This window comes from Amblyomma americanum, chromosome 8, assembly GCF_052857255.1.
Source record: "Amblyomma americanum isolate KBUSLIRL-KWMA chromosome 8, ASM5285725v1, whole genome shotgun sequence".
NCBI classification, from domain to species: domain Eukaryota; kingdom Metazoa; phylum Arthropoda; class Arachnida; order Ixodida; family Ixodidae; genus Amblyomma; species Amblyomma americanum.
In genome coordinates, this window is record NC_135504.1 from 85338480 (window position 1) to 85410568 (window position 72089).

The 72089-nt window shown below is 43.7% G+C and overlaps 1 long non-coding RNA gene and 2 pseudogenes across 5 annotated transcripts; all 3 read left to right on the forward strand.

The window, feature by feature from the left end:
• The first annotated feature begins 10358 nt into the window (after positions 1-10358).
• On the forward strand, positions 10359-44106 carry LOC144101971 (uncharacterized). Of its 4 annotated transcripts, XR_013308123.1 has the most exons (7): positions 10359-10653; positions 11451-11622; positions 16821-16989; positions 21186-21333; positions 33392-33440; positions 38475-38533; positions 39618-44106. It is a non-coding gene; the product is annotated as an uncharacterized LOC144101971 (long non-coding RNA). The 4 variants fall into 4 exon arrangements; XR_013308121.1 differs by lacking the exon at positions 39618-44106 and having other exon boundaries at positions 38475-39606; XR_013308124.1 differs by lacking the exons at positions 33392-33440; positions 39618-44106 and having other exon boundaries at positions 38475-39606.
• LOC144101557 (uncharacterized) lies at positions 13078-15545 on the forward strand (annotated as a pseudogene). Its single transcript, XR_013308013.1, has 2 exons — positions 13078-13188; positions 14360-15545. The product of XR_013308013.1 is annotated as an uncharacterized LOC144101557 (transcript).
• Positions 17334-20000, forward strand: LOC144101559 (uncharacterized; annotated as a pseudogene).
• Positions 44107-72089: the final 27983 nt, after the last annotated feature.

Consider the following 72089-nt stretch of genomic DNA (forward strand, 5'->3'; position numbering starts at 1 on the left):
TTTTCGTAGCTGGTAGAACCGCGATCGGCTGTGACAGCCATGAATCTCGGCGCGGCCGATTCTGACGTCCACGAATGAAGTCGCAACAAACTTTGCAACACCGCAGGCGAGGTTCTCAAACAGCATCGCGGGAAAAGATTAACGTTTGCGCTATTTATACTTCAGAAATTGATAAAAGGCATCACAGCGCGATCGTGACACAACTTGCTCGACCGCTAGTCGGCTAGACTCCGCTGAAGACCACCCATATATGCAACCGTTCTAACTACGATCTAAGGCTCTCGGCTCCTATTTGAAGAGTGCTCCCATTGAAAGTTACGCTATACCCTAACATGCAATAACTATTTCAGAACGACGACGCGATTCGTATCACAAATGGTCGGAGCCAAGGACACGGGATTAGAACAAGCTATAGGTTAGCAGTACACATTCGATCGCTTGAAATTATAACAGGGAAATTCACACAGCTGAGACAAGGCACAGGTGAAATCATCAGTTATTCAAACTAGCACACCGCAGTCTTTTTACATGTATTTTAATTGCCTTTATTTTGTAGCTTTTCCATTAATCCATGCACACTTTAGTTGACAGTAACAATGTCAAGTAAACAGGCCTCCTTGCTGTCTCCCCACTTAACTGTTATTGCAAAAGACACTTCTCTATTCGTCGATATATGTAGTGTGTATCTGAATTGTGCATGTATTAATAATTTCATATTTTAGTACTCTGCGGTCCAATACGAACCCAAGCACACAAGAATATAACAACATTCCCAGTAATTTGGAATATGTAAAATCAGTTGTAACTACAGCAGTTGTGCATTTCACAGAAGAGTGACCGTGCAACAGCGCTGCTTTCTCTCTGTAATGTTATTCAGTCCGTTAGAAAAGGAAAAATTGAAATAGCACAGTGTGGTGACAATTTAAGGGGCTAAGCCATCTATCACTGCGCTGAAATGCATAGCTTTGTTTTTTCAGTGACAGCGGGCGACCAGTTTTATTTTAGCAGTCATTCCTTATCTCATATTGCAATGACAATTGCACAAGCTAGAATGCAGCAGTGCAAACAAGCCTGGAGAGTTGTGCTGAGAGCCAGTCAATGGTGACACATGCAGGAACAAGCTGGCATGTTATTTATACAACTCCAAAAAATTCTGAAGGTCCCCATGTGAGTGAAAACAATGTGGTTGCTTAGTACTTAGTAAAAGGCATGCAATTAAGCCTTTTACCTTCAGTGTAAACATAACATGATGTGGGAGTTGGTAAACTGGCTTACATCTGGACAGCTCCTGGTTGAGGTTGGGGAAGAATACTTCATATATTCAGGGAAACAGGATGCACTGACCATGCATAGTGGTTATCTCAAGCAGAATCTGTAGTAATATATTTACAATGTGAAAGCTGTGTTGCAGCAAAACACAATGAAATAAAAAATAAGCATATATGTGTGTGTAGGGCATACATGCGTATATCCTCTCATATAGCTTTACAGTAATGTTTAATATTCTTTTTTGAGTAGTAAACAAATGAGGGATCGTAACAGTGATTCTAATTCCCAGAACACCAGATAAAGGTGAGCATTTCCTGCACAACTTGTCATGTATAAAATTTTTGACCATGCTAGCTGTTGTTATTAGTAACATCTTCTGCAAATTAAAGCTTATTTCATTGCTTGAACTCATATTTTCTAGCGCTTAGTGAACACAAGGGACAAGAACACAAATACACAGGACGTACGCTAGTCTTCAACTGTCGTTTAATCGAAAAAACATTCAATATAAGACATCTCAAATGCTGAGATTCACGCACGCGCAGTAGCAACACCACTGCGTTCTGTCTTTTTCTGCGTTCTGTCTTTTTAGCATACATTGACCAACGCATTGTCGCGCGGATTAACACTGACAAAGTTAAACGCATTTTTAGATATGTTGATGACTACCTTGTAGTAATGAATCTAACACAGTCTGACAAACCGAACGATGTGGTGAAAAATGTGCTTGATGTTTTTAATTCCTGTAGCCTGGGTCTAGCCTTTACAACCGAAATTCCAAACGACGAGAGGCTGCAGTTCCTTGATATATGCATTAGGTTTGAAAAGGCACGTGTTTGCTGGATGTATCAGCCGAGAACAAAAAAAGAAATTCTCAGTTATCAATCGGCGCACTCTAAACTTGTAAAAAGGGGTATTGCCATGAATGCCTTCCGCGCTGCTCTCAACAAGTCGTGCGAGCATTGCATCACAGAAAGTGTGAGACTGCAAAAGCTTCGCCTAGAGAACGCCGGGTTTCCAGAGGAAACTCTGACACCTGTTGCGGAAAAGCTGCTGAAGGAAGTGAGAACTGGGAAGCAACATAACCGTGACGATCCCCAGCGGCGGACTCAGCTTGTGGCTATGCCGTATGTTCACAGCATGTCGCACCGTCTAAAAAAGGTGGCGAAAAAGTGTGGCGTCGATCTTGTTGTGACTGCCCCAAAGAAACTAGTGCGCTTGTGCCCACTCGTGAACAGCGAGGCAAGGAAGCCAATATGCACTAAGAACCACCAAAGGAAGTTCGTACCATGCAAAATGGATGTTGTCTATAAAATCCCGCTCACTTGTGGCAAAGCTTATATCGGGCAATCAGGAAGATGCGTTAATGAAATGCTGAGAGAGCACAGCTTGGCAACAGAATCCATATCGGCGGGGGGGGGGGGGGGGGGGGGGAATCTCGCGGTGCACTGCAAACGCTGTCTCATCGAACGGTACCCTGGTGACCCTGACCCTGTACCCTGCACACCAATCTTGCATGAAACAAGCATTCTAGGAACACTAAAAACGCAATCGGAACGGGAAATTTTCGAAGCTATGTGCAATGATAAAGAAGGTGCAAAATGTGTCAGCACCCCATCTGTTTATCTATCAAAAAAAGAATTGTTGTTCTTGAAACGTGGCGTTGCTACTGCGCGTGTGTGAATCTCAGCATTTGAGATGTCTTATATTGAATGTTTTTTTCGAATAAACGACAGTTGAAGACTAGCGTACGTCCTGTGTATTTGTGTTCTTGTCCCTTGTGTTCACTAAGCGCTAGAAAATATGAGTTCAAACAATATCCAACTAGCCCAAGTTTCTGCCTTACTAAATATTTCATTGCCATTTTTAGGTATATCTTTTGTTAAAATGGCTTACTCGTAAACCTAACTGCTTGAAGATCTTTGCCAAGGCTATGCCCACTTTTCGGCTTCATACAGGGAGAGTATGTGAATTTAAACAGTTCTAGAAGGGCTGCATGTATTAGGGAAACAAATGTCTTGTTTTGTGGCCTCTTTTTTCAAAATAATACACCAAAATGATAATCCTCCTTAGGGCTTTATATGAAAACGCTTGTTACTAAGGTAAGGAAAACAGCTACTCTATGAATGAATTAACGCTGAGTACTGGTTTGTGCCCTTCCGTGCGTTTCACTGCCGTCAATGTAAGAAATCACATTCACACGCAAAATTCACAGCAGCTGTGATCAGACTCCATTCATGACAACAGAACTATCAGTGAAATTTAGCTGTATTGTAGAGGATAAAGAGGCACTCTTTTATAAACACTGTAAATTCTGGCCTCATAATGTACCTGGATGGCCATTCTAGATGAGGTTAAGGATCAAATGACACATGTGCATAAAAGTCACATGCATAAACACATGCACATAGCATTTTAACCACATCACATAATGGAAGTCTCCACATTGCTTCGCTTTAAACAGGGTAGGATACAAGCTTAAAGGAAATACTGACACATATCAGCTCGCAATGGAAACGGGTATGGCTGACATTAAAAACTATTAATGCAGTCCTTTTAACTTTGCCAAATAGGCCATTCCCGAGTATGCAGACGGTTGTTGTGGAGGGTTGGAATGTTGATATTGATATTGGGATGGCAGGCCATATAGCAATCAATGAAGACTAGTTAAATGAAACAGCGAAAGGAAGCAACGCAGCAATGCGGGCTAGTTGGTTGCACATTTGATAGGAATAACGCACTACACACAGATGAGAACCGACAACTAAAAATGACGGATACAGGACAAGTGTGCACTAACCACTAAAATCTATTCTGGTACGAGGGCACATAAATGCACATGCACATGCTCAAAACAATCAATTCATTGCCACCGGCTGTGTCGCACGCTCCTTCGTTTCTTGATTAGATCTAACTCCTCACTTGATAACAACACCGAGGGTGTGCTTATGCACTCATCTTCACCTGCCTCCCGTATCTCAAATGCTTCTTTTTTTTCTTCCCTTACATGAGCTAAAATTGTAGGCTGTTCAAAGTAAAGTGAACATTTGTGATTTGCACAATGGGGGAGGGGGGGAGGCTTGTCCTGTGTCCATCGTTTCAGTTGTCGGTTTTTCTCCGTGTGTAGCGCATTAATCCCATCAAGTGAAACGAAGGTGATTAATGAATGTAAGAAAAAGGGAAGGGCCAAGTACAATACCTTTGAGGTTGCCCGAGATTCCAAAAAAAGAAAGGCAGGATGACCAAACGTTATCATGGGCCAACTGCTGTTAACTGGTTAGGATCACTTAAATCCCACTCAGAACAGTACGATGCAAGACATTATTTGATAAAGGATTTTATCACATGCTTTCTCAAGGAAACTAAGGAGCAAGTGTATGTCATGAAGAACGAAAAGTTGGCTATCACAGGAATTCGTTTCAAAAAGCGCACCGACCAGGAAGGAACAATTTAATGGGCCACAACAATTTAGCAGTGTGAGAGTATATAGTATTTTTCACGATTGGGAACCCATGCTAGTCATAGAAATGGTGCAATGATTTAGTGCTTGTGACATTATCAGAGCTAAAAAATTTAACACATTCTGCTGTACATAGCCATACTTCGTTAATTCCACCCTGTGATATGATGGCTTGAATTATGGACAGTTTTTCTCGGGATGAAACGTTATCAAAGCATGCATGCCTTAACGTGAAAACTTGCTGTTTGGACAAATGACAGGGCTTAAATGCGCAAAGCCAATTGGGACCCACGTATTTTTGTCGTGTAATATGGACTGCAATGCGAACGTCGACTGTGGTAGCCAGATACTATAACATAGTGCAAGGACTGTTAGAAGTGTTTGGCAACAAATACAGACTGAATCATATGGCTGTTGCACACTGGAATTGCCCTCATACCACTTACAACATAGCGTGCAGTTTTTGTTAAGCATTGAACTGCCAGGCACGCCGGCTCTCTCCGCTTGCATTTGCTGACTGACAAAGCACTTCTCTTTCTGGTGTCAAAATCATTGGCACTGAAAGACTGGGCGACTCATTTCCTGGCGCACTTTGTTCACTGCACAAATATATAATTAAGCAGCTTGCTAACTGCATAACCTTTTTGTTATAATTTCATAGATGTTTACTTGCAACACTAATGTTTTTTTTTAAACAGAGCACACGGCAAGAAAAAGAACTACTCGAGTTAAAGCATTTCGGCCATGAGAGTTCAGCACAGGTGCAATGCAGGGAATCTGCAAATACAATCCAAGCAGTAAGGAAATGGGTTGAAATTAAATGTGATCTCAACCTAAACAGGTCGATGGCTGCACCGGCACAGTACGACTTTCAGAAACGGCTCAATGTCAGCATTGCAGGACCAACCACAGTGCAATAGCGCATAGCACGTTTTGAAAAATCAAAATAAACCTTGTTAACGTGGTTTTGGCAATATGCACAAATGTGGCCCTGTCACGAGCATACGACAAAGGTGAACAGATGTGCGTCTACAGAAACCTATAGCTGAGCATTGTGGAAGGTGCAAACAAGCATCTACATTCAAGCAAACAAATTTACAAATGCAGCAAATGTAAAGAAGGCGAAGGAAATCTAGGAAGCATTCCACATTTCTGAAAAATACATTCTCATTCTCACAAACACAGCAGATGCCTGTGCATTGATGAAATATGGTTTTAAAGGCTTCGAGAATGTCTCACACAAGCTGGTACAGCTTACTTAGGAAGCGCTAGTTAACAGCTGTTCGACACCAATAAAGCCAAGTTGTTGAGCATCTCGGCAACTGCAGTGTAGTGAAAGCAACAATAAATATGGGATCAGGTGCTTATTCAAAGAGTAAAGTTTCTATCCCGATTGTCATGGCTCACGGAGCACTTCGTGATTGCTGCATTCTACCAATAGCCAAGGCAACCATGATAATGGACTTAATATTGCAAGCATTTGTCTAAAATGCATTTTCACTGCACGCTGCTAAGCAAAAAATAAATTGTAATCACAGCAGTTTACTGAAAATGCTTTTCATTTTTAATCACGATTCACTGCTATGGAAAACTCTATTTGTACAGATCTGATACAGAACCAAAGTGTTCATATTAATAAGGCACAATTGTATATGAGTTACTTGCTTTGAAAAGCTTAAGCATCTGATGTGGTCTTTTTTGGCATCAGATGAAATGCTCATGAAAAAGAGGTGCATTAGTGGGCCCACATTAAAGACTTCTGCATTGTGAAACACCGGAGAATGAGTTGTGACAATGGTTTTTGTTCGTACATAAGTGTTCCTGATCTGGTGATACATTACAACCCAAACTTAACACTAATGCTTTGGCTCAGACCATGATCACATGCAGGGGAGGCTGGATTCATTCAATTTGTTACGCAAATATTTACTACAGATATGGGCCCGCGCAGCCAGCAGGAAATAAAAGCAAGACTCTCCATATGTGAGAGCTGCTAAGCACACCGATGTTTTCACGCAGATTTCACAGTGCCGCCAGCTTACCTTTGTAGTCCGGCCACTCATAGTCACAAATTGCACTTTATGGAGCACAATGCCGCAGATTGCTGACGACGCGTCTGTAGTCCCGGTCGAAAACAGCCCAACGGCTGTGCAGCCGAGGTCGTTTCGCATACTCAAAGCACAAATTTCAGAATGGTCTCGTCGCACTCACGGCGGTTGTCTAACACAGTACACACGAACTACGATCAATATCGGTGATGGATATGCCGCAGTACGACGACTTGCGCTGGCGATCACTGCAACCGCTGCAACGAATGCGACTCGCTACAGAGCTCGAAGCTGGTAAGTTCATTTCGTCACGTAGCACTCACGGCAGTTCTCAAACTCGGTACACACGCGTGCACCCGAACCAGGATCTACTGTACAGCTCTAAGTTCATTTCAGCAATCGGAAAACAAGGCGTGCGTAGTAAGCTTTTCAAACGTAACTATACTTGCAGGCGATATCACTGACTTACGAAAAAGCACTCGTTCCGATTGCAATCACTTTCACTACACTGACGCTTGTCACTGCGCTGTGAAGCTTGCTGTATGCACAGGAAATTCATCCTGGGGAGCTGCTTCTCGGTGCTGTTCGTGAAGATCGTCGTGCGAATAAACAACACTTGAAGCTATCACAAATGGCTCCAAATAAACATATCGCGACACGGCACTGTTACGTCTGGCGTACCTGCTCAGTCATCTCAGTGTAGACGGCGCCAAAACAACTAGGGGGAAAGCGCCGCTTGCCGCTGTTGCACACAATAAAGCTCGAAGTCGCTGTGAACACTCGTAATAGTAACAGGCGGCCAAAAATATGTTTCTCGGCAGAGCTACTACCTACATGTCCTGGATTTTCACTCCGCTTCGCGGGGGCCGTCTTGCTGAGGAGGCGCGGCCTGGCGCTGGTGCGCTGCTACGTCACCGTACAGCAGCCAATAGCGTGATCCGACCATCCGCTCGTGCGGAAAATGTTGAAGTTGAACCAACTTTTGCACACAGTCGGATGCGTTCATGCGCTCCATTGTTCGGCCCTTGCGCAGCCCTTGCGCACTGTCTCAACGACCCGTAGGCATGCGGAAAAGTGATCGTACAAGTTCTTTTAAGCGTCCTCCAATTTTTGTTGCAGTTGGTCTGTTCTCTTGACTATGTCTGTTGCCTTGTCGCCAGAAGCACTGCTGATGCGGACGGCGTCGCATGTGTCCTCTCAACAAGTTTTACTGCGTCGAACACCCCTGCGTCCGCCCCTGTTTGTTTATACTGCGTCGCAATACGGGCACCCGTCAAGAACATCACTGATTATCCCGGTCTTTCACGGACACCCTCGGACGCCCCTCCCATTATGAACTGGTCGCAAGTCAGCTCCAGACGCGCCATAGCAGCACGCGTTCACTAATTCCCGCAGAGCTGAAACATACTCGGAAATTGTCCATCCTGGCTCTTGCCACCTGCGTTGAAAACGCTGGCGCTCGATGATGACATGTGACGGTAGGGAACAGAGTTGCTTCAGAATGACGACCGTAGCTCTTCGTCTGGGGCGTCCTGGCACGTTGCGTTCGTCGTCGTTGCAGGTGGCTGAGTAGCTTAATTTTTTCGTGCATAATAATTGACACCATCCTAATCATCGATGGGGATAAATGAGGAGTGCACCTTTATGATCTGCTGGCAGTGGCGAGCCTTCTTACAGCAACCCTTGGTACCAACTAATGAAAAGCCGGGACCCAAGGCCGGCCCGGCTTCAGTATAAACGCCGGTAGAGGCTGCATGTTGAATTTCGGTATAACCGCGTGCTGAGGCATTCTAGAAAACTCTGGAGTCTTCCTCGAAGAAAAAAAGAAAAGTTACTGTTTTTATGAACGCTGACCTTCCAAGTCTACTACGCAGCGTGGAAAGGAAAGGAGAGGGCGACGGACGGTCTCCGCACCACCACTGCGCGGGCATGAAAAAATATAGGAGGCTATGGTGGAACTCTCTTGGTTCCGTTAGGCCTCGCGTCTGACCGTTGCCGCCATGCGCTTCCCACCTGTCGGGGAAGTGGACGCCGCCGTCGTACACTTGCGATTCATGTTATAAAAGACTATTTTTTGGTTCCCCACAAAACTACTATGTGCTTGGCACTGTCCTTCTACTTGTCCCTACATTACGCCTTGAATTAAGGCCGCTTGGCTGTATTTTCTGTCGATGCGAACGGATTGTAGAGCTGGGATCTCGCATGCCCGTTCTGTTGAGACGCCATATTGTGTGCAGGAAGAAAACGCGTCTGCGTCCATAAATGAAGCACTCAACATTAATTTCAGCGTTTCCATTCTAAATACTTGTAGCTATACAGTATAGGCTTTCTATATACTTCACTTCTTCACTTTATTACCTTAAAGGGCCCCGGGATTGGGGGTGTTACATAAGTAGATTATGCAATTTCTGCTGTAATCCGGATCTACTTCCCGATGTTCATGGATTTCGAAGTGATGCCTTCGCACCGCGCTTACCACAGGGTACCAACGATGCCTGCCAAGGCAACATCGAAAACATGAAAAATAAATAAAAACTCCATCAAAAAGCAGAATGCAGATGAGCAAGGTACATGAAACGGAACATCCCTGTAATGAACCATTTTGATCCCTGTTGGAGGGCGACGCTCAGTCCAGTCGAGCAAAGGAAAATGACGTGAAGGACTCACATTTGCTGTCGAAGTTGCGCAGACGAGGCTTGATGTGGCACCAGAAGCATACGGACACAAATCAGTATTATTTGCCATAACTTTGCAGTGGCTTGTGCCGTACGACCTAATTATATCAATAGTAAGAAACTCTATGAATTATATAACTAGGGACCAATGTCGGCGAGATTTTGAACGCAGGCCGAATCAGTCAATGCGGTGGAGGCAGAAGACACCGAAGGGACACACATGAGGCTCAACAGTCAAGTGCTATACGAATGCCCTGAGGAAAGGACGCAGTAGATGAAATGAATATTGGCTTTTGAGGAAAGGAAAAGGCGCAGTACCTGTCACACAACTGGGTGGACACCCGAACCGCGCCTTAAGAGGATCGATAAAGGAGAGAGTGAAAGAAGAACGAGGCGTGCGTCGGTTCAAATCTGGCATGGTGAAACTTTTTTCGCACATTTTTTTTTTCATCGCAGTTTGCATTTAGCGTGACCTTAATGAGAAATCTTGTTTTGTTCAGAATCGCTTGAATATTATGTCGCGTTCTGAAATGAACTGCAAGCATCTGTTCTTTTAATGCATACCACGTTTATGTGAGCTGTCGAAAATCCGTTGTTAGTGAGCTGAGCTCGCACCAAGCTTCGAAAGCTTTCGTTCGCAGCGCCGCCAGACAGGTGGTTGCGAGTAGTTTACCTTTTTTTTTTTTGCCTAAATCTCTAACGATCAGCTGCCTTAGTAATTAGAACAAAATTTTGCCTCGTTTATTGCACCACGCATATGGCAAAAATAACGTTACTAGTTTTCTTTTAAAGCGTTTAACGTTACGCGACTTTAGCGCCGCCTTTTCCTTCACCGGTGGTAGTGTTCCTGCATATTGCACGGCGCAGGAACACTAGCCGGTGGCGGTTTGAGCGCACCAGGCGTACTGTAGGCTGTGTGCTACACTACCACTTTTAGTACGCTTAAACGCAGTCTGCGACGATTGCTGGCGGTTGTAGATGTTGTGGCTTTCTTCAGCTTGTGTTTGTAGAATGTGCGGCCTCCTTGGTGCTCTGGTAGTGTAACTGAACTAGAAAGCTGACGTATGGCCCCTGCGCCGCGAAAGACGTTCTTACGCGCATGGAGTTCTCAAAAACTGCTCTGACGTACCGCACCCAATATCACGCCGGAGCGGCCGGAGGGCCCGGCGCGCGAAGTCCGACTGAGTGATTTCTGACGAATGTAAGTACAGAACTGTAAAATGACTTCTGTGGTGCGTCGTGGGGATGCATCAGGGCTGCGAATGCATTTAGGCTTGGTCTTTACGTCTGGTATGCGAGCACGACACGATCACTTGTAGAGAGTAGATGTTTTGACAGGCTCGCGTGCCAGCTATGTGGCTTTTAGATTCGGCCCCTTGCGCTCTTTGCGTCAGCACCGTTGCGAAAAAGTCATGTGATAGAATTTCGTAGCGCGCTGAGGACTGTGAGGTGCCGCTTGATTTGTTATTCTGACTGAACAGGAGCAGCGGGTAAAAAGTAGACCATTAGAACGAAAAATGCTGTAGCGGCGCGCGTCTTTTGTTCTGCTGCCTGAGTGTGTACTCGATATGGAACATTGCCCGTCCTACGTCGCAGTCGCATGAAGTGCTGCGTTTCTTAATACCTTTGGTCAATGAAACTACGTTTAATAATATCAGAACCATTCCCTGGCAGTGCAACTGAGGTAGTGGCTCACTGGAATGTCTGTTGTCGTTTTATTTGAATTACGTTCAATATACTGAATGGCATTCCCCGTTTTCAGTCTGAAGCGATAAAAGTATAACGTGATTCGCGAATAATAGCTCTAAGGAGAGTATGACTGGCTTTGTAAACCATTTTTATGCAAAATAATGGACGCATAGGTAATTACTCATTAGCATCTACACCTGAATACATTGGACTGAACCGCTAGAGGCTGTAATGGGATGTTGCTTCTTTCATTATGTTTACGAAAGCATCTCTCTATCTAATTCAGCCTTTCTTCAAATGTGTCCGCAGTGAAGGACTGTACAGCTACCCCATTGTTATCATCACGCTGCTATTGCACCTCCTTTCATCCGTCATTGAGCCAACGCTACCTCAACCTGAGGTTAATGGCATCATCGACCTGCTGGTGCAGCCTATGAGCCATTGATACCGGATATCAAGCACGACACCTATAAAAGAAAAGGTATGTGTGGGTATCACAGACAGTTGTTTTTTTCTTGTCGTTGCTTGTAGCCTGACAAAAGTCTTCTGGTCCAGGATATGTCTCTCTCTTTCATTTGTTTTTCATCTTTTGAATGAGCATCAAGAAGGAAGAGAAAAGGTATTGCAGGCGTCATGAGAGCATGGCTCTAATCAAACGCATTGTGTTACAGTGTGTAATGCTTTTTTTAGTTTTTATGCTCACGCTTCTCCTGCTTGGGAATCTTGACCACAGTATAGACCAAATAAAAAAAATATATGTGCTTCATGACCTTTCTGTAGTAGTCCAAAAGCAGCAATTAAATTTCATAGCTTTACTTCACCAGTACCTACCTGTTACAAGGCACAGCAGGTTTGAAGTGAACCAGTGGTGTGATAACTGGTAGACATAGCAGAATGGGCAGTACATTATTGAATATTAGCGTTCGAGTGGAACACTATGCTTTAGAAGCACAGGTGTGGCTAGCATGAATGATTCGTACCATACGAGATCGTCCTTGCATTAACATTAAACCCTGTGAAGCTTATATTGAAGCTGTACTATTTATTGAAAGGCATTTGTTCGATATATCATGAGTGTCGCTAAGGTTATTGTTCTTTCACACTCCCTTTGTCACAACTGATTGCACTATAGTGTTGAAATGCATTTGGAATCTTTAGAATATTTGTTCATTCTTGTTTTTATTCATACAGACATTCAATTTCTGGTTGCACTACACTAGCTGAGCTTACGTCAACAGTTATTACCATGACCTTAACCATACCCCTTGCTTTACTTGAACCGATGCATTTGTCGTTGCCCCCCTCCTGAGCCGTCAAGTTTTGCTATAAGGTGTGCAAATTATTTCATTCACTTTCACGAGGCATTTATTGCTGCAATTAGTGGCATGTAATTGGCTAAAGAACATCCTCGGTACTCATTTTTATCTTCTTTGGAACACATTTTTTGTTTACTTGTTTTTCTTGTATTGAGCATGCCTCAGCACTGTAGTGATTCGTTGTTGGACAAGTAAAGAACTGTCAGTCCAGCTGTTCCCTTAGGGGCACATTGCTGAGACTTTTCTTGCTTGTAGGTCTGTGTGGCTTTACTTACAAGCATTGTATGTGACAGTGTGTGCCTTAATGTTCTGATATATATGCTTTAGAAAGGGCCACCCTGGCACTCCGACAACCTTGCTCACCTGTCTACTGTTTGTTTATACATTTTATGCCCCACACACCTGCTATAGCTCCAAATGGTGATACATTACAGTGGTGGTCCAACTGCGCCATTTGCGTTATTTTGCTGCAATTCTACTTGTCTGCACCTCGCTGCGCCCAACAAAGTGCAACTTGCGCCAAGTGCGCCAAAGCGCCACATTTGCCTTGCTAACACCACCGTAGAATGCTTAAAGCTTCTATTTGATCTTGTTCTGGCAGCCAGCCCCAGACATGACGATCGGCTTGCTTGTCAGGCTATGGCTTGTCCCTTGTCTTTCAGTTTCCCGCGCATTCGTCCAGTGTTGAGCAACAGGAAATCGCCAACACACGGTTCGGAGAACGAGCAAACGTAAGTATGGTCCCTTCATTAGGCGCTTGCGTTGTTATCGCAGAAGCTGTTATCGCGAAGTTGAAACGAGCCGGTAATTACATTGCAGCAGTCGAAACAAGTTGTCGGTGAATCGCATCATGCAAACGCGTACTACCACGTTGGTACTAAAGCGACAGCGAAGCAAACGTCATGAAACGGCATAGTCTGTGGCATATATATATATATATATATAGTGTGAAGGAGTAGTATTATAAAACAATGTCTTCGGCGATAGTTTCACGGGATTAGCACCGGGCACGTCGGCATCTACGAGCGAAAACATTTCTGGTCTTGTTCCCTCGTAGCCGCTGATCGCTCGAAAGCGCCGATATCATCGCTAGGCGCTTGGGAATTAATAACCGACGCTCACTAGCCGCAATATATTTTTATCGTTGTTGCTCATCGCATTAATTGTACACGAAGAAGAAAATGCGCTTATATCGGCGGCGCCGTTGGCTGCGATGCGAGCACAGGCTGGGTTGCCTGCCGTCGGTAGCCGTGTGCTCAGCTGAGCTCGAGAAGTATCAGAGCTTTCGTTGGTGTTTAACGTTTGACAGTGGATATCGTTTTTCATAAAATGTAAAATTTAGGCATCGCTTTATCTAGCGGAAATTGTTTTGCTTGAAAGGAGCTGCAGCCGATGTTTGTGTTGCCGGCGGCAGAGGCGCGCAAATTTGCAGTAGTCTAGAGTTACTCTATATGCTCGCTTATACAGTAACTCTATTGTAGTCGATTAGACCGTCGGTTGTGCAGTGCGCCGGCCGAACTTTGGACACCTCTCGCGCGGCACACGTCTACGGCACTGGAGACTGGTTCTCCGTTACGGCGTTTTCCGCTAGCTTGTAGGGTACGTTAGTTTCAGACTACAGTGCGACGCCAGCTCTTGTAGGTCGCGTACTACTGGAAGGGTTGATAGTCTTGCGACGGTGTGTTGCTTTTGCTGCGCAAGAATTAATATGACGTTCAATAGTAAAGAATGTTCGTGTAAGGAAAAGATATTCATATATTTACTTTTTAGCTTGGTGTACTGGGAAAGAATGTCGCCAGTGCGATTATTCGGAATGATGATTTTTTGTTATTAGAGTTGATGGTGTCCTAATTCTCATTTCTAGAATATAAGTTAACTGGTGTATTTTCTTGTTCTTTCTAGGGCGAAGTACCAAGTTCAAGGAGTCTGCTCAATGAAATTGATAGCAATAATGACCCCATTCATCTTTGGTGCAAAAATGGAGTTGAAGACACACAAGCACTCTGTATTGTCTGCAATTGCAATATTGATTGCTCACAGCACGGTATTGCTGCAGTAAAATGTCATGCGACAATGACGAAGCACATCCATGCGACTGCAAAGAACAGACAAAAAATTGAAGCCTCCAGCCTCCTAAATTGTGGCAAGCGGCTTTGAACTTTTCACCGGGAGCATCTCGCACCTCTCTACAAGATCAAGTTTGGAAGGCCGAAGCTCTTTTTGCCATGTCGATCACAACCAAGTGCATCCAATTTTCATGGGGCGACACCGCAACGGAAATCTACCACAAAATGTTCCCAGACAGCAGTGTTGCCAAGGGCTTCAGATGTGGCAGGTCAAAGCTGTCATGCATTGTGTCTGATGGACTAGGCCCATATTTCAAGTCAAAAGTGGTGGATGAACTATGTCATCCGGGTGTTTTCTATTCTATCATGGTGGATGAAACCCCAAAACCTGACCAGCGAGTGCCGCAACCTGATGTGCTTGCAAGGTTCTTCTCTGAAGCAGAACAGCATGTTGTCGTGGAACGCGTCCAGTCATATAATATTGGACGGGCCACCGCTGAGATCATTCTCCGGTGTGTAGGAGATGCACTTGTTCAGCTTCCACGACAGGGCATCATTTGTTTCTTTAGTGACGGTCCTAACGTCATGAGTGTCAGAAGCTAGAACAGCATCTGACATCAAGCATTGCCGGTCACTGCAGTTTACACAAAGTACACAATGCTTTTGCAAAGGGCTTAGATGCTTTTGTATCTGATGTAGAAGTGGTAAGAAATCTTTACTATTACTTCAAATCTGCTATCCGCTCGGAGCTATTCAGAGAAAGCCAGGAAGTCCTAGGTATTCCTTCACGTGTGCTTTTGCGACATGTGTCGAACAGGTGGCTCACTTTACAAGAATCACTGGGCCATATTCAGGAGCAATTTGATGCCAATAAAGACTACTTTGAAACAGCAAACAAGACTGGCCAGCGGTCTGCCACCCAAGGTCTTCATAACAAACTGGCCGTAGCATTATCTCAGAAATCACTCTATGCTGAGATACTTTTCCTGAAGAACTGTGCTGAGCTATTCACTGGCTTCTAGAAGCTGTTTCAGAAACAAGAACCCCTTTTGCACACTCTTCATTCGGAATTGTTATTAGTTCAGCGAGTTCTTAGCCGCTTCTTACGCAGTGAAGCTTACCATGGCAAGACTGTTGATGATCTGAAGAGTCTTAACCTGCAAGACTCCACACTGTGGCAAAATGGTGGTTTGAGCTAGTTGGTACATATTCACAATTTCACCAGCGCTGCGACTAGGAACAAGAACAGAGAAGGAAGACAAGGACAAGCGCTACTAACAACTGAAAGTTTATTTGAAAAAAACACAGATTATATGCACACAACTGACAACACACTGTGGAAGACAAAGCCCGAGTTGGGTACGGATACAGGTGATGCAATGCAGACCTGGGACATCCCTGAAAGAAAGCATTTGCGTCTTCGGGCCCGCGCTTTTTACATAGTGTGCTCACAAGACTTGCTGCAAAAGCTAGCTCTTGAAAACAAACTGCTGCAACATGCAAGCATCCTTGGTTCCACATAACTGCAGCGTAAAAAATTACGAGCACAAAAAAGGGGAGAAACACATACGACACGGACAAAAGCTGCACTCACAACTGATATTATTTCGCCAGGGATGGGAAATATGAAGGTTCCGCCGCGGATGCGCGCGCAGCAAGTACACGTACCTCGATCACAAAAACCAAAAAACTAAAAACAAAACTTTATCACACCGTGAAACCCATCTTATCGCCTGGCAGAGAAAAGGCCACATTCCGCTTTATACAGATGAACAGAAGTATCGCTTACGCAAAAAACGCCCTTTTTCTTTATATGGTAAGCTTCCAGTAGTTCACGTGCAGTTTGATCTTTGCTTTTGCCTAGAATCCTTGCATCTTCAAAATGCGGCGAACAATCCTGACAAGACCTGCAATGTTTAACTAAATTAACATCTTCATCTCTCTCTAAATTTCTTTCATGCTCCCTCAATCGATCGTTGACACATCTGCCAGACTGGCCGACATAGGCTTTTTCGCATGACAGCGGAATTTCATGAACCACTCCTGCCTAGCACTCTACAACGGGCTTAGTATGCTTTTTCCCGCAGCCAGTTTTTGTTGCCTCCTTACCGGAGATGCGAGGGCATAGTTGGCCGAGCTTTTTCGGAGCTGAAAAAAACCAGCGGCACCCCAAACCTGTTTGCTACTTTCTTCAAGTTATGCGAAACTGTGTGCACGTAGGGGGCTACTTCCGGACGCACCGTGCGCTCAACTTCCCTTGTCTTTGAGGACGTCGCCTTCTTCTTCACCTTTTTCAGGAGGGTTTCCGCAACGCTCGGAGCTCTGGCGTCAGGCCCGGTTGTACCAGGACTGGCTGTCGGCAACGTGCTATGACCGGTATCCACCTTGGCTGGCGGAATCCAAGATGCGCCATATCAAACGGACCACAGCTCATCTGACTCAGCTCTGGTGGAGCTCCTACCTAAGGTACGCCATTCGAGGTCCTGAGTCTACAAAGAGGAACTTACAAGCCAGTGGAAACCTCACGGTGTTAGGTGGGGTAGAACTGCCCCAGAACATACACGGTCTACTCGACAAAGGACCCAAGTACGGGCTTCCACCTTCTGTACCTGTTCAAGACCTGGCAGCACTCAACCGCCGTATAGCAAAAAAAGCGCCGACCGAGCAACGGGAGAAATGCTTACTCGAAGGTGTGGACACTCTTTTGAAAACAGCTGGTTTTTCATATAATAGTCATGTTGGCACGTCTTTGCGGAAGGTGGTTACTTACTTTCAAGATAACGGGCTCTCTCTTCTCCAGGCCGACAAAAATGGAGGGTTTGTTCTTTTACCGGAAGGTGTTTTCCGCGAAAAAGCCCTTCAGGCTGTGCAAAAAAACTTTACCCTGAAGAAAAGCCGTCCCACAACTGTAAACTGTCCAGGCAGATTATGAATTGTAAAGGCAATGCTTTGAAAGTGTTTTTTAGTGCCAAGACACACAAACCAGATGTACCGTTCCGAACTATTGTTAGTGAAAATGGTACATGGCAGGTGCTTGTTAGTCGGTTCCTGCAGAGATCCTTGCGAGGGCTCACCATTAATGACCTTTTTCTTATAAAGAATGCTAGAGAAGTTGTTGATTTTCTAAAAACCAACCGCAGCATTGGCTTCGCTTTCTCTGTGGATGTTGAAGATTTGTTTTATTCGATACCCCACCAGGAATTGTTTGCTTCACTGAAACAGTGCATTGACAAGAGTGGCGTCATCCCCTTCCAAAATTCTGCTGGTATGTCTGTTGACAATTTTCTAACACATTTAGAATTTTACCTTCAAGGAACTTTTATCGCTTTTAACAACCAGCACTACTTACAAACCAAAGGAATATGCATTGGGTCCTGCGTAGCACCCGTGTTAAGTGATATTTTTTTAGCTAGTATTGACCAGTTGTTAGCAACTGTTTTTAAACCGGACGAGGTCACTAAGGTGTACCGATATGTTGACGATTTTTTTATCTTATTGGACAAGCAGAGCCCTTTACACTACTGCGCTATTGTTGATAAGATTTTAGACGTTTTTAAACACCATGGAAAGGGACTGACCTTCACTTGCGAAGTGCCAAACGATAATTTTCTACAGTTTTTGGATATTCGTTTAAAGTTCGGGGGGGATCACGTGTGTTGGCGGTACTCTCCACGTGTGCAGAAACGTCTTTTGCCATATGATTCTGCACACTCTAAAATAATTAAAAGAAGCATTGTGAACTTATGCCTAGAATCTGCACTAGATAAATCGTGCGAACATGAAATGCAGACCAGCTTTGACGGCCAATTGGCAAGAGTATTGGACTCGGGCTACCCTCAGTCGATCGTGACGGCTGTTGCGGAAACCCTCCTGAAAAAGGTGAAGAAGAAGGCGACGTCCTCGAAGACAAGGGAAGTTGAGCGCACTGTGCATCCGGAAGTAGTCCCCTACGTGCACACAGTCTCGCATAACTTGAAGAAAGTAGCGAACAGGTTTGGGGTGCCGCTGGTTTTTTCAGCTCCGAAAAAGCTCGGCCAACTATGCCCTCGCATCTCCGGTAAGGAGGCAACAAAAACTGGCTGCGGGAAAAAGCATACTAAGCCCCATGTAGAGTGCCAGGCAGGAGTGGTCTATGAAATTCCGCTGTCATGCGGAAAAGCCTATGTCGGCCAGTCTGGCAGATGTGTCAACGATCGATTGAGGGAGTATGAAAGAAATTTAGAGAGAGATGAAGACGTTAATTTAGTTAAACATTGCAGGTCTTGTCAGGATTGTTCGCCGCATTTTGAAGGTGCAAGGATTCTAGGCAAAAGCAAAGATCAAAATGCACATGAACTACTGGAAGCTTACCATATAAAGAAAAAGGGCGTTTTTTGCGTAAGCGATACTTCTATTCATCTGTATAAAGCTGAATGTGACCTTTTCTCTGCCAGGCGATAAGATGGGTTTCACGGTGTGATAAAGTTTTGCTTTTAGTTTTTTGGTTTTTTAGGTTTTTTGGTTTTTGTGATCGAGGTACGTGTACTTGCTGCGCGTGCATCGGCGGCGGAACCTTTATATTTCCCATTCCTGGCGAAATAAAATCAGTTGTGAGTGCAGCTTTTGTCCGTGTCGTATGTGTTTCTCCCCTTTTTTGTGCTCGTAATTTTTTACGCTGCAGTTATGTGGAAGCAAAGTAACCAACTTGCCCAAAAGCTCGTTTTACTAAAGCATTCTTGGCTTGCACTTCACACATGCAGACTTGGAAGCCCGCTCACTGCGATACCTTGCTTCAAAACTGCCACAAGTGCTACAGCTGAATGAAGTGTCTTCATTAATTGATGAATGGTACATGCCTAAATGCGATCCAGTTAACAGTACTGCAATTGCAGTGCCTGAATGGATTGACAGCTCGTGGGCTTAAGTATATCAACGAAAATCAGCTGCTGGTGAGCAAAAGTACCCACTGATTGCCAAACTCGTGAAAGCCCTCCTGTCTCCCACATAGTAATGCAGATTGCGAGGGAGGGTTCAGTAAAAATAAGCGTCTGCTTGAGGGCCATGCCTGTTCGTCTCTTAATAGCCTGAATAGACATAGACTACGGCAGGTTAAGACGTATTTGCAAAGGTACAACGAGGATGCCACCAAACTACCCCTGTCACCTAAGCTGGTCCGATGTGTAAAGAAGGCAAGGACATGTTATGCAGATAGGCTTGAAAAGGAAAGTGAAGATTCGGAGGTGACGAAGCCTGCAACCACACAGACCCAGCCCAATGTCATTACTGTGGAACGACTGAAAAAGGGCTTATATGAAAAGGTTGCGTCATGCCGTGCATTACTTAAACGCGCAGAAGAGACAATCTCTACTGGCTTGGATCACAACAGCATGGAGCAGGTCCAAAGTGGGCAACAGTAGTTAGCTGAAGGGAATGCGAGCGTGGCTACTGCACTCCTCGAGTTTGACGAGCTGAGAAAAAGAAGTAGCAAAAATCACTGACTGAAAGAATTTTCCATATTTTCATTGTGCAATATATGTGGCTTAAATAGATAAAATTATTATTTATGTTTTAAACCCTATTTTACCGTGTAAACAAGACATGCTCAGATGGTGCATGTAGGCACGTCTAATAGCAAGATTATTTATACTTTTGATGCAGCTGTGTATGTCTAGTCATTCTCTTATTGCTGACAGCACAAAATTGTTTTTTGGCATTTATAGTCACTTTCTTATTAAGTTTTGTTGCATAAAACTGTTCTCACTAGTGTAAAAGTGCTATTTACATAGCGAAATAAGGTCTGTTTGCAACATACCATGGTTTCGTGCTGTGGGCACATGAGTTAAATGGCTGCGCTGCGTCAATCTGTCTTGCTTGTGTCTGTTTGCTGTAAAGAAATACTGAACAATTGTGCAGTAGTAATAAGCAGCACCAAATGTCATGCATTTGCTTTCCTCCTGCTCCAACTGATCCAAAACGCAAAATTTTGTGCTCCAGAACTGCTACAAAATGCAAATGTGGCTGCTCCTAAATTGCTACAAAACGGCCTTTTTCCTGCTCCAAAAATTGCTCCAAATCTGAGATTGGCTGGACCACCACTGACATTATCTAAAGACAGGTAAATAAACTTAACGGCAAGTAAAGTTGAGTTACTTTCTCCTAGCTGCTCTAAGAGAAACAAACATTATATTTCAGTGTGTTCGAGCTACCGCTTTTGTGAGCAAAAGCTGCCTGAAGTTTGGTATATACCGGTCAAGAAAGATGAAATAATTTTCACATTTGGTGGTGGTGTGTAAGTTATCTTCAAATGACTGGAATGACTAAATATCTCTTTATATTAAACCAAATAGGCATAACATGTTAATGTCATTTCCTGTGTATATCAGTGGGGGGCAGAATTGAGCACAACAGCATGTTATGGCTTTTTCTTGTTCAAGGAAGCATTGCATTTCAATTGTCTGCTGCTTGTGCTGTTACTCAGCAACCTTATCAAACCTGCTCTGAGTGCTGCGTTTTAGTGCTCATTACTCAGCAACTTTATAAAATTCGCTCTGAGTGCTGCATTTTGATGCACATTTAACTGATTGTTGCCTCTCCAAGGTTTGATTATGAAAGAATTCACTATAACTGTATATCTCGAAGTTGTTTCTTACGCACTTCTCTTGCCGCTGCATTCCGCCATGGAGGAAGCTACCTATTGGTGCTGTTGCTGCACACATCTCATGGCTAGGACTCTACCTCTTCCTGCTGGTAATGCAGACAAGTAACCACAAGGGGTCTGGCTGATATTGCGGACAAGGGACAGAATGGCGCACCAAATAACAAACCAACCAGGTCAGTTCAGTATCCTTGTGATAATGTATGTTCATTGAAATCACCTCAAAGCTTGATATCTACATCGTTGTGGATTTTTAGCATATATTTAGCAGGACTTTTATTCGTTAGTGTTAGCAGCCTTGAATGTCAGTCTTGAGACAGAGTAAGTACTGTTTCACTGTGAGAGATTTTTTAGCTATTTAGAGAGGTAAATAATCACATCCTTAGAAATATGAGCCTAAATGTGCATATTGTAGTGCTCTGAAGTGTTGAAAAAAAACATGTAGCTTTGATGCTTGTCAAAGGTAAAAGTTCACATCTTGTTACATGGAGCAAATCACATGTCTGCAGTTCTAAGTTGCTGCACTTCAAACATAGATGTGAAGCACAGGGTGCTTCACATCTTTCATTTTGTCATGAGTTTATTTGGCTGTCTCGACTGTTCTGGATTGACTGGCATGTCAGGAAGCTAAAAAGGTATCGGCCTTGATTTCTTACTGTTTAAGCAACAGGGCTTCACAGTGTGTGCATGCACAAAGTTATTTCCAGAGGTTTGTTATGTGGCTCATGGAACCTTCATGTTACAGAATAAATTATTTAACTTCTCTGTTGTACAGGAAAGTGAGCAGTGATAGTATATACACCAAGTATTTCAGAGAGAACGAAGTAATTTTCAAAAATATGCTTTTTGGGTTAAAAATATGGCTTTTGCAGCATAATATTACCAGTGTTGGTGGACACCGGAAAGCCAGTGAATTGTATTTAATAAGCTGGTTAACTAATTTCTGATAAACTTTTAAATATCACAGTTAAGTAATTGGTTGCAATTAGAAGTTGTAGCCTGTCGTCAGTATTAGTGATATCAGTGTTTAGAATTTACAAAACGCGATTACCCTCTCCACTGTGGCTCATCAAAATTTGACTGCATCGTGCAAAAATACATGCGCTTTTGAAAGCAAGTAGGCAAAGCAACTGCTCCAGTGCATTATACTAGTCAAAAAAGCCAAATTTTGTCGAGCCACAGCTCAAAGAGTACAGTCGAACCCGACTATCTCGAACTCGTTTATATCGAAATACCCCGTATATCGAACAATTTCTGAACACCGTAATGTTACAATGAGAGTATGTAGGAAAAATTACAGTTAAATGGAACAAATATAGCAGCTGCACGCGATACATCGAACTTCAACACCGCAAAATTTCCCCAGAAGTTGGCTTTCCCGCGCGGCTACCGGGCCAGCTGTCGACACCCCCATCCCAAAGTAGTTTAGCCCAACTGCGTGTGTGTGGCGCGGCTCTCCCTCCCTCAGACAGCTACCCCCTAGAAAAAGTGGTTCGACCCATCTCTCTCTCTGTCACAGCCACGTGGCACGTGTGCTTGCACACAGTTCAGTTGCAAGTCACGTCCTCGGAACGTAGTGCTCGTCCGCTCTGTTTAACGAGATGGCTGCCGTGAAACGGCAAAACTTGACAGTATCCGCAAAGATAGAGATTATCAAAAGAGTTGAACGTGAAGAAAAGAACTTGGATGTCCCTGCAGCATACAGCATCCTAAGAAGCACGATGAGTATGGTCTTGAAAAATAAGGCCGACATTAGGGCTAAGGCGGACAAGAGGCCTGGTGCTACCGGCGCCCGCCGCGTACGCGCGGCTGCATATGAAGACATGGAGGCAGCAGTGTACAAGTAGTTCCTTGATGTCAGGTCACGGAACATCCCTGTTTCTGGCCCCGTAATTGAGCAGAAAGCAAAGGATCTCGCTTTCATGCTGAACAGACCCGACTTCAAAGGCTGTTCAGGTTGGCTGCAGTGCTTCAAAGAGCGCCACAGCATTGTCGGCCGGGCTGTCACCGGTGAAAGCCGCGCGGTGGACGTCAGCAGCGTGCAGAAATGGATTGACGGAAATTGGAGCGACATCACGGCAAGATATCATCCCCGTGATATATTTAATGCCGATGAGACAGCCTTGTTCTGGCAAATGCTGCCTAACAAAACGCTGGCGTGTCGTGATGATAAGTCCAACGGCGGGAAAGTTAACAAAGTCCGAATATCGGTGTTGCTCGCCACCAACGTCGATGGATCGAGCAAGCTTCGACCACTTGTGATCGTCAAGGGCAAATTGCCGCGGTGCCTGAAGAATGCACTCTCTCTTCCGGTGACCCACGTGTCCAACGGAAAAACTTGGATGACAAGCGAAGTTTTTGGCAAGTGGCTAAGTCCTGGGACGACGACCTGGTAAGCAAAGGCAGAAAGGTCTGCTTACTCGTTGATAATTGTTCTGCTCACCATTGTAAGGTCAGCGTCAGCAACATAGAGCTTCGCTTCCTGCCACGGAACACAACGTCGGTGCTGCAGCCTTTGGATCAAGGTGTCATTCGTGCACTGAAGGCAGGCTACAGAAAGCGCCTTGTGCAACGATTATTGCTAAATCTCCGCACGGGCTGGGAGTTGAAAATTGACCTCCTGGGCGCAATAACGATGTTGAATGCATCGTAGAACGACGTCAAAAAAGAAACAATTCGAAATTGTTTCCATCACTGTGGACTCTGCTTCCGGCGAGGCAGGTGCCAGCCCAACTGAAAGTTGCGATGAACCCCTCGACATCGATGAACCACTCGAGGAACTTGACGATTTGTTAACACAGCTGTAAGAGTTCCCAGGTGCCGTTTCTGATGGGACTGCAGCACCGTTGACGACGATGTTGCGACTACCGGAGAGCTCGCTGACGAAGATACTGTTGCCGATCTGGCTAGGGATCTTGCCGGCAACGGTAACTGCGAGGACCCAACGAGTTCTAACCCGCCCACGTGATCTGAAGCACTTCATGCGCTGAACGTTGTTTGCCGCCACTGCGCGTCCATAGAAGGCTGTGGACTTGGCTGTTCTCGGTCACTCGACAACATTAAAAATTGCATGCTAAACAATTCTTTGAAAGCGAAAAAGCAGAAAACGATCGGCTACTATTTCTCGCGCTAATATGCACGCCGTACATGTCTTTAGGTATTAAAGAACAGTTCTTGATGAGGTGCGTTTTGTACATTGTCAATTTCTTTAAACATTCTATATCAAATTACACGATATATCGAACTAATTCCGGTTTTTTGCGAGTTCGATATTTGCGGGTTTGTCTGTAATTGCGTTTTCAAAATTCCTGAAACTGATGTGGCTATTACTAATGACCGGCTGCAAATTTCTTAATTGCAACTAGATGCCTAACTTTAATAGTTAAAAAGTTTGTAATTGGATGATTCCACGAGAGAGCAAACAGTCTAAATATTTCAAATTTTAAATTTTTTTACTATTTTATATATTATGCACACATTGTTCAGTAGCTCAACAGTGAATTTCGTTTTGTGAAAATGCTACTATTTCAGGATTAAAAGTATAAACTAAAATAAACGACGTCGTGGCGATGGCAGCATTTTCAAGCACAGCTCAATTTCGCAAAGTTGCAATGACGTAAACATCTAGATAAAAAAGCCATGATGTATTTTTCGAGCTAAACGTACAGGTGAGAAGGAATATGTGGGGCTTATTTCCACCATTTTGAGGAAGTTGTCGCTTACTAGAAAAAATTTTGAAAACTACAAGTCTCAAGCAAGGCTATGTTCAAGAATTTTTTCTCTGCAGGTATAAAGCACATCTTCACATTTGCAGATTGGATAAGCATCGAGGTGCTAATAAAGTGTACAAACTTTCATTTTTATATAATACAGGGAATACACGTTCTCTTCTCTTTCAACTTATAGGGCGGAATGGGGTTCGCTTCCTTTCATGTGCAGGGTTTTCGCTCTCCCGATAAGCAACAGGAGGTGCTTCACCTTGCACGATCGTTCCTCGTTGATGTTTTGTTTCTGCAGGAGTGCAATTTCCGCACCTCTGCAGAGGTTATTTCTTTTTGTTTGCGTTTTCGTTGTGATGCATTCTTTTCATTGACGGACTCGTGGTGTTGCAACGTGGCCACTGGAACTAGCCCTGCCTGCTAAGACCAGCTGCCTCCCTCTGCTTGGGGAGGCGACCCCTTCTGCGAACTTGGGGCAGCCCTTGGTGGTCCCTTACCAATGACTACCTATTCATGGCAGTCCTCGAGGACCGCTAGTGGTTTTTACACCTCCTTTTGCAGTATTCGGCCGCTTTTCATGGCTTCGGACTTAGCCGCAGGCTGCTCGGTCTGGCCAGAGGGGAAGAGGAAGCAGAAGTTGGGCCGTGGCCCAGCAACCCAGGCTGTGGGGCAGCGGCTAAGTACCTGGCGGTGTTGCGCTAGCTTGCTAAATTTTTTTCTTCTTTTTGTCTGTGCCTGCTTGCTCCTGTTCTGGGGTGATTGGGCACGGGACGAGAGCTTAATGTCTACTTCTCCCGGCCAGGGGTTTTACCCTTGGTCGGGATCTCTTCGTGAACACCAGCTCCCAATTGATCTCTTTTTCGCAGTGGAGTTCCGAGCATTCCTGTCGCTTTAGTGCTTTCCGATGGAGGCACTATCTGACTGAACAACCCGGAGGCAGTGCAGGCGGCTCTTCAGTCCGTATCAAAGCACTTCATGCACATTACCGATGTCCGGCAGTTCGGCAGGGGTGGTAATTTGTGCAAGTCACCGGATAAAGGCTGCATTGAAGACCTGCTAAAGTGTACGACCCTTTCCAACCACCCGGCGAGTGCATTCATTCCGCCTCATCTAGCATGTTCCAAGGGCTTGGTCCGAGGGGTCGACTCTCGATTGAGCCCGGTTTAAACGCTTGAGAACCTCTCGCCTGCAGGAGTGATTGCTGTTCATCGATGCAGCAGGATGGTTGACGGAGTAAAAATTCCTACGGAGTCCGTCATTGCCACATTTGCAGGAATATTCTGCCCGTCAGAGATTAAGACTGTACTCTTCGCGCCTTCACCCATCTTCGCTTTTCGCCGACACCTACCTCTTCCATTTGCTGACCTTGACATATGCCACGGTGCCACCGAACCCGTCATCTTGAATTCCTTGCCCTATCAGTGCACCTTGCTCTGTGGAGAATGTCTTGGACACATTGAACACCTTGATTTGCTCATACCGTTCGACGATGGGGCTTTTTGCTGTGGTACCTCCGTCGCCGCCCTCACACTGCTTAGTGCTGTCTCCGACCCGCTCTCCCAGGAAATGTTTCACCATTCAGTGGCCAGCGACCTTGACCCAGCTCATCACGAGAAGCTCCTTCCCCGGCTTCACAAGTTCCACTCTTCCTTCGACCACCAGACAACCTCTTTGGGCCGCGCGACCACCGCCGTTCGCCCTATTGATACCGGCCCTCATGCCCGTCTCCCCCAGCGCCCCTACCATGTGTCGCCTCCAGAGCGCTGCGTCATCTCTGAACATATGGACGACATGCTCCACTGGGGTGTTATCCAGTCCTCTTTTACTCCATGGTCGTCGGCCGTCGTGCTCGTCAAAAAGAAGGATGGTTCGATTCGGTTCTGTGTTGATTATCATCGCCTAGACAAAATTACGTGCAAAGACGTCTACCCACTACCCCGTATTGATGACGCCCTCGACTGTTTGCAAGGAGCCGAGTTCTCCTCGCTGGATCTCCGTTCCGACTATTGGCAAGTCCCCATGGCTGAATCTGACCGCCCAAAAACAGCTTTTGTCAGACCTGACGGCCTCTATGAATTCAACGTGATGCCGTTCGGCCTCTATAACGCTCCTGCAACATTGTAGCGCATGATGTACATCTTGCGTGGCCTCAAAGGGCACATTTACCTGTGCTATTTTAACGATGTTGTCGTTTTTTTCACCTGATTTTCCAACACATTTCAAGCGCTTGCACAATATACAACTGACCATACTTGGCCATGTCGTCTCCAAAGATGGCATCCTGCCCGATCTGGAGAAGCTTCGTTCTGTCACAAACTTTCCCAAACCGACTTCTGTTAAGAAGTTCCGAAGCTTTTTGGGCCTGTGCTCATATTTTCGCCGCTTTGTGCACAACTTCGCCTCTATCATCGCACCGCTTACGAAGCTCCTGGATGGGCCCGCTGATCTGTCTGCTTGGAACTCAGCCTGCAACGCTGCTTTCGCTACCCTACGTCGTCTTCTGATTTCACCACCGATCCTGCGCTATTACGACTCCAGTGTGCCAACCGAGTTGCACACTGATGCCAGTGGCGTAGGCCTCGGAGCCGTCCTTGCACAGCGTAAGGCTGGCTTTCCCGAATATGTTGTTGCTTACTCAAGTCATACGCTCATGAAAGCCGGGTCTAATTACATCGTTACGGAAAAGGACTGCCTCGTCATAGTGTGGGCACTCACAAAATTTCGTCCTTATCTTTATGCTCTCCCCATCGATGTTGTTACTCACCACCATGCCCTCTGCTGGTTGGCTGCCCTCAAAGACCCCTCTGGACACCTCGGCCGCTGAGCCCTTCGTCTTCAGGAATACGATATTAATGTTGCATATCGGTCGGGCTGCAAACATTGTGACGCTGACGCCTTGTCGCGCTCACCTCTGCCATCTCCTACGCCCTCGCCTCGGCCTTAGCTGCGCTCACAGCCATGGACCCCTCCATGGAACAGCGTCGAGATCCATTAATTTTTTCACTCCTAGATGCCCTCAATGCACCGATTACGGATTCGTTACCTTGGGCCCTTATCGACAAGCTTCTCATTTCACGCTTCGCGACTTTCTCCTATATCGCCTCAACTATCACCCGGATGCCCGCAAATGGCTCTTTTTTATTCCTCACCATTCCGACCCACAAAGCGCTCAAGCAGGATTGCTAAAAAAACCTACGAACGTTTGCGCCAGCGATACTACTGGCATGGAATGTACGATTTTGTTCGCCGTTATATACGCTCCTGCATTGCCTGTCAGCAACGCAAGTCTGCCCCTCCCCCAGCCCGTTACAGCCATTGCCTTGCCCAGCTCGCCCCTTCGATCGTGTGGTCATCGATCTGTATGGTCCCCTGCCATCCACGCCTGCCTGGAATTGACGGATTATTGTAGCCGTGGATCACTTCACTAGGTATGCGGAGACGGCAGCCCTGCCCTCGGCTAGTGCTCGTGACGTCGCATTCTTCCTCCATCATTTCATCCTGCATCATAGCGCGCGCCCCTCGGGAACTTCTCAGCGACCGCGGCCGTGTTTTTATCTGACGTCGTTCACGAGCTACTGGATGCATGCCACACCGTCCATCGCAAAACTACTGCCTACCATCCCCAAACGAATGGCCTCACCAAACGCTTCAACCGGACTCTTGGAGACATGCTCGCCATGTACATTTCCTCTGACGCCTCCAATTGGGATCAAGTACTTCCATTCGTCACTTATGCTTACAATACCGCCTCTCAAGCCACAACCGGTTTTTCTCCGTTCTTTCTTTTATATGGCTCTGAACCTTCTTGTCTCCTGGATACCGTCCTTCCGTACCACCCCGACAGCTCAGAATGCACTTTTCTCTCTGACGTTGCCCGTCATGTCGAGCAGTACCACCAGCTGGCTCGCTCGTTGACGAGTACCACTCAAGGCCTCCGCACATATGCGAGTGACCGCTGCCAGTCCGCCCATGACTTTCCCGCTGAGTCGCTTGCCTGGTTGTCTGTGCTGGCTGCCTCCCAGTTTGCTGTTAAGTACCTTGGGCCTTACCGTGTCTTGGAGCGCACGTCACCTATGAACTGTAGCGTCGAGCCTGTGACCTCCTCTTTGGACCACCGTTGTCAGGGCCGCGAAATTGTTCACGTCAGCCGGCTAAAGCCGTACTGCGACCCCCTTGTCATCTCTTTGCCTTGAGTTGCCAGGATGGCTCCCTCTTGTCACCGGTGCAGTTGCAATGAAGAAGACCACAGTGCGCACCATCGACGACGACAAAGAGGTTCGGCTGGTGCCACCGCTGCTGGGTCAGTTTGTGCAACGGTTACGTCGCCAGCCCTTTCAGCTCTACAATAAACTGCTCTTCAAGGGTATTATCTCCTGGTAAAAAGACAGCACCAGGCCCAGACAACGTGTACTACATTACTTTTGCCCATCTTTCTGAGGCTGCCATACGGGCATTGTTGAAATTCTTTAATAAAATATAGACAACTGGGAAAATACCTGAGGAGTGGAAAGAAGAAGTCATAGTATTTTTCTGAAATGTGCAAAACCACCAACAAGTCCTAACAATAACAGACCGATAGCCCTCACCACCTGCATTGCTAAATCTTTTGAAAGTGTAATAAACATTAGACTGACCTTCACACTTATTGAATTTTGACAACTCGTAGACTTACATCAATGTGCATTTAAAAAAGCATGCTTGACCAGTGATCACCTTGTTCGCCTAGAAAGCACCATCCAGAAGGCCTTCATCCACAAGCAGCACTGTATCGGGGTGTTCTTCGACTTGGAGAAGGCCTATGATACCACATGGAAGTTCAGCATTCTCCGTGACCTAGCAGAGCTAGGTATCCGTGGCAGGATGCTGAACTGTTTGAACGACTTCCTGGCTAACCGCACATTCAGAATCCGCCTAGGAGCAACTCTATGACCTTCACCCAAGAGATTGGCATACCCCGGGGGTGCATTCTAAGCAAGACACTCTTCATAGTAAAATTGAATTCCTTAGCCAAAGTAATACCCAAGTCCATAATATATTCGGTTTATGTAGGCAACCTACAGGTAGCATCCACTTCCTCCAGCATATCGTCCTGCAAGAGACAAATGCAAATCACGCTAAGTAAACTACCTGCCTGGGCAGAGAAAAATAGGTTCAAGTTTTCTCCTCAAAAACAGTAGCTGTTGTGTTCTCATTGTGACAAGGCCTACAGGTCGATCCCAACCTATACTTGAATCAAACCACACTACCAATCAAACAAGACTATAAATTTTTAGGCATCACTTTTGACAAGAAACTTGCATTTCTACCACACATTAACAAGCTTAAAAAGAAAGAAAGTATTCCAAGCCTCAATGTATTAAAGGCGCCCTCGTGAAAACAGTACGGGTTCAATAGAGCATGCCTATTAGAAATCTATCACTCTTTGGTACACTCCAAGCTGGACTAAAGGTGCATAGTATATGGTTCAGCAAGGGCATCCTACTTGAAATGACTGGACCCTGTTCATAATCTTGTTCTGCACCTATCAACTTGAGCATATAGAACATCCCCGGTAAACAGTTTTTATGTTAAAGCTAATGAGCCCACACTAGAAGATAGAAAAGTCACACTTGCATGCGCATACGTCCTAAAATCCCGTTCTCTTCCTAAACATCTCTGCCATTCTATTGTTAGGAAGTGCCTATCTAAAAGATTATTCAGCAATAAACCACATTTTATCAGGCCAGTAATAATGCACTTTGAAGATAAATGTGGAGTTAGCAGTACTAGATGTCCTACCGAATATTACACAAAGATATGAATATTTGCCACGATGGTACAGCCTCCCTTCAGTATGCGACTTCACACTGGCACACTTAAACAAAAAGGAAACGCCACATGAACACATACTACAAGAATTCTTTGCACTACAAGAAAATCGTGATACCAAGACAAAACAGTCACGTTGGAAGTGCAGTAATTTAAAAAAAAAATGACACACCTGCCACAGTACGCGTGGGTTTTACTGCCGAGTGTCATGCCGTCTTTGTAGCAGTAGAACAAGTAGTAAAAGAACACATAAAAATAGCATCATTTACACACATCCCCTGAGTATGCACAAAGCACTGCACTCTCGAAATGCCGCTGAACCCATAATCGAAAACATCGTACACAACATACTTAAAATAACAAAACAAAAGCATAGCATTATACTCTGTTGGGTCCCAAGGCACATTGGAATTGAGGGTAATCAGAGAGCAGATGCATAATTAGCACAAGCTCGAACCGGTCAAGTAAAAGAAGTGAACGTACCACACAGATTTTTTGAAATTACTGCACAGTATACTTAGAAATAAATGGCAGGTTGCATGGGAAGAACAGACAAACAACAAACTGCATTTTATGAAGCCCCTTTTAGGAGAATGGAAATCATGTAGACATCAAGAACGTTTTACTGAAGTTATTTTATGTCGGCTACACATCGCACATACACACACACCTTACACACAGCTTCCTGCTGACAAATCAAGACAAACCTCTCTGTGAAATGTGTGCCAATGAACTCGCAGTAAACCACATTTTAATTTCATGTGCAGAAGTTGAACAACTAAGAAAGAAATATTTTAGAACATTCTACAATGAATACATCCCATTACACACCATGTTGCTTCTAAGTGATCAAGCACTGGTTCACTTTTTATGCATTTTTAGGTTCTCAGAGAAGCCAGTGTTTTAAACAAACTCTAGGTATAAAAAGCGTCACCTTTAAGAAAAGCTCTGTGTTTGATTGCATCATAGCCTCAGTTGCTTCTGCGCCAATAAAACCAATATAACTAACTCTTTTTGGAGAGGTGTATGTTTCGCAGTTGTCATCATCGGCAGCAACCCAACCACATTCACTGCAAGAGAAAGGCCTTTCCCGCTGATCACCGGTTGGCATAGTTCTGCGCCAGCTATAGCGTTCTTAATATCCTGTGACCATCTGACTCAATTCTGTATGCTTCTGCCATGCGTACCTTCATTCAAAATCCGCTGTCTTACGTTAACCCATTCACTTCCGCCATTACATTTATGACAGCGCATTGTGGATTGCTAGAAAGAATTACCGATAACTCGCACTAAAAACATGTCAAGAACATGATTATTATGTTCAGGCTGACTCAAACGGGGCAGAATGCAGAGAATTTAGCAGAACATGTTATCACTGGAAAATAAAATCGATGTACTTCTGCTAATCTTGCCCAACAAAGCAGAAGCACTGAAAGCCTCTGTGTAAGTGCTGTTGAGAAAATTTAGACTTTCATGCTTGCTTGCTCAAAAAAACTTGTGACCAGGCAGGACTAACGTAATTTGGAATAGTGTAGCTTTCACTTCAGTATGGATGTTCTTGGTACCCTGCATAAAAGCAAATTTGCATGTTCAAATTGAACTAAATAGTAATGAGTGTGAGGCCGATGTCTCTGACTTATGGGGGTATCACAAATTTCCTGGATAATTCTATAGAATTATTCACGAAATTTCTGCTATACCTCGAGCTTGATGCATGATGGCCTTAGTTGCTTGTGTGCCATAAATCCCAACACAACACAACAAATGTGCTTGGGCTGCGCAGATTTGTGCAAGTATATAGCTGCAAATGTCGTAGTGAAAAGCGAGCAGAAAATTTACAATACACTTTTAAAAATTCTTGCTTTTGCACCTCGCGGCGACATGCGGTGCTGGAATTTTGTGCAAAAACCTGCGATACGACATCACGTCGTGCAAATGACGTCAACAGCCGGGGGGGTTATATACGGTTCATAGCGCCAAATTCTTTCAGACATCACGTGCTACTGTGGCCGCAGTCACTCCGCGCGTGCCGCAGCCGGCGGAGGTAGGGAGGGGACAGAGTGAGGGGGGCCGACAAAGGAGCACCGCTGTTTTGGCGTGCGAGAGGAGAGGGAAAGGCGCGATGATGCGGAAGTTCCAATTTTTTTTGTATATAACTCAGCTTCCACAAAACGCACCAAAATAATTCTTGCTGGAAGATAATTACAAACCGTCGTCTTTTAACATCCCAGACATAACGCACCTTTATTGAGAGCCCCTTTCTGGGTCCCTTTAATGAGAATAGTTCTTATGTATATAAGTGTGATTAATTCAAGGAGCGTACTGTGTGGGTCTAGTTCATACAGCATGATTTGATAGCATGAAAACTGCACAAGCTATGGATTCTAGAGCATAGAAAAGGTGCAGGCAGGAGAAACAATGACTTTCAAATACTAGTCATAGTTGAAAGCTTGCACTTGTCCTGTGAATATCTTCTGTGCCTCATTACTTGCGGAGTTTTTATTTTAAAATGAAGTCTGATGAAGTGCATCTGCTACACTGTGCCATAAACGATTCCTTTGATTTGGTTTGCTTCACCAAAACTGCACTTTTTTTTCAGCAGTGACCATGTTCTACTTAATGGGAATGATTTGTATCTTACCTTATAAATCTTGCTGCTGCCCTGCACTTTTTGTGTATTTGCTTCAGCTGAGCTGTTTTCTTGCAGGCATGTCTGACTGGTGCTCCAACCCCTTCCACAGTGGCTGACCAAGGCAGTGAGTTGACCTTTTCGACTCGGAAGCTGGTACAGTGGAATCTGATTAATTTGGACTGACTTAATTCACGCTTCCAGTTTATTCCAGTGGCGGGAAGAGGCATCTCTCCTTTACTCTCACTAGCCAATGCCGTGATTTTGTGCTATGTCACTTCTACCATTGTCACAGTTAAATGCCTTGAGAGTTGGCCATCCGATAAGTCAATAGAAAATAAGAGTGGGCATTTGAAACATTCAACAGCGTGAAACAGGTCCTGATTAGAGTTGGTAATACTTGAAATACCGTTGCCAATACAATGCCCTGCAGGTCTGTGTTCTGGCCTCTTGCTTCAGAAATAAACATGTTTAACTTATCCACAGATTCGGCCCTGCCATATGCAGTAAGCATTCAAAAGATATTTAACCCTTTTATGGCCAGTGTCTCAAATTCTCGACACACTAAATGTACACAACATACTCATTTCTGAAAAAGAGCTTGGACGCAAATTTTTATCTCAATGTGTTCCCACTAGTCAGTGCTTTGTAGTGAAAAGCTTTGAGGAAGCAATGTGAAGGAAAAAAAGGATGGCATTGTATGACAGCTGGCCAGTTTTCAATGACTCCTTGTGGCTCATTTTGTGAGAACTGTTGCCAGAAGTAGAGCCGAGCATTTGTCACAGGAAAAATCATTGGCACAGGATGGGCCCTTGATGGTTGCGTGTCATGGAATGCATGTTTTTTATTCAGGTTTGCATATTACTCTTTTTCACAATTTTGTGGCACTGGTAATAGGTGCTACTTATTTTGAAGTTGGAGAAATGTATTGAAACTCAGTCTACTGGTGAATTTCCAAATTTCTCACAAGTGTTGTGTAGCATGTATGGGCTCACAACACCACACGTGAACTTATAGGGGCCCACAGACAAGCACAACACACTCTTTCACAGGGTGCCACATACTTGACACCCTCCAAGTTCGCATACAAGTCCGCCGCCCCATACACACACAGCTCCTAGTAGCCCCCCCCCCTCCTTGGAACACCCATGCCACCTATCAGTAAGTCCACCAAATAGCCCATGCAAAAGCTCCACACAAACACTATGTTTCGGAAGCCAACGCCGTATGGGTAGACGCAGCCTGCACAGACGAAGATGCAGTCGTTAACCACCACACACCCCAACCCATCGCCGCTCTCCACCTTCCTGCAGCATGCTCTCCGAAATTTTCAGAAGAGGCAGCAATCGCACTTGCCCTTACATGCACTATAATGCCCGGTATGTTCTTACCAGTGACAGCAGCTGCCATCATAGGGCAGTGGCGCATCGTTTAACCTGTTGTGCCAGTGCACCAGGCATCTGAATGTAAAGTGGGCAATTACCGATTTCGCTTATATGGACACTGACCCATTAACGCTGTCACATCGTACCTTTCAAGCGGAGCTTAGGTGTCCCTGCTTGACCTTGAAAAACAAGCCTCGAACTTAAACTGAAGTGAAAGCCGAAGTTCTTGCACACCTATCACATTTGGCTTAACCATGCTAAATCGTCCGTCATTTTTTAATGTCGGTACACTAGTTTTCACAGTGTAGCTGTTACAGTTTTGATGTTTCATTTCTTTATAATTGGGTCATTAAAGCTTTAAAAGCATGGCCACAACTGCAGGCACAGGTCTGAAGGAAGTAGAAGACCAGACTTTGCTAGGTGACATGTGTTGCCTTCAGCTTTGTGCACTGGCAAAGTGCACTTTCTTGAATGTGCATTTTTTGAGTAGCATATGGGCTCAGTCTGATTTTGAAATGTCTGCTCATGCAGCTGGAGGGGGTCCAGGAACCGAGTAAAATTGGTCCCTACCTGAAAATGAAGGGCACTGTTTATACATGCCTTAATTAGCTGAGACTATGCACTATGAAAACATAGGTGTTTCTCAAAGGCTTGAATTGCCAACTTGAGAAAAATTCAAATGAATGAGAATAGAAATGGCATGCATACTTATTAGCGTGCAGATTTCACTCTGGTGTTCTGTATTCTGTATCTGTAACAAAGCAGCATATATAGGCTTACTGTGAGTTGTTTTGTTTTTCCAGATTCTATTCTTTTCCAGTCTGGATAAAAACGAGATTCGCACTCTGGAGATTGCATGGGCAGCATCCCAGTGGAGGGCATATGTACTCAGGTGCAGACAAGCTCTGTTAAGGTCGGAAAACAACAAATATTTTTTAGGTGTACTAAGGACAAATTGATATTTATTCGTTTCAACAGATTACAGTGTTAAAACAAAGTCCACTTGCCCTGCAAACGGAGCTGTTACAAGATAGAGAAGGCCTAACTTTGAAGTACTGGCATAGCTGCCAGCGGTCGTTCTCGCAAGCAAACTGTGGTGACGGTACATTTCAACACAGATCTCTGGCACTAGGCCACACTGCCATTCCCTTCCAAATGTGCCATTTACTTCCACGTGTTAACGTCACAGTAATGAATCAGCTGGCAGCGGAAAAGACACTGCATATTTAAATACTACTATTTTCTCTGCAACCAATGTTTCCTGCTGCCCAACAAAGCTCAACATATCTGCAAAGTGCCAAACAATTGGTTTTACCAAAAACTGTTGGAATCATCCACGTTGTCTCTTTGAAGCGAAATGCAATTGAGCGAAGTACTGACAGGCATGATTTTGTTCTGGTGGAAGCTGCCTGTGGCTGTAAAATCTACAGCAGGGTTAGGCGATGGAATTGGCCATCTGTTTGACCGTCTCTCTTGGAGAAGCACCACTGCCCAGAACCAGCTTTGTTCATGTAGTCCTTGGAAAAGCCAGTTGCACAGATCAAAATTAAGCTAGAGCTTTGACAGCATTGTACATTCTGTGGCTGACGTCTGTGAAGGCCATCCTTACGGTGTGGAAAGAGCTCTGCCAAGATTTGGTTTGACTTCTTTCATCTCACCTGTGTCTAGGCTATCTCGAAAACTTCTTCAGCTCAGTAAGGAGGAAGCTTCGCTGCAGTAACATCCGAATGGGCTACATTCTATCGGTAGCATGAATCACATTTCATTTGGGAGACTGATGCAAGGCCCCTGATTTTCTGCAGCAGAAAATATTCAGTTCCGCAAATGGAGAACAAAGAACCTTTAATATTTCGTGTGAGCCTTCCGCACATTAACGCTTGCCTGCATGCCACTGCTTCTTGCCTCACTGCTTGGCATTTGTTTCGGGCTGCGCAGTTCTGAAAATGAAAAAATGAAAATTGGATTTTGAGGAAAGGAAATGACACAGTAGCTTTCTAAAGAAGAAAGGAAGAAAGAGATGCCAGAGGTCTACAGAATGATTTTGACCACCTGGGGATCTTTGATGTGCACAGCACATGGGGCTTCGCCTCCATTGAAATGCAGCCGCCGCGGAGTTCTGCTCCGAATTGCCCTTTCACTGCCTTCTGTTCTTTTTCAACAGCTCTTGGCGCCTTCTCTCCTCATTTGTAGCAACCCTTTCTTGTCACTGCATGCTGCGCACTTCGTCTCAGTGACCAGGATGGAGAAGGTTACTTTTTCTCACAACTCATGAGCTTGGTGGGAAAGCTCGTTGTGGTTATAGGAAAGAAGGAGGGATAAAAAATGAATAATTTGTGCTATATTCATAGCTTAATTGTTCACAAATATAGTGTGAGGTGCCTTCTGAAATGGATGATTCAAAAGAAAAGCTGACTTATTTTCTCGCAAATACTGTAACATTGCTTTTGACAGGTGCCGGTATCATCACTCGTCAAGTGCTTGCTGCACTTCCATAACTGCAGTGCAAAATAAATTGTGGTCAAAATGTTTTAGGGGCCAGGACAAATTTTTCTTAAACTACGAAGTTTCTGAGAAAGCTGCATAGCTTTCCTTTGTAGCCCTATGGCTGCACTTGGGTGAATGTCAATGAGTAATTACTCCCTTATTACAAAATAAATTATACATTGGACCAAACAGCAGCACGCAAAATGGCTGCTGTCTTGTAGCCTCCCCTGCTCAGCATTGACAATGCACATTTCTAACTTCGCTGACAGCTGAAATGTAATTGCAAAAATCAGTAGTGCCATTGTCTTTGAGTTTATTTTGTGAATGGTGGTATAAGTGTACATCCCGTGCCTGTTTTCACTGTTACAGTTAATAAAACTGGCGGGAGGTGCAAATTTTTGCGTATAGCTCTATTCGATGAGGTGTTTACAGGCCTGAATTACCAACTTCATGTGAAAATTGGGCGCATACTTGTTCTTTTGTAATAACAACAGGAATATACTAGACCAACTGTGTTTTACAATTTTTATCATGAAATAGTATTGTGTTTGTGCTATGTTGGAAGCTGCAATTCTCGGAGAAAATGATTGCCTTTGGTGGTGAGTGAAAAATACTCCTCTGCAGTTTTTTTACAGTGGATATACATTTAAATTGTGGTGTTACAAATTTCTGAGCAGTATGAACTAAATTCCACTCCCTTAGTGTAAAGCATTGAGTTGTATATGCTCCTGATCTTAGTGTTGCAAAATAAACATTTACTGCTGAGCTCTACATTACTGAAGGCTTTTAGAGGAGAAAGTGAAAGTGTAAAATATGGCCCAAAAAGTTAGACTCTCAAGCAAGGCAGCTTAGAAAGGCAGCCAAGCCACAACATGCACAGATGTCTTTGAAGCATGCTCGGACAAAATAAGGCAAGATGTCAGCAGGAGGAACTCGCTCCAAAGTCCTGTACGAATTTGTCATCATCCCAACTGCGTCTAGTGCAGGGCAAAGGCCTCTCCCACTAATCTCCTAATTCACCTCGTCTTGTACAAGCTGCACAAGCAGCTGTCTTAGTATCCCCACCAGCTTCTCAATCCCATCCGCCCAGCAGACTCCGTGTCCTACTGCTGCCTTCCCTTGGAATCCGCTTTGTTACCCAAAGCAACCATCAGTAGTCTCCTCACCCCACTACATGGCCTCCCCATATCCCTTTCTCTCTCTTGATTCAACCCTGATATCAATTTGTATTTGTTCCCTAACCCGCCGTGTGGTTTTCCGGTCACTTAATTTTATTATTTTCTTTTCCATAGGTGCTTTCGTCGATCTAATTTAAGGCGATTCCAATGGTCTCTTGGATTTGGCCTCAATGGTGAGTGCTGGCAAGAACTAGACCAGCTTCCTGTCCTGCCGTCAAGATGTCACTTTATTTTCTTGCAAACCACACAATTTCAACAATGAAGAGAGCCTAAGGACCGTTGACATCGAAGTGTCACACCGCGATCCGAATGAAGTTACATGCAGAAGCCTTGCTAGGTGACAGCTGTGATTAGGGGCCAGGCAGCCTAACCGGTTGGTCATAATTCTGAGGGATAATTCTGATTTACAACCCCAGGCCAGGACGGCAATTATTCTTGGAAGGCTGTGCAGGTATTCTTTGCAGATTAGTGCTCAGATTATTGCTGCTGAGTAATTACTCCGTTGTTTCATTTGAGCTACTTCACATTGCAGAAGTCCCCTATGCACACTAGAGATGCATCCTGATTTGTACTACTACTGTCATTATTAAGCATAACTAGTATCAAACAAAGAAAAACGTGCATTTACCACTATCCATTTGTTATTGTGGTGTGTTATTCTGCTGTGTCCTTGCCCTGTATCTTCAAACAGGTCCCAATAAAACTGAAATTTCTACCTAATGCCTCATATATGAAGGGGGTTTGATGAAGTACTGTGTGTGCATGTAGTAGCATCTCTCATGTTATTGCATGACATTCTTCAGTATTAGTTAGGTTCAGACGTGCAAGAATTACTGTAGAAAGGCATTTTCATGCTTTTGTGTAAACCGTGTTGCAAATCAATGCCTACAGTGCAGTGAATATTCCGTGCAACAGAAACGCAGTAAATGTTTAATGAAATGTGCTTGATTGCAAAAATACGAATTGGTTGGAAAGGTAGCTGTTACAAGTTGCTCTGATAGATGGTGCCACCACACCAGCAGCGCATGGATTTTGAGTCAGACATGCTACCTCTGCGCCATGCAGGCACGTTCGTATAGCTTGGTTCTAGTGGGTCTTTACATGTATGTCATGTGGTCTTTCACGTAAGGATTGTGACTGTGAAAGAGGAGACTGTGTCTGAATAGGCTTAGCTTAGCTTAAGTGCCACACGTGGGGGCATCTGCGTCATGCAGATGTTGATGAGTTGTGATACCATGGGTTCTTGAACATCTGCAGGGACATCCCCTCAGGGGGGGTGATGGTGAACGGTGCATCACCACGGACCCGAGCACCCATGCCTAGCTGTGTGTAGCATCGCCATGTCCGGGGAAAAGGGGATCCTGGTGGTTGAGCCGATGCCAAGTGTTTAGACATTTAAGGCCCCACGGCGTAGGCAACACACCACTTTGGCCCCAGCTTCCCGTAGATGGCACCTCCGTCCTGACTCGATCGGCGGAAATCGGCAGTCGCCTTTTCCTCTCCTCCCCTTTATCTTTCACTTCCCTATTTTCTTTCTCACAACTGTCCTGTCCTCTCCTCTCTTACTTACTTTCCTTTCCAGGCACCGAGGGTTAACCCTGTGTGAGTAACTACCCTGCGTTACTTTGTACAGTAAAAGCTCGTTAATTCGAATTCCACGGGGCTGCCAGGCCAGTTAAAATTAACCAAAATTCGAACTAATGAAAGTGATCAAAAATGGACGCGTTTGATGCCCGGAGGGCACGAAAAACATTTATTTAGCAAAACAATTTGTTATCATCTTCTGCTTCTTCTCTGAGGGCTACCGTAGTCGGTCTTCTAGTGTCCACTTCTTTGGCTTCTCTGGACAACACCCGGAAGACAAGATTATGTCTGTCTCGAAAGCGGTGAAACCATCCTTCGGAGGCGACAAAATCTTCCACATTCATGCGCAGGGCGAAATCGGCCGCCTTTGCCATGATAATTGGGCCGCTCAGTGGAATGTCCGCTCTTCTCATTTCCTTCACCCACGTGATCACAGCGGTCTCAATTTCCGGATACTTGGCTAATCGGAGCCTTTTTCTGTTGCTGGAGAAATCTTCGGCTTCGTAGGCATCCTTGATGGCCTTCCTATTTCGGACGTAGGTCAACAACGTGCTTGGTGGAATCCCGTGCTTTTTCGCGATATCCACTTTGCTGGCCTTCCGTTCGTCCACCTCGTGTAAAATCGCCAATTTGTCCTTCACCGTCTTGGCGCAGTATTTCCCACACGAACACATCTCGCGGACACAAGCTCACAGCAAGCGGTGCGCAAAATGAGGGCTAAAACACTAAAACGTCATTCCTCAAAGCAGTCGCGGCAGGAAAGACTGGTTAGTACTTGTTCCAGCACCCTAGCGGCGCCCCGATGGTTGTGCCATCTATCGTTCTGCCGTGAAAGCTTCCAACGATGGTTTTCAACAGCGGCGCTTGGCGGCGCGCAGTTTGAATTATGGGTGGCAGCACCAACTTTTGAGTGAATTAACGAGCTGTTACGCGCATAGACTTCTATGCACTGCGGACCGGACCACGATGACTATTTTGAATTATCCAAAATTTTGAATTAACGAGTTGTGAATTAATGAGCTTTCACTGTATTGGGTAATAGTGGCGGTGTACAGCTGACGGTGGCAAGTCCCCTTGTTGAGCTCCATGGTAGGTGGCTGGCACTGTGCCTGAACAACATGAAGTTTTTCCAAAATATTACGTGGCCCACAGTCAAGATCCTGAAAAACCAGCAAGAAAAAATTACCTTTCATGGTTGTTAAAGGTCTTAAAGAAGCATTGGGCCCCAGTTAATAGGTCACCAAATTAGCCAGCGGTTACTTGCTCCTAGAAATACGTGACAAAGTGCAGGTAACTTAACTTTCAAACGTTCTGTCTTTTGGGGACATTCATGTCTCTGTCACACCCCACGGGTCACTAGACACAGTCTGTGGTGTGATCTCAGGAAGAAATGCTTGAAGGCCTAGCCGATCAAAATGTCACCAAACTTGAACGAATCAAAATAAACGAAAACAAAAAAATCCCAATGAAGCATGTTGTACTTTCACTTGCTGAACACTCCCCGAATTCGTTCAAGTGGGGTACACAAATATCGCTGTGAGACCGTACATTCTCAACACCAGACGCAGTTTCAATTGCCAAAGATTTGGTCACGGTCCCCAGAGTTGCCGAGGCCACAAAACCTGTGCAAAATGCGCTTTGAAAGAACACACTTCTGAAATCAGCGAAGCAGCATTCTGCTGCGCAAACTGTGAAGGCAAGCACCCAGCCTACTCCAGGTCTTGCCCATCGTGGAAGACTGAAAAAGAAATCATGACTGAAAACTAAAGAAACCATTTCCTTCAAAGAGGCGGGAAGACGTGTCAGGACGGCAAACAATTTTTCTTTGAATCTGCACACAAGCTTTGCCGATGTGGTGCGACGGGACAATTCATCACACCGGCTTCCGGCGCCTCCCCAGACTTCACGTAGTGAGGCTGCAGCAAGGCCATCCTCGGCCCAGGTGGAAGTAGCTAACACTACTCGACTACCTCCAAAACAGGACACGATGCCTCTTGAGGCAGCGGGCCTCAGTACCTCTGCCCACGAGGCGAGGTCTCGCATAAAGACCCATGTGCAGTCTGCACGATCGTCCAATGCCTCTAAGGAGATAATGGACACGAGCCAGGGTAGCTCCATGCCGTCGATGTCACAGGTACGGCGGTACTCCCTGGATCGAAAAAAGAGAGACAAACCTCGAATCATGGGGCCAACCTTAACCTATCTTCTCAACCCACATACATAAAACAAGATGGCATTCATAATACACTAGAACTGCAGAGGACTTTTAAATAATTTAAGTGACTTAAAAGATATCTTAACTTCATTCGCCCCTTTTGCTTTGTGCTTGCAGGAAACCAACCTACATCTCCACCATACAAATGTACTACAAAATATTCCTCCATTGCCGAGAGCATGCAAACAGGCTATCGGGAGGGTTAGCCATCATCATGCAGAATGGTATAGCAGCCCATGAAGTAAAACAACTAAATTAGAGGCTGTAGCAGCCACTCTGCTTACATACAAAATTCTTAGTGTGCTCTGTATATACTTAGAGCCGCACCTGAAAGTTACCCACATAGAGTTAGAAAACCTTTTAGCAAATCTACCAGAGCTTTATCTGGTAGTTGGAGATTTTAACGGACATTCCTCTTTCTGGGGAAGTGAAAAGCAGACTAGAGCTGAAATTATATAGGATTTTATTCTGAGCAGTAATATTTGCTTTTTGAACTCTGGTAAAACCCCTTACTGCTCTCTAGCTTCAGGGAAAATGAGCTGTTTAGATTTATTTTTTAGTTCAGCATGCATTTTTAATGATTTTAAATGGGGTGTAATCAACAAGCCATATGGCAGCGATCACCTGCCTATAAAAATCAGTCTAACATATGCACCGGAAATCATCCCAACAAAACCACGATGTTGGGAGCTTCATTTAGCTGACTGGCAATTTTTTAGAGCAGAAGCCAGTTTAGAAAAAATAGCTTTATAAAATATTAGCATCGATGAGATAAATGCAAAGCTCACAATTTGTATTATAGCAGCCATGCACTTAGCTATTCCAAACTCTTCTGGAATAGTACAGAAAAATCAAAAGGTGTGTTGGATACAGGTTTGCAATTATACAGAAAACCACGAAATAGAGCTTGGGATATTTTTTGCAGATACCCCACACACGAGAAGCTTGTAAATTTTAAAAAGGCCAGAGCTAAAGCTCGGTACGTCCATAGTAGTGCCGAGAAAGCATCATGGCAGAGCTATGTGTCAAACCATATTAAAAGGATCTGGGAACAAGTAAGAAAATTACTAAATGGCAGCTTCTCACCATTCACAATTCCTCTTTTAACAACCCCCTGGCACACAAACAAATATAAGGGAACATGCAGATATATTAGGGCAGCACTTCGGTGCATTTTTCAGTTCGTCACATTACACCTAGTCATTTCTAAAATACAAAACACCGCCAGAAACAAGTGAAGGTGCTAATGAAGAATACAATAGATTGATTACCCTCCAGGAAATCAATATAGTGCTATCTGCTGGCAAGAAAATCGCTCCTGGACCTGACCAAATGCGTACACTATGAAATGCTGGCCCATCTTTCCCAGTCTGCTGTAGAGGCACTTCTAAGAGTATTTAACAAAATTTTGGTATCAGGGATAATACCCGCAGCCTAAAAAAAGCTAATATTGTACTGTTTCTTAAGTACAGGAAGCCACCAACCTCCCCCAGCAGTTAGACCCATAGCCCTTACCAGTACCAGTTGCCTCGCCAAATCTTTTGAAAGTGTCCTGAATATAAGACTAACTTTTGTCCTTCAATCTTGTGAACTTCTTGATATCAGTGTGTTTTTAAAAACAGATGCTTCACTGCAGATCACTTAGTTCGTGTAGATAATACTGCCAGAGATGCTTCTGCGCACAAACAACGCTGTCTTACAGTCTCTTTCAATTTCGAAAAGGCATATGACACAATTTGGAGGTTTGGGATTCTTCAAGACGAATTGCTGAGCTTGGCATCTGCGGTAGGATGTTAAACTGCTTAAAAGAGTTCTTGTCTAACCACTCATTTCATGTACGCCTAGGCTCCACCCTTTCGAAGAATTTTATTCAGGAGTATAGAGTACCTCAACGATGTATTTTAAGTGCAACACTCTTTGTAGTAAAAATGAATTCTATTAGGAAAATAATCCCAAGGTCCATATGTATTCTTTCTATGTTGACGTTCTTTAGATAGCATGCACATCCTTCAACATATCTACATGCAAAAGACATGTACAGCTAACAATAAATAAACTGGCAACATGGGCAGACAAGAATGGTTTCTAGTTCTCTCCACAGAAATCAGTGGCCTTACTTTTTTCACTCGAGTAAAAGCCTATAGACATCTCCCACGCTACACCTAATTGAAGCCGAGTTACCTTTGAAGAACGAACATAAATTCCTAGGCATAACTTTCGACAAGAGACTTATTTCCTGCTTCACATAAAGGCGCTAAAGAAGAAAGCGTTGCAGTCTTCGAACATACTGAAAGTCCATTCACGTAAACACTGGGGTTCTGAACGGGTATGCCCTCTACAGATTTATCACTCTGTATTGCGTTCCGGTTTAGACTATGGTTGCATAGTGTATAGTTCGGCAAGGCCGTCTTACTTGAAACGTCTGAACTCAGTGCACAGCTTAAGTTTGCGCCTTTCAACTGGTGCTTACAGGATGCCGCCCATAAACAGTCTTTATAGATGTGGAAACCAATGAGTCACCACTAGCAGACAAAAGAACTATGCTTACATGCTCAAACATTCTTAAAATTCGTTCCTTGCCAAAACACATGCTACCCAATAGTTAAGAGTGCCCACCTCAAACACTATTTACCAACAAATCTCTTGCAATCAGACCACTTCTACGCTTTGAAGAAAAATGCCAAGAACTAGATGTAGTGGACACATTGCCTAATATGGCCCACAAACCTGTCCCACTCCCACCTTGGTACTGCCTGCCTTCTGTGTGCGACTTTACATTAACACAATTTTTAGAAAAAACAAGCACCGCATGAGCATATATTACAAGAATATTTGGCCCTAAATGAAGAATACAGTGAATACACAGCTTTTTATACTGATGGATAAAAATTTGCATACTAAGTTGGAAGTGCTGTGGTTCAAATAATTGGGAAAAAACTGTTAGGCTGCATGGGTACGCACCCATTTTCATGGCCGAGTTACGCAGTCTCTGTAGCTGTATAAAAAATTTCAGATGAGAACATTGAGAATAGTATCATTTGCACTGACTCTCCGAGCCTGCTAACCTCAGTTAACCATACAAATGCAGCTACACCACCAATTGGTGACATCGTACATAACATAAGAGCCACAACACAGGGACAAGGCATAAATCTTTGCTGAGTGCCAAGCCATATCGGAGTCGCAGACAATGAGAAGGTGGACGCATGTGCTACAAAAGCTCGGAACAAAGAAGTAATAAAGTGAACGTCCCATACAAAGGTAGCTTGAAGCTGGTACAGTGTAAGCTCAGAGATAAAGGGCAGTTTCAATGTAACATTGATAGAAATAATAAACTACACTGAGTAAAACCCATCATAGAAGAATGGAAGTCATGCTCACACCAAGAACATTTCATCGAAGTTATTTTATGCCGTCTCTGTAATTTACACACCCCTCACACACAACTTTTTACTTACAAAAGAAGACAGACCTGTTTGTGAGAAGTGCGGAGATGAACTTACAGTAAACCTTGTATTATTCTCATGCAGAAAACTCTAATCACCAAGAAAGAAATATTTTACAAACAACACATTCCTTTCCATCCAGCATTAATTTTAGGTGAAGCTACATACGCAATTGGTACGTCATATGTTTCTAACTGTAGGCAGCCGCGGTGGCTGAGTGGTTATGGCGCTCGGCTGCTGGCCCGAAAGACGCGGGTTCGATCTCGGCCGCGGCGGTCGAATTTCGTTGGAGGTGAAATTCTAGAGGCCCGTGTACTGTGCGATGTCAGTGCACGTTAAAGAACCCCAGGTGGTCGAAATTTTTGGAGCCCTTCACTACGGCGTCCCTCATAGCCTGAGTCGCTTTGGGACGTTAAACCCTCATAAACCATAAACCATATGTTTCTAACTTTTGAAGTGAAGCCGGTATTCTTAAAAAAGTCTGTTTTTCTGACCCTGTGCTTCCCCAGGTGCACTGATACACCTCAGTCAGTTTCTCATTCCTGAAAAGAAGGCTGAGTTATTTATTAGATATGCTGGGAGCCTCGATATCTTTGTGCAGACAAGGATGGTTGCAGAGGTTACCCGACTTTTTTAAAAGTTTCTTGACACATATAGTATTCTCACTGTCGGACTCTTCATTGATTCTAGTAAGGCTTTCGATTCCCTAAACCATCTAATTTTAAATCAAAATCTTACTCAAAATGGAGTTTGTGGAACACCTTTAGACCTCATCAAATCATACCTGCAAACTCGGAAACAGTCTGTCTATATTGATAACCATCGGTCTTTTTTTCTGGCAGTACGAAATGGTGTGCCTCAAAGCAGCAGTCTGGGCCCGTTGCTTTTTAACATCTATATAAGTGACATTGTGCATCTTCGTGATAAAGTGAAATTTATTATGTACTCCGACAATATCAGTATACTTATCTCTGGTCAAGACATAAACAAGTTAATAGAAGAGTGCAACGTAATCCTTACAAAACTAGAGAACTGGTCCTCTTTTTATTGCCTCCAGATTAACCCTACAAAGACTAAGGTAATAATTTTCCGTGCAAGGAACAAGCCAGTCGAACTACAACACGCTCCTAAATATGCAGGCCAAGAAATTCAAACTGTCAACAACCACAAAATCCTTGGAGTTTCTTTCTCGTCGCATCTCTGCTAGGATCGGCATGTGGAAAATATCTGTAAAAAGCTCTCTTCAGTAGCAAGTGTTCTATCACGATGTCATTGGCTTCTTCCTGCTCGCATGAAAATTCAAATTTATCGTGCTGTTTTCGGTTCCGTTTTGAATTGTTTTAACTCTGTTTGGGCAACCACCACAAAAACAAATGTGATAAAAATAGAGGTTCTGCAGAAGAAAAGGATCTGCTACATTGCAAACCTTCCTTATCTTTCTCCAACGCAAACTGTTTTTAGAAATTTAGAACATAATTCATTTTGAACATATGTATAATTTTCTCATTTTGACGTTTTTTTACTATTCTTCTGCTTATATAGATTTCCTCATACGTACTGCACATTTAATGAACATTTAATGACCACTTCAAGTCAGATCTATATCCAAAACACCGATCTCTGGTATATTTCATATTTTCGAAATAATTATAAACTACAAACGCTTGAACACAATTTGCCAACCACTCAATAAGTACAAAGTTTTGGCTAGTGTTAAACCAAGTGAGTTAAAAATATAATTTGTTAATGCATAGCCAGGTTGCATTTTATGTACCTCTGTTGTCTGCTGGTGCCATGTATGCATACTGAGTTTGTTTTTTTCTCTACTTTTCTTGGGTCCTCTCTTTGTTTTCATGCGTCTGCAAACATTTGTTAGTGAGCATACATGCTCATTGTTTCCATTGTATTGAATCGATATGTCACTTGCTTAGTTGGTTCTGTGTTTGTTCAAACCTATATATATTTGTAAACATTGTTTTTCTGCTTAATTCTTCTCTAATTAAAGTGTGTTTGTCGTGTGCTGCCATTTAGAGGTGTTTGGGCGAAGTCAAGCTGCTTTTTAGCAGCTTTCAGCCCTTGCATCTCTCTAGGATGTAACTTTCATTCTGGAAAAATAAAGCGAATTGAAATGCAATTTCTTTCCTTTGGCATCACCACATAGTAAAACTGGCGTATAAGCTGTATACACCTCTGATCATTTTTATTTATTTATTTATTTATTTATTTATTTATTTATTTATTTATTTATTTATTTACCCTAAAGACCCAGAAGAGGGCATTACATAGGGGGGGAATGATGAAAAGAAAGCACACATAACAAATCAACTCATAACAAATGATGGTAAATATACAGAGAACGAGTTTGGGTAACATTTGGTTAAGTGCAGTATAACATATTGAAACCACAAAATTCAACACGTTCAAACAAGTGAGTAATAATTAGGGCAAAATAAGTAACTAAAAATACAATGGCACATAAAAGAGGCTCCGGAGCTGTTCAGCACACAAGAAATGGCAAAGCAAAAAAAGACCGCCAAAAAGTCACGGACACGGTAAATCATTCAGCACTCTATGACGCATTTTCCGTGTTCAGAAATGTTAGTAAAGCTGTTTGAAAAGATGATAATTCAGTATGGCCGACAATGCTGGGTGGCAATGAGTTCCATTCATTTATTGACAAAACGAGCGGTGACATCTGATATATTAGTGTGCGAGCGAAAATCGGACGTACCTTATGCGCATGATCCAGGCGAGCTGAACAATGAGGTGCAGGAAAGATATGATTTCGGGAGAATGGCGTTTCGCTATAGTATAAGGTGTGAAATAATGACAACCGGGCGAACTTTCTACGTGTAGCAAGAGGTTGAAGATTCATGGCTTGCTTTATTGCTGATACGCTTTGATGATGTGAGTAGGATGACAGTATGAATCTGACGGCTTTATTTTGTACTGCTTCTAGAGCATTTGTAAGAATCGCGTGGGAGGGGTTCCATATAACAGAAGCGTATTCAACAGATGATCTGATAAGCGTTGTATAAGCGCTGTGCCGTGTTTCAGCGTTCGCAAGGGGTAAACGGCGTTTCAAGAGACCAATTTTTTTAATGGCTTTATTAGTTATGTATTCAATGTGAGCATCACAGGTTAAGTTCTGACTGAAAAACACTCCCAGATATTTTATACACGACACGGAGTCAATTCCACTATTATTTAACCAGTAATTATTCTGTGATGTTTCTGCTACACTAGAGAATCTTACATGCTTAGTTTTACTGACATTAATATCCATCTGCCACGTTGAACACCATTCAGTTAGTTCTGTTAGATCTGATTGGAGAGCTAGTGCATCAGTCGGGGTGGCTATCTGCCTGTATATTACGCAGTCATCTGCGAAAAGCCGTATTGATGAAGTAATATTAGAGGCTATGTCGTTTATATAAATTAGAAAAAGTAATGGCCCTAATACTGAGCCCTGTGGGACACCGGATAATACGCGAGTGGGTTTAGAAATGAGGTTCTCAATTTTGACCGACTGGTAACGATCGGTTAGGGATTGCTCGATCCATGTAGTTGTTTTGTCGTCGAGCTGTAAATTTCGGGTCTTTAGCAGTAAGCGTTTGTGGGCAACACGGTCAAAAGCTTTTGTAAAGTCAATGAAAATGGCGTCTGTGAGATGAGACATGTGTAGGGATTGATGAAGGTCAGTCACAAGCTCAAAGAGTTGCGATTGGCATGATCGGTTTTGCCGGAATCCGTGCTGGTTCTCGAGAAGTAAGTTATTTAGGTTCAGATGGTTCATGATGTGGGAAAAGAAGATATGCTCTAGTAGTTTGCAGCAGATACAAGTAAGTGAGATAGGCCTGAAGTTGTTTGGATCGGTGTTACTTCCTGATTTGTGTACGGGAATGATGTGTGCTTGTTTCCAGTCGTCCGGGAGCTGTCCTGTATCCAGAGATTGTTGAAATATCAGCGCGAGCAAACCAGATGATTCGTGACATGTTAGTTTCAGAATCTTTGTACTGATCCCATCGGGTCCTGGGGCCTTTTTTAGTTCTAGCTTGTCGATTGCGCGGGCGACGCCATTTGTTGTGATAGTAATAGGTGCAAATTGAAACCGTATGTATGTTGGAGAAATTGACGGTAAATTATCAGTGGGGAGTTCATTTGTGAACATGTCACTAAAAGATTTGTTGAAGATTTCGGCGAACTCGTCTAACGGTAAGGGCGAGCCCTCTCCTGTAGTTAGTGCTGGTAAAATGTTGCTGCTTTTAGGATTTACAGTGCGCCAAAACTTTTTGGGATCACTTTTTAATAGTTTCGGAAGTGTGTTGTTATAGTATTTTTGTTTCTCTTCTTTGAGTTTTCTTTCAGTAAGCGCAGCAATTTCCTTATATTTCATCCAGTCGAGTGGTGCATTGGTTCTTGAAGCTCTTCTGTATACCCTCTTTTTTCTGTTTAAGTACCTTTTGTATTCGTTAGTGAACCAGGGATCATTTATTCGGTTTGAGATTGTGAATTTGAGAACGCATATCTTCTCAAGTTCTTTTAATTTATCACGAAATAAGCACCAGTTTTCATTCGTAGTACGTTTAGTGAAGTCGTGGCGGAAATCAGCTGCAAAGCTTGTTAGAATGCTATTCATTTTAGGTATATCTGCACGTGCGTAATCCAGTATCTCTTTGCTGATCCTTGCGTTATCAGGGCGAGGCAAGCTGAAGCGGCAATGAATAATCTTGTGGTCGCTGATTTCCTCCAGCACAGAAGCAGACGCATGGTCAGGATGGTTGGTGAAAACTAGATCTAAGGTATTATCGCCGCGTGTGGGTTCACGAACCAGCTGAGTTAGTTGATAAAGTTGCAACAGATTGAGAAAGCAAATACATTCGGCTCGGTTATTATGATGGCTGACAGAATAATCCAACCAGTTGATAGAAGGATAGTTGGAATCCCCGCACAGGACAAGAATTGATTTGGGATGTTTAAGTGTTATCTGCTCTAAGGCTTCATTCAGGGAATCAGTAAAATCAGATGCAGAGTCAGGAGGTCTGTAAAGAACTCCTAAGATAATTTTTCTAGTTCCAACATGTGCCGAGACCCAAATCATTTCCAGTCCTGTGTCAATAGGTACAACGGTCGGGCGGAATTCCTTTTTTATTGTTATGATTACTCCTCCCCCTCGAGAACCGATCCTATCTTTACGAAAAATTTGAAACGAAGGCGGAAATGACAATTCAGAGTCGGGGATGTCGTCCGAAAGCCAGGTTTCAGTGCCGACAATGACATCTGCGGAACATGTGTAGATGAATGAATTGAGAACATGAAGTTTCGGTAGTATACTGCGGAAGTTTGGCAAGAGAACCGAAACGTTATTGGTGTCCATGTGTTTGCTATAGCCGGGCGGGGGAAGTCAGTCTGAAATTTTGTTTGGTTGCTCTTCGCTTGGCTGAGAGTTGGTTTGGCTGGTTTCGGCCGAGGCTAGTTCGTCTCGTTCTGTGCTCGGCCTATTTTGGCGTATTTCTACGACACTGCTAGTAGCTGCATCATACATAACGGTGCTCCCCGTAAAATGCAATTTGTTGAAGCGTATGCGGAAACGTTCCTTTTCGTCCCGATTTGGCTTGACGAAGTCTCGCAACTTCTTGCGCGCTAGCTGAATCTTGGGAGAGAAATCCTCCTCCAGCCATACTGTCATTGATTCCAAGTCCTTCAGTTTGTGAGCGTTGCGCAAAGCCTCTGTTTTTGTTTTAAAGTTGAGAAATATCAGAATTAATGGCCTGTTAATTCCTGAGCGGCGCTGTCCTATACGATGAGCACGTTCGATGTCAGTGACGTTTAAATCGAGGTGGGTGGAGAAGAAATTCTTCACAATACGTTCAGATTCGGCAAAACCCTCCTGTTCTTCTTCGGGGAGGACTTTGATGAGCAGATTGTTTCGTCTCATGCGGTTATTCATGTCGTCTACTACATTTGCCAGCTCTTCACTTGTTTTTGCAATGCCCAACTTCACCGCCTCGACATTGTTCCCAATTTCGGGGACACTTCCGATGTTCTGTTCAATGTTTTTAACCCGCGTTTTTATGCTGATTATGTCTTTTTTGATTGCAGCTAGGGTGGCTGTGGTTTCACTATGTCATTCACTGATGAGAGCTAAAATGTCGTCCATCTTTGGACCAGGGTTTGCCTCGACATCCCCAGAACAAAGCAGTAACAGTGAAAAAAGAGTCAGCAGCACCACAGACGGTCTTCGGCAGAGCACGCGGATTAGTCCGGGTGCCCCTCTCCAGCCATAATCATGAGTGTGATCACGACGCTGGTGAGCGAAAAACGTGCCACTGCGCGCTCGGTACGTACACACATCGATCCCCATTAAATAAAAAGCAGGGAACCAAGGGAAAGCAAATCACAGAATCACGAGTCAGATGGGGATCAATGGCCACAAACTTATAGAGCAAAAAGACGGAATGAATAGGGAAAATTCCTACCTACGACAGCAAAAAGCACGTCTTAGTTGTTGAACAGCGTGGCCACGATTCCCGAGGCGGCGAAGGCGATCATCCCTTTTTGTAGTAGAGTGGCGTTGTCTTCGATGTTACGTCACAGCTTTTATCATGCATGCGTTGTCGTTTCGTGATGTGTCGAGGGCCGGGCGGCTGCTCCTTCGACGACCAGGGTCAATCAGCAGATGGGCAGCACGGCGCGAAGCGATCCTACGACAGCAAAAAGCACGTCTTAGTTGGTGAACAGCGTGGCCACGATTCCCAATTCCCAAAATTTTGCAGTAAACTTTCCTGTAATACCTTGTGCTTGGCGCATGATGGCCTTAGTTGCCTGTGTGCCATTAGGCCCAACACCGACATAAACTACGACCGTACATCCCCAACCCAAGACACTGCTTCAAATGCCAAAGGTATGCCCATGGCTCCCAGAGCCGCTGGGACAAGTCACATGCGCAAAGTGTGCATCACATGACCATCCCACTGGTCACTGCGAAGTTGAACCGCATTTTTGTATAAACTGTGAGGGCAGTTATCCTGCTTGCTCATGCACCTGCCTAACATGCAAACAAGAAAAAGAAATAACGCTCAAAGTCAAAGAAAACATTATTCTCAGGGAAGTGCAAAGGCGTTTTTCAGTGGTTGAACATCCTAGTTACGCTGTTGTAGGGCAACAGGGCACGGGACCACAGTGGCTTCCGGCTCCTGCTCAGGCCACATGCCGTGAGCTTGGTGCAGGGCCACCCGTGCCCCAGGTGGTACGATGGCCACCACCCACAAAACGGGTTGCGCACACCTGCAAGTCAGCGGCCCCCAAGGATCCTCCCCACATGGTGAGGCCCAGCACAAAAACAGCGGTGTGTACTGTACGGGCATGCAGCGTATCCGAGGATGTGATGGGCACCAGTCAAGGCAGTCCTGGACCGTTGACGTCGGAAGGACGATGGGGCTTCTTGGATCAGCACGAAAAGAGAGGCCCTGGATCAGGATGCCCGAAGACAACTAGTTCTTTCACTACCCACATAATGCAAGATGGCTTGCATACACTGGAACTGCAGGGGACTCCTACTTAATCTAAATGACATAAAAGAATGCTTTAGCCACACACTCACCTCTGGCCTTGTGTTTACAAGAGACAAACCTCGCCTCGAAACACAGACATTCTCAAAGACTATGAGGTGTTCCACCGCGACCGAGAGCAGACGAGCCAGCTTTCGGCAGGAATTGCAATCATGGTTAAAAATGGAGTCCCAGCTCGAGAACAGAAACTCAAAACCAGGTTAGAAGCTGTAGCGGCCATCCTTGACACATTTAGAACAATCACATTGTGCTGTGTATACCTGGAGTTATATCTTAACGTAACCTTTCATCAGTTAGAAGATCTTTTAGAACAGCTACCTGAACCATATTTATATTACATTTTAACGCGCACTCCAGATTTTGGGGCGCTGAAAAATTGACACTAGACATCAAGTTATTGAGAGGGAAATAACATTTGTTAGCACCCGTCAAAAGGATGATGGGTATCTGAGGCGCCGCTCGGTCCCAGCCATGTCCTCCCCCTCAGCCGTCGACCGGGATATCTTGGATCTCAGCAGCGGCAAGGGAGAGACGGATGGCTTCTCGTTGATTGTCGTCCTCGTTGTGAAGCAGTGCCTCCCAGGACTCATCTGTTCTGTCAAGTTGTCCAAAGCTCGGACATGTCCATACCATATGGATCATGTCCGCTATGCCGTCACAACGTTTGCACCTGGGGCTGAAAATCTCAGGGTGCCACTTGCTTTAAAGCTGAAGGTTAGGGAATACTACGGTTTGGAGCTTGCGCCACACAACCTCTTCATTTTTGGTTAGCTGCTTACTTGCTTTTGGAAGTACCGCTCGGCCTAATTTGTAAAGGTTTAGGATTTCCTGATACGTGTTAAGATCGTCATAGAGCTGTAGGAGCTCCTCATCGTGCAAGGGGGATGGGGTTGTGCACAAGACGCCACTGGGATCCCGGAAAGTAGCTGATCCTCGGGCCAGTGCGTGCGCTTTCTTGTTTCCCCTCAACCCTTGATGCGCGGGTGTCCAAATGAGCGCTACCTGTTCTGCCAGTGGTGGACTGCCGGCCAATACTCGTGCTGCTGTAGCTGAAATGCAGCCGCGTCAAAGTTTCTAATAGCTGATTTAGAGTCACTCACGGTAATTTTAACCTGTTGTTGAGTTAGAGCCAGCACAATGGCCAACTCTTCCGCCTTCGTTACTGTCGAGTGTCTGGTGCTGCAGCACACTACCGGGCCTCCGTTTTCCCTAGTGGCTACCGAACTGTGCCCTGTACTGTTTGTGCATTGTGCGGCATCCGTATACAAGACATCCTGTCTGCCCTGAAAGCGGGCTTGCAACGCTACTGCTCTTTCCTTCCTCCGGCTCTCATGGTAGATGGGATGCATGTTTTTGGGGAGTGGGGGTATCTAATTTGTCCCTAACCTGTCTAGGAACCGGGTTCGTACGTCTCGAGCACGCTCCAGGCTCGTGCTCCAGCTTCTCCAGAATGCTGCGACCAGTACGACTGCGCAGAAGTCTCTGATATGGCGAGGTCCTTGCAGCCTCAATGAGCTCTTCGAGGGTATTCAAAACCCCTAGACTCAAAATCTTGTCTGTTGGCACACAGGGTGGTTATTGAGGATTTTGTGATGAGTAATAATATTTGTCTGTTAAACACCGGGAAATGAGCATATTGTTCACCTAGTTCAGGAAAGATGAGCTCTATAGGTTTATCTTTTAATTCACCTATTTTTATAGGTTTTTAATTGGATGTCTTAGACAACTCATATGGAAGTGGTCATCTCCTTGTATTAATCAGCTTAACATCTTCACCTGAAGTTATCCCAACTAAACCACGACAGTAGAAGCTGAACTGAGAAAAACTCTGGCCGAGAAAAGGCTGGCCTAGATAAAATAGTTTCGAGCAACCTCAGTGTAGGCGAACTTAACGAACTTTTCACAAACTAGTATTACCACTGCACGCCAAGCTATTCCTCAGTCCTCTGGAGTAGTAAAACAAAATAACGAATATTGGTACACAAAAGAATGCAAAGAAGAAAACAAAGCCGTGGACATTTTTTATAGATATCCAAGAGAATTTCACAATTTTTAAACAGGCGAGAGCGAAAGCTCGATATACTGTTCGTAGTGACATGGAAAAATTGTGTGCCATCGATAAACAGCTCAACTGCATCAAAACAAATGTGGGAAATGGTTAGAAAGTTAAATAACAGCTACTCTCTATTCACAGTTCCACTTCTGACAGCTCCCGGTATACAGACAAATATAGAACAGGCTGACAGTTTGGGTAAATATTTTTCTGCAGTTTCCAGTTCATTACACTACACAGACTCATTTATAAAACACAAAATCGCAGCAGAGTAGCAAAGGCTACCGACAAGCGGCACCACAAATGAACGTTACATTAACATAATTACACTTCAAGAAATCAATATTGTACTTTCCGCTGGTAAACAGACTGCTCCCGGCTCAGATTAAATACATTATCGAGTGCTAGGCCATCTCTCTCAACCTGCCGTAGAGGCACTTTTAAGAATCTTTAATAAAGTCTGGGTATCGGGAAAAATTCCCGAAGCCTGGAAAAAAAGCTATTATTATACCGTCTCTTATACACGGGAAGCCGCTAACCTCTCCTAGCAGTTATAGACCCATAACCCTTACCAGTTGCCTCGCCAAATCCTTTGAAAGTGTCCCTAATATAAGATTGACTTCTTTCATCCTTGAATCCCGTGATCTTCTTGACAGCTGTCAGTGTGGTTTTAAGATGGGAGGCTCCACTACAGATCACCTAGTCCATTTTGGAAATGCTGTCAGAGAAGCTTTTGTACACAAACAACACTGTCTTGCTGTATTTTTCATTTTAGACAAGGCATATGACACAACCTGCATGGAGCTTGGCATCCATGGCAGAATGTTGAACTGCCTAAAGACTTCTTGTCTAACCGCTCCTTCCATATGTACGTCTAGGTTCAACCCTTTTGAGGAATTTTATTCAGGAGAATGGAGTACCTTAGGGGTGTATTTTAAGCACAACTCTCTTTGTTATAAAAATGAACTCTCTCCAAGGTCAATTGTGTACTCAGTCTAAGCAGATGATCTCCAGATAGCTTGCACTTTCTCCATCATATCAACATGTAAAAGACTGATACAGTCAACAAAAATTAACTACTGGCAATGTGGGCAGATAGAAATGGTTTCTGGTTTCCTCCACAGAGAACAGTGGCCATTTTTTTTCACTCAAACGAGGCTTACAGGCAGATCTGACCCTACACCTTATCGAAATCAAGTTACCCGTAAAACTTGAACACAATTTTCTAGGTGTAACATTTGACAGAAAATTCACTTTTTTGCCTCAAATAAACACACTGAAAAAAAAAGCCTTTCAATCCTTGGAACATACTCAGAGTACTGTCACGAAAACACTGGAGGGCCGACAGATCAGATCTTATCAATATACCGCTATGTAGTATGCTGTATCCTGAATTATGTATACATATAGTGTATGGGTCAGCCAGACCAGCATACCTTGAATGTCTAGATCCAGTGCATAATTTGGGTTTGCGTCTTTCCACTGGTGCATACAGAATGTCGCCCGTAAAGTGTTTATGTTGAAACTAACGAACCATCACTTACAGACAGAAAAAGCGTGCTCACATACACTCTGAATATACATTCCTTACCGAAGCATATCTGTCACCAAATAGTTACAAAGTGCCCATCTAGAGCACTCTTTACCAACAAACCGCAAACTACCAGGCCACTACTCTTGTGTTTTGAAGAGATTTGCCAGAATCTCGGCGTACTGAACGCATTACCCACCATTGCGCTAAGATGAAATCCACTGCCTCCATGGTACAATTTTCCTGTGATGTGCTATTTCACTCTTGCACAGTTCCCCAAAAGAAAACTCCACAACAACATATAGCTCAAGAATTTCTTTCACTCGACGAAAAATACAATGGTTTCATGGACTTTTGTACTGATTTTTCAAAAACAGATGCCTTCGTAGGAAGCGCAGTAGTGCGAGGAATTGTGAAGGAAATAAAAAGATTTCCACAGTGTGCATCTATATTCACAGCAGAATGTTATGCTGTGTGTGTAGCCATTAGAAAAATAGTAAATGGTAACCTCAGAAACAGCATTATTTACACATACTCACTCAGTATACTTACAGCTCTCCACTCCAGAATGCAATCACTCCAATGCTTTGTGACATCATATGCAATATAGAAAAGCCACAGATCGAGCACAAAGCATAAAACTTTGCTGGGTATCTGGGTATTGAGTGATGGTGGAATTGAAGGCAACGAAAGAGCAGACCTCTATGCTGCTCAAGCTCATGACAAGCAAATAAAGAAAGTAAATATTCCCTTTAAACATTGCATGAACTTAGTAGACAGTAAATTAAAGAAGAAATGGCAGCTCACTTGGAAAAATGAACCAAATAACAAATCACACTTTTTTAAGCTAGTTTTAAGCAGATGGAAATCCTACACCCACCAGGAGCGTATCAAGGATGTGATATCTCCCGGCTTCGCATAGGACACAGACACGTACCTCACATATAATTTCATGCTTACAAAACAAGACAAGCCTCAATGTGAATCGTATGAAGATGAACTAACGGTAAACCATGCTTTATTTTCAATCAGAAAACTCGAAACACTGAGGAAAAAGCATTTTTCAGTTTTTTACAATTAAAATACGTATACCATTCAATCCAGCAATGGTCTTAGGTGAAGATGCACGTGTTGATTTTTCACGTTTTTAAGTTTTTAAAGCGAGCAGGTGTATTAAACGAATTGTAGATCTGATAGTATATTTAGTAATTTATTATAACAAACAGACTTTTTTAAGCACACCTCAGTCAACTTCTCATTCCTTGTGCAGGCAAGGATGATTACAAAGGTTACCCAACTTTCTTTAAAGTTTTTACTACTGTCCATTTTTGAAATGTCTTTCCTTTGGCGTCACTAAATAGTAAAACAAACATTTTAGGCCACCTACTCCTCCCTACAGGGGGGCTTCTGCTTCATGCAGATGCTGAGGAGTGGTGACACCATGAGTTCGAGCATCCGCAGGGACATGCCTGCAGGGGGATGATGGTGAGCAGTGCATTACCACGGACCCCAGCACCTGCGCTTAGCTGTGTATGGCACTGCTGTGTCCACGTAAAAGGAAATCCTGGTGGCTGAGCCGATGCTGAGGGTTTGGACCTTTGAGGCCCTTCAGTGGCGGCAACACACCACTTTGGTCCCAGCTTCCTGTAGACGGCACCTCTGGCCTGACCCGACCGGGGAAAATCAGCAGTCGCCTTTTCCTATCCTCCTCTCCATCTTCCACCTATCTTCTTTCTCATTACTGTCCTGTCACTTCCTCGTTCTCGGTTTTTCCTTTGTTATAACGTTGTGTGGCGAACCAACAAGTTACACCATAATATGTTATAGTTGCGCTGTAGAGCTTGCGTGGGCAGGACTTGCTAGCAACTCCCTGTCCCATCGCATGTTGGGCTGGCTCTGATGTGGGCGGCTGCAATCGCAGCTGAAAAACAATTTTCTTTTATAGGTCTTTTCCTTCTAGAAATGATCGTTTTCACAAATAAGGGCGAACCGATGTCACTGCGCAGTATGTGCAAAAAAAAAAGAAATCTTCCCCAGATATTGCGTCATACAGAGTGAGGTACCAGAAAAGCAAGCTAGAATCATCTCTCCTTTTGCAGTTTCGAAATCTCTCACAGAATCATTGGGCCTTAGCTATGACAAAGCTGGCCAATGGCGATCTACAATTCTCCACATCAGAGACAAAGCAAAGCATTTCGAACTCTAAAACATAGTAACCTTTGTAGAAATACCTGTTTCCATTAGTGCACATAGATCCCTCAACACTGTTGAAGGTGTGATCTCAGAACAAGACTTTCTCACTCTGACTGAAGCAGAAGTGCTGGATGGCCTCAGACCAAAATGCCACAGATGTACAATGCATTAGAATCAGGAAAGATGGAAATTCCAACAAAGCACTTAACTAGTTCTGACTTTTGCCTCCAGCCAACTCCCTGATACCATAGAAGTAGGTTGTATGAAAATAGCAGTCTGACCATACATCCCCAATACTCGCTGGGGTTTCAATTCAGGCCAAAGCTTTGGCCATGGATCGCAGAGTTGTCGTGGCTGCCAAATCTGTGCCAAATGTGCATCTAATGAACACAAATCCGATGTCTGCAACACAGCACCAAAGTGCACTAACTGTGAAGGGACCCCCCGCCCCCCGCATATTCTAGGTCTTGCCATTCCTGGAAGAAAGAAAAGAAAATTATATCTATTAAAACTAAAGAAAGCATAACATTCCAGGAAGCACAGAAACAATTTGCACAAACCCAGGGAACATTCTTATTTTATTCACAGTCGCCTGCAAGGCTTCTCCCAGTCAGCAGAGGCCTACAAACAGTACACCTGTGGGTTCTCCACGGTGGACCAGAGCCTCTAAGGAGGCGACGGACATAACACTGAGCTCACCTCCACTGCAGCGGTGGCGGAGCTCTCTTGACAGAAAAAAAGGAGAAATCCTAATAACTTGCCCCAAAGAAATAGGGAGCTAAGTTTTCAAAATACATACCCAAAAAATCATAATTGCATTCCTAATACACTGGAATTGTAGGGTATCATTTAATAACTTGAGCGATATAAAAGACATCCTAGCCACATTCTCACCTGCGGCCTTATGTAGTCAAGAAACAAACTTGGGTCTTAAAAGCACAAATGTACTCAAGTAACAAAGTATTTTGCCGCAATCGAGAGAACGCAAGCTGGCTCTCAGGTGGTATTGCCATCATAGTAAAAAATGACATCCGAGCTCGTGAGCTTATACTAAAGCCAAAATTTGAAGCTGTGGCAGCCACCCTGCTTACACACAAAACAATAACAGTGTGTTGTATATATATATATATCTTGACCCTCATTTCATAGTAACAATACAAGAATTAGAAGATCATTTATAGCAGATATACCACAGTCTTATCTGGTAGTTGACGGCTTTAATGCACATTCCTCCCTCTGGGGGAGTGGAAAAATGGACACCCGGGGACTAATTACAGAGGATTTTATTCTGAGCAAAAATATTTGTCTGTTGAACTCTGGTAAAACCACTTGCTGCTCTTCAGCCTCAGGAAAGATGAGCTGTTTAGGTTTGTCGTTTAGTTTTCCGTCTGTTCTTAGCAATTTTAAACGGGATGTTATTGACAATCCATATGGCTCTGTTTAGCGTCTTTACTGGAAGTCATCCCAACAAAACCGCGACGTTGGAAGCTTCCTTTAGCCAACTGGCAACTCTTTAGAGCAGAAGCCACTTTAGAAAGAATAGTTTTAGAAAATCTTGACATCAACGAGATAAATAAAAAGTTCACTAATTGTATCTTAGCTGCTGCACACTTGGCTATTCCTAAGTCTTCGGGAATGGTACGGCAAAACCACAAAGTGTGGTGGACCCAAGAGAGCCTCGTAAGTTTTAAAAAGGCAAGAGCTAAAGCTCAGTATGTGCATCGTTGTGCCGAGAAAGCATCATGGCAGAGTTATGTATCATCCATAAACAGTCGGATCACATTTAAAAAATGTGGGAGCAGTTCAGAAAGGTAAATGGCAGCTTCTCACCATTCACAGTTCCTCTTTTAACAACACCTGGCACACAAACAAATATAAGAAAACAGGCAGACATAGGGGAACAATTTGCTGCAGTTTCTAGTTTGTCACATATTATACACAGTCATTTCTAAAATACAAAAATATATCTGAAATACAGGCTCCCAAGTGGAGGTGCTAACAAATAATACACTTAATTACCCTCCAGCAAATCAATAGAGCATTGTCTGCCGGCAGAAAAACTGCTCCAGGACCCGACCAAATACGCTATGAAATGCTGGCCAATCTTTCTCAGCCTTTTGTAGTGGCTCTTTTAAGCTTCTTTAACAAAGTTTGAGTATTGTGGAAAAGACTCAAAGCTAGGAAGACACCTAATATTGTTCCATTCCTTTAACCCGGGAAGCCACCAACATCTCCTAGCAGTTATAGGCCCATTGCCCAATCCTTTGAATGTGCCCTGAATATAAGATTAACTTTTCTCCTTCAATCCTATGAACTTCTTGACAGCCATCAGTGCGGTTTTAAAAAGGGATGCTCCACAACAGATCACCTGGTTCATCTTGAAAATACTGTCAGAGAAGATTTTGTTCATAAACAACACTCTTTTGCTGTATTTTTCGATTTAGAGAGGGCATACGACACGGCCTGGAGATTCGGGATTCTTCAAGACCTTGCTGAGTTTGGTACACGAGGCAGAATGTTAAACTGCCTTGAAGACTTCTTATCTAACCATTCATTTCATGTCCGCCTGGGTACAACCCTTTTGAGGAATTTCATTAAAGAAAACAGAGTACCTCAGGGGTGCGCTGTAAGCACAACTTACTTTTTTGTAAAATTGAACTCTCTTACTAAAATAATCCTGTTATGTATTCATTCAGTCTATGTAGACAACCTTCAGATAGCTCGCACATCGTACAATATATCAGCATTGGAAAGACAAATACAATTAACAATAAATAAACTGACAACATGGACAGATAGAAATTGTTTCCGGTTTTCTCCACAGAAATTGGTGGCCATTCTTTTCTAACTTAAACGGGGCGTGCAAGCAGATCGACTCTATATCTGAATGAAATACAGTTACCCCTAAAAAATGAACACAAATTTCTTGGCGTTAATTTTGACAGAAAGTTCTTTTGTGCCTCACATAAACATGTTGAGAAAGAAAGCCTCTTGATCACTGAACACACTCGAAGTGCTGTCGCGAAAACACTGCGGTGCCGACAGGGCGTGTCTCTTACAAACTTATCATTCTCTAGTACGTACGCTCTACCCTGGATTATGAATGTAAAGTGTATAGGTCAGTGAGACCATCGTACCTTGACTGATTGGACTCAATTCATAATTTAGGTTTGTGTCTTTCCACTGGTGCATACAGGACGTCGCCCATTGACAGTTTTTATGTAGAAACAGACGAAAGAACGAAGCTCACGTGTTCATACATCCTGAAAATCCATTCAATACCTAAATACATCTGTCAGCAAAGGTCACAAAGTGCTTTCTAAAGCACCATTTAACAACAAGCCACAGACTAACAGGCAACTGCTCTTATATTTGAAGATATGTGCCAAAACCTCGGCCTAGTAGATACATTACCCAGCACTGCTCGAAGATGAGATCACCTCCATGGTATTTTTCCTACAATCTGTGATTTTACTCTTACACAGTCCTGTAAAAACAAACTCCACAAGAATTTTGTGCACTTGAGGAAGAATACAGTACTTTTACGCCATATTATACAGAAGGCTCAAAATAGATTTTTACATTGGAAGCGCAATAATACAAGGGAATTGGATTGAAATAGTAAGGCATCTACAGTGCACATCAATTTTCACTGCTGAATGTTACGCCGTCTATGTAACCATTGAACAAATACTAAGCGAGAACCTCACAAACAGTATTATTTATGCAGACTTCTTAATTTACCTACTGCTGTCCACTGTAGAAACACAATCACTCCTATGATTGGTGACATCATACACAACATTGTAGCAGCCACAACTCAAGGACAAAACATAACACTGTGTTGAGTTCCGAGTCATGTGGGAATAAAAGGCAACAAGAGAGCAGATCTGTGTGCTGCTCAAGTTTGTGGCAAGGAAATAAAGAAAATAAATATACCCTTTAAGGATTGCATAACTTAGTAAAAAAGAAATGAAGGAAAAAATGGCAGACAGCTTGGAACAATGACGTAAGCAGCAAACAGCACTTGGTGAAGCCATTTCTAAGTGAATGGAAGTCATATTTGCACCAGGAGCGTTTCATTAAAGTTATTTTATGTCATCTCCGTATAGGCCACACGCATCACACTCAATTTTCTATTGTCAATACAAGACAAACGGGTTTGTGAAAAATGTGTAGAAGAGCTAACTGTTGATCACATATTATATATACTCATGGCGAAACTTGAAAAACTTAGGAACAAATGTTTTACTCAGTTTTATAATAAACACATTCATTTACACCCATTGCTGCTTTTAAGTGAAGATGCAATTGTTGACACGACTTGTGTTTTCAGCTTTTTAAGAGAAGCTGGTTTTGCCAGCAAGCTCTAAATTTTTACCCACTGATTCGATTCATTTCTTGAAACACCTCAGCCACCTTCTCATTCCTGAGAAGAAGGCTGAGGTTTTGTTTTACTGGTTGGGAGGCTCAACACCCTTGCCCATCCAAGAATGCCTGCTAAGACTCATCGACCTTCTTCAAAGCTCCTAATATTCGCCATTCATGAAATTTAGTTGTTTTTCATTATTAGGTAATACAAAGACAATGTTTATGCCCTGTACACCACCGATAATTAATATTTCTAAAATAGTCTGCAATACAATTTTTTCTTACATTGAGCTTAGCGCATGATGCCCTGAGTTGTCTATGTGCCATAAAACACAACAGAACTAGGCCGTCTACACCACCGATCACTTTTCATAATTTAAGAATTCTGCTGAAAACTATTCTATACCTTCTGCTTGGAGCATGATGACCTTAGCTGCCTATGTGCCATTAACCTAACACAAGCATAAACGCTTAGCTTAAGTGTACCTCCAGCTTTTAGTGAGAAGGAAATGACGTGGGCATGTTTTGTAATCCAAAGTGTTTTTGCTTTCATGTAGTATTCTGGTGCACAGTTTTCGCTATTTAAATTCTGTCCCGACTTTTATGCCACTGACTTCATTTCATTCGTGCTCTGATTTCAATACTTCCCTCTCTACTGTGTGTGTCTATTGCTCTTGTATTTTTTCAAATACAGCCTGTAGAATATGTGCAGTAGCATCACCTTCCTCGTGCCATTCCATCTCATCTGCTCCACATCAGCCCAGGTCCTTTTATACCCGCTGCTTCGTCTTCTCTCATGTACATTGCATTTTTAAGTAGCGACATTCTACCCTGTTTGATTTCCTTCGTTATCCTTTCGGCATCATAATTTTTTCTGTTTGAGTTATAACAAGCGACCAATTGTGAAACATCTGGGCCACCAGTTCCTTATTAGGCAGACAGAAATACCAGATTGAAACTTTGACGACAACCTTACGCCCGTGGCCGAGTGGTTAGGACATCCATCTAGCCAAGAGACACTGGTCACAATCCCACTGAAACCTAAGTTTTCTTTTGAGCGTTTTATGTTTGTGTGTTTCGAAGTGGTGTGGATAGATATACAAAAATTTGGACAAGGAAGGTGAAAATATAGTCGTTAAGTGTATTCCTACTTAAAAACACAAGGAAAGAAATTAGCCCCCACTTCCACTACCCTCCTACCTCTGTCTACTCTTTGTTCTGTAATTCTACTTTCACTGGTGGCACTTTTTGACCTAGTCAGATGGGAAATGTTCTGGTGACGCGTAAAAATACTAACTTTTTGGCTCTGTGGCTAAACTTATGGCATACATTGACGAGACATTGCGATGCGCTGCACACAGTTAAATACCAGAGGGCTGTCTAACCTTTGAGAATGAAGGCAGCGTGAAACGCGTACTTAAGCCAATATTACAGCTGCAAAACATGATCCAGAAAAGCAAAAAAACAGGCACACATGTCAGGTAGGAAAGGATTCTTATCTGAATGATTAGTGATGGTAGCACTTGGTGATTTCTGCAGCTGCCAATTTATTATACCACAGCTTGACTGCCACAGGTGTCTCACCCTGAAAACCATATTAAACTGCGAGTAAGTGACTATTTTCTGCTCGCAGCACAAGGTCCAAACTACTACATGCTTGTCAAGTATGCATTTCATATGTCTGCTCATAAATATTTCTGCGAGTTGGATCCCGTCGACATTTTTTCAGTGGCATAGAACAACTGAAGTAATTACTGAGGATACTTAAGGCACTTGCATGCGAGTAATCTAAAAGCATTGCAATTCTATTCCAATTTTATTTCAGTTGCTTTCTATTCCTTTGTAGTTGGTGCACTTGTAAGTACTAGTATGAACTATTGCTGGTTAACATTTCGTATTTTCCCGCCTTTGATGATGTGACACCGTTTCAAGACTTGAAACATTGGAACAGGTGTGCTTTTTCCAGAATCATTTCAACAATTTCTGCATTTGGAGGGTTTGATGAAATTTTAAGCAAGTAGGATTGTATGAAGTTGTAGATATTGAAATATATTGCAGACAAATCAGTGGTGATTGTAAAGGTATGCTGGAAGTGCAAGAAAACAACTGGTATCCAAGCCCAACGCAGCATATGCAGAGCCTGCTGCTAATCCAACTTAAAGGCCATGGCGAGAGGAGAAAGGCGTTCCTCCCCTGTGCTGCAGCTGCTGTCCTCCTCGCCTGTGAAAACAGTCCAGAAATGTGCCATCCTAACAATTTATACAAGTGACAACATCGAGTGAAACACTGTAGTTAAAAACTTTTGCTTCTCTGCAGCCGATGTGTATTCCTCATATCTGATGACTTAAAATGCAGGTTGTGCCGGAAGCTCTCGCTGCCAACATGATTTCTGTGCAGAGCACATCTCTGCGCTGTTTGCCCTCAGTGAGTGAAATCACTGAGTCCGCCGTGCACTCGGCCACCTCCTGCGAGACATGCATCAACGAATTCTCCATGTGACACCTCTTGGAGCAGCACCATTAGAACATGCAGTCACTGAAGTCTGAAGGGAGGCACTGCTGTAGATACTGCCTACAGACCAGCGACTACAGGTAAGGCAAAATTTGGTCATTCAGCGTTGCTAATGGTAGATATACATCTCAGCAAGACGGTTCTTCGAGGATTTTTTAAGGGGCCTTGAGCACTGCTTGTAAAGTTGTGGAATGCTTGGGATGATAACAGGTGCCACCTCATGAGTATAGTATGCTCCAACCACAATGATGTAGTTATTGAGCTAGTTTGTATACTCGCCTCTGAAGGTGTTTCACGGCCCCTTTAATGTGGAATAAATGGGCTTGGGGACAAGGGCGATATTTAAGTGTTTTGACAGGGAAGTGCACGGTCTGATATAGAGTATTGGTACTCGCAAAAAAACTCCGTACTCTCTGCGGGCAACGGAAAGTGATAGCTGGGTGGCAACAGATGGGTATACATTATGTAGTGTACATTTTTGTTTTCTCTAGGGCTGTGCGAATATTGGGAATTTCGAATACGAATCGAATATTTTTGATATTCGGTTCATATTCGTATTCGAGAAATGATATTCGTTAATTTTCGAATATTCTAAAATTCCCGAATACTTGGCAGAGATCGTATACCGCGCCGACTTTCGTAAATTTGATTGCGGCAAAAGCACAATATCTGGCAAATGATCTGAATATAGAGTTTAAAGTTCCAGGAAAACAATATAAAGGCCCTGTTCTCTTTCTTCTCCATCGTTTATCGCGTGGACCAATCGCATTCCGATGCCGCTAGGCTTGACCATGTGCGCAATTCCGCAAGTGGGCTTTCCCACATACCTCACGTGCTGCGAACAAGATGGGGGACAACCCGCTTCTAACAGTTGCAGCGCGAAAGCGCGTTTATTTTTATCCTTCCGTAATATGTTATCTAATTAAAGCCCACACCCATGGCATTCGTTCTGTCATCTTAACTCTCTGAGCGTGACCACCGTCACTTTGTTTTGGTCAACTAAGCTATGCGGGAAAGCCTACTTGCAGAATTTCGCGTGAGGAGCCTCCTTAAGGGGCGAGTAGAGGTGTCACAACAGGGCAAGCGATCCTGTAAAAATCCCGCCTATTGCATGGTGCACTGTAACCCATGCACCTCTTAAGTGGGCTTAACGGCAGGCGTGATAACGTTCGGAGGGTCCCTGTCACTAGGTCAAAAAAATAACTTGGCCGCGTAGTTTTGGTTTCCGAGTTTCGCCACTCGCCCGTGGCAATGGCAACGGTCGGCCCGCGCATTCGCCAGTAGTCCAGTGTCTCAGTACCGTGCCGCTTTCAGACGCTGACTGACGCATCGCTGGTCATTTTTTTTTTTCTTTAGAAGCAGTCTTGCCATTCTGGCATCAATGTGCGTTCCCATCTCGCTTATGTTTGCGATGTCTTCCAGCTCGCCGAAACACATGTGCTCGTCACGGGATTACACGTATTTGCACGATAGAGCCGCCTCATCTGACTGCCGCATTTTCGGTAGTTTTTTTGGTTTTTTTTCGGGGCCGCGGGGCTTTTTATAAACCGACCTTCGAATAAGCCGGGCATTTCTGTCAGTTCGTTGAACTCCGAATTAATGAGGTTTTACTAGCCACCTTGTTATTTTTGCTTCCAGTCTTGTCGTGTTATTGATTGCATTTTGCCTGACTACATTACAGGTTGGATACTGTTATACCAATGTTTGCTTGTTTATCTTTTATGAATTTTTTTTTTGTGCTGACCAGATATTTGATCCATTATTCGAAGCCATTTTTTCTTCATATTCGTATTTGATTCGTATTCGAAAATTTCAATATTCGCACACCCCTAGTTTTCTTGATCCCTTGTGCCATCGGCGAGGCTAGTGTGTTCATCATGTCAAACCCGCTCGTATTTTACATGCAGGTCAGTAACACATTTTCTACTGTTAAAACAAGCGACCGACGTTTCATTCAGCTGACGTGCCCACATAGTGTCGTTATGGTCCTCCTTGATTTAAATGATTTTGTTTTATCTTTGTTGATGCTTTGCGGCGATGTAGAGCCCAACCCCGGGCCCCCGACTGAACAAATGCTAGCTGAACTACTCGAAGGACAAAAAAACGTCCAAAGGCGCCTAAATGAAATTGAATCCAAACTAGAATTTGTAGAAGCCCCAGTAACAGCCATCAAGGAAATGAATGTAAAAATATGCAGCCTTGAGAAGACTATTCGAAATTTAGAAGGCAAACTGACTGATTTAGAAGACCGCTCAAGGCGGGACAACATCCTGGTTTATGGTATTCCCGAGAAAGACGAAGAAACACATGATGACCTAATTAAAAGTGTAGTCGAGGACGTATTTGATACCACGCTTGGTGTGCGAGTAACATCCGCTTAACGAATACACAGGATAGGCCAGATTCAGCCAGATAAATCACGGCCAATTATAATAAAACTGATGGACCACCGTGAAAAAATTGATGTACTGAAGAATTGCTTCAAGTTGAAAGGCAAAAAACTCTCAGTCTCGGAGGATTTTTCAGTGCCCACTAGGCAAAAGCGAAAGAAATTATGGGACAGCACAAGCGAAATTAGAGCAAGTGGAGAGAAAGTTAAGCTGCTCTACGACAAAATCAAGATAAATAATGAGCTGTTTCAATGGGACGAAGACAGCAATAGAAGGGTTCCTGTTGGCAAACAAGCAAGCAGGCATAGCCGTCAAAGCTGAACTGAAACTTGCAATAAAAAACCTCTTCGATGCATCAACCTTAATGCTCGGAGCATCATAAATAAATCTGAAGACCTGGAGAGCATAGTATCAGCGTACAAACCGCTCATAATTGTAACAGAAACTTGGTTAAACTCTAGCATTCGCGACGACGCGATTACACCACCAGGTTACAGTATGTTTCGAAAAGACAGGAATTCCTGAGGGGGTGGTGTGGCAATTATATTTCAAGAAGCGCTAAATGTAACACGTCTACCTGACATACATGCGATTGAATGTGTTATCGCGAAAGTACATCTAAAAGAATTATACTTCATCGTAGGCGGATTCTACAGGCCCCCAAATAGCAATATTACGTTTTTTGATGAACTAAACGAATTTCTATGTTCTACCAAAAGTCTTTCTTCAAACATGTTACTTGGCGGCGACTTCAATATGCCTTCTATTTGCTGGGACGGCCCATTTCCCGATCCCCTGTCTGGGGCAGCTGAATCACTTGTTGACCTAATAATTTTGCACGGCTTAACACAACTGGTAAAGCAACCAACCCGCATCCTGAACGACACTTCTTCGATATTAGATCTTTTCCTGGTCAGCAGTAGCCTACTTCAGCGTGATCCAAAAATACTTGTTACTGAGGGCATATCTGACCACAAAATGATATGCTTAACCTTGGAACTCAAATATGTGACAAAAAACAAAAAGGAAGAACGTTTGGTGCCAATCTTTTCACGTGCTAGTGACGTCGACATATTAGATGCCTTAGATAGTTCCTTCTCTAACTTTGTCCTTCTTGCTGAATCAACTGAATGCTGCGTGGACGACCTGTGGTGCTTTTTCAAAGAACTTGTTCTGAGGTGCATCAAGCACTTCATTCCCGTGCGGCTGAAGAGAACACAACATATGAATCTCTGGAAAACAAAAGAAATTGTACGCCTGGGAAGAAAAGCGAAAAAAATTAGAAAGCAGCATCGCAGGTGCCCTTCAGCAACTAATGCAGATAAGCTTTGCGCATTACGTTTGCAGTTGAAAGACAGTATCAGTAAAGCCAAAAAACACTTCTACACTGTTTCTATGAAGAATTTTCTCCTTCCCCGGCAAAGTTTTGGCGCCACTTCTCTTCAAAAAAGGAGCCCTTGCCCAGTTTTTGCATAAATAATGAAACAGTGACCGATAAAGCATTGATAGCAGTGTCATTTAATGAGTTGTTTTGCTCTGTGTTTACAAACGACGATGGTATAAGACCAAGTTTCAACCTACCCGCTAATTGTCCTCCTATCGATAATGTCTGCATATCAGAAGAAGGCGTTCTGTCATTATTGCTTAACTTAGATACTAAAAAATCCCCGGGAATTGATGGCATACCAAATGCCTTCCTTGTAAGGTATGCCGAATGGTGTTCAAAATATTTGTGTTTACTATTTAGCAAATCCTTGTCGCGAGCAGAGTTACCAAATGATTGGAAATATGCCAAGATTACACCAATACCCAAAACAGGAGACCGCTCATTAATTACTTCATACAGGCCCATCTCAATACTCTGCACATCTGCTAAGACATTCGAGCATATTATCTTCAAGCACAATATGACGTTTGTCGAAATTAATATCATCATAGATTATAGGCAGCGCGGGTTCCGTAAAGGGCTATCGACTACAACGCAGCTAGTCGAAACTGTTCACGACATCGCAGCAGTTCTAGATAGGCAAGGCCAAGTTGACATGACTTTCTTAGATTTCGAAAAGGCATTTGGCCACGTGTGTCACCAAAAGTTGCTTCTAAAATTAAAACCGATATTAAAAAATGACTCACTGCTACAATGGATGGAGGCATATCTTTCATCAAGGAAACAAAGCGTGTTCATTGATGGAATGTGTTCAAGGCCAGCACTTGTTCGTTCCGGCATCCCACAGGGATCTGTTCTCGGCCTGTTATTTTTTCTTATCTTTATTAACGACATAGTAACAAATATACCGGTGAAAATCAGGTTGTTTGCAGACGACTGCATCCTTTATAATGAAATTAACAGCCCAAGAGACCAGGCCGTATTAAATTCTTCACTTACCGCTATCGAAACATGGTGCTTGACATGGCAAATGAAGATAAATACAAAGAAAACAGTAGCAATGACAGTCACCAGAAAACGGCAACCATTACCCTTTAAATACTGCATCAATGGACAGGTTCTCTCTTCTGTACTAAGTTACAAATACTTAGGTGTAATTCTAACATCTGACCTCAGATGGAATGAACACGTAACCTACATCACAAAAAAGTCCATGCAGAAACTGGGATATCTGAGGAGATGTTTGCGACAGTCAACATAAGAAATAAAACTTCTAGCGTATAAAACCTACATTAGACCAATCCTTGAATATTGCTGTATTGTATGGGATCCATGGACCCAGCAAAATATCAATAAGTTGGTGAGCATCCAAAGAAAATCGGTAAGATTTATATTCAGTTCATATTGCTGGCGCACTTCACCAAGCGTACTTGTTAAACAGGCTGGCTTAGACCCACTACGAATCAGACGCTATCGGGAAAGGTTGAAGATCATGTATTTACTGTACCATGACAAACTAGGAGTAGAAAAGAATAAGTACATTGAACCAGTCACTAGACGCCCAACGCGATCGCATCTGTCAAAAAATTAAAGGAATATTCTAGTAAAACCGATGGTTTCAAAAATTCATATTTCCCACGAACGGTCCGAGATTGGAACTTGCTGTCTCCAAACACAGTGGAAAGTCGATCGGCCGAGTCATTCTGCAGCGCGCTAAAGAAAAACTTAGGTATGTAAATCTTGTATTGGAAACAGATGAAGTATAACCTGTTTTATTTATTTGTTGTGATTTTCTCTACCACAGCGATGGTCTACAATTAGCATTCATGTGCCTACATTTTTTTTTACTTTTTTATGCAAAAACTGTGCTAAAAATGTTTTGCAGTGCTTTTTATGCTGTGTTATGTTTGTTTCTATCTTATTTCTCACTCCTGCCTAAGGCCTCAAATAAAACTGGCAGTATCTTCGAAATAAGTAAATAAATAGTGTGCCCTCTCTGCTCCTCCTTTCATCCTTTCCCACACAGAAACAGTGTTACCAGATACACGCAGGCCCATACCTGAGAGTGGCCCATCGTCTGCTTACCACTCACCTGCTGGTCCACTTGGAGGAGATGCCGCATGAGTGCACCAACTGTGGACAGCACTTCAGCCGAGCGGCTACCTGGCGCGTCACCGCAGAATGCAGCACTTTATCAACTATAAGGTTATGTTGTGTGTTGCCTATGCAGAAAGGGGGCGTTTGAACCACTTTTGTTTGTGACAATGATGGGCATTTGTGATGGTGAACCAACACGCCCAGACATATTCCTTCCTGATGTGAATGTCTACTAGGTTATCAAATGGGTAACTCTCAAGGCATTTTACTAAAACAGTAAAACTAGTTGTGCCATCCCACAAAATCACACCCACTGACAAGTGAGGGTGAATGACAGATGCTATCACTTGCCAGTAGTGCCACCCACTAACCCACCAATC